Source organism: Triticum urartu, chromosome 5A, assembly GCF_056163025.1.
Source record: "Triticum urartu cultivar PI428250 chromosome 5A, HENAU_Tu73, whole genome shotgun sequence".
NCBI classification, from domain to species: Eukaryota; Viridiplantae; Streptophyta; class Magnoliopsida; order Poales; family Poaceae; genus Triticum; species Triticum urartu.
The window spans coordinates 322,334,048-322,406,136 of NC_141877.1; the positions used below are offsets into that span (position 1 = coordinate 322,334,048).

Below are 72,089 nucleotides of genomic sequence, written 5' to 3' on the forward strand. Positions count from 1 at the left end.
CCTCGAGGTGCGTCAGCACGCCCTCGAGTGTGCGGCCGGGGACGCCCCACCATAGATGGCGCCCCTCGCTGTTCTTCTGGCCGTCGACCACCGGCGCGTCGTTGGTGGACGCCAACCGCTGCCGCTGGCAGCGCTCGAAGTACGCCGCCCAAGACGCGTGGTTGTCGGCGGCGTACTGGGGGAGGGAGAGCTGGGCGTCGGTGAGGGAGGCGCGGACGACCTCGACCTCCTCGGCGAAGTAGTTTGGCTTGGCCACGGCGTCGGGCAACGGGGGAACGGGCACTCCCCCGTCACTGAGCCTCCACCCCGCCGGCCCGGCGCGCATGTCCGGCGGCGCCGGGATGTTCGCCTGGAACAGGAGCCAGGACTCATGTTCGCTCAGCGAACGGCGGTCGAAGCCGTTGGCCGCCGCCTCGTCTCCAGGGAAACGTTCTGCCATGGCGACGGGCTCGGGAGAGGTAGAGAGGGAGAGGGAGGGGTTGGGCGGCGGCGCTCGGGAGAGGTAGAGGGAGGGGCTGGGCGGCGGCGAGGGGCGGGGCTGGTGTGGGCACGGGAGAGTGAGGCCATCGGCTATATAGCCGCGCCGCGCCCGTGTGAACACGTATGAGGGAGAGGAGGCGTTGGCTCGCCGTCCCGTGACGCGCCGCCCGTGAGGAATCAATTGCAAGACTGACCGGCGACAGCCTTGCCATTGATTCTCCGCGGGAACCGAGGCCGTTGGGGGAAGACGATGCGCCGTGTCGTTGACGTGGCTGGCCCGCGGCTTTTTCGCGCTAAAACAGCTCGCCCCGACGCCCCCCGGCGTGCCGGGTTCGGCCTGAATCCGCCGGCGCTGTTTTCGGTCCAGGATGGTGAAAATCGAGCTCCTGAGACACGACTGAGCCGTTTTTTTGGCGCCGGTGCGAGAAAATCGTCTGAAGAGGCTTTCCTAGAGGCGCGGCTGAAAATGCTCTAAGCTCCCACGATTGTGCAGCCTTTGATGAATCGGTGGTGTGGTAATTGTGTGGGTCAACACTTGAGAGGGGTGAACCGACGAATGGCAGCTGGGTCCACGTGCTCGTGTTGTGTGTACTAGGTTCCGTATGAACACGCATCTTAGTCGGTTCGAGGTCTAGTGTCAGGAGAGGGATTTGGGTGTTCGGCGGTCCGTGCTTAGCGGAAAAGCTTTTCGTCCCGCTTTTTAAATAAAGCAATCACCAAGCACAAAATTCACAAAGAATCATCCGAAATATACACACACCTAACGTCACCGTGTGAAGGTCCAACACACACGCATGAAACACAATACACAACACAGGTTCAGTTGTGGGCACAGCACAACAAGCCCAACAAATCAACAGGGAACACACGGACAACAAACGGCGGCGGCGGCGATGACGAAGAAGAGCTAATCTGGCTCAGGCGGTGGTGAAGGTAGCGGCGGGGCCATCCAAAGAGCCATCACGCGAAGCTGTGTGATGATGGAGGTGATGGCGTCTCGCTCCCTGGGACGGCTAAGCGGCCGCCAAAGTTGCAAGTAACCAGACCATTTGAACAAAGCGTCAGTAGCACGACGAAGAAAGATATGCTGAATCACAAGGACTCGGTCTTCGTCTCCCTGCTAAAGGAGGGACTCAAGCATCCGGCTCAGGGCTCACCAATAGGCGGTGGTGGCGCCTCAAGGAGGCGAGCCGACCAAGCCCAGGCTTCCAGCGCAGGATGCCATGGAGGCCGATGTTGAGGCCCTGGCGACACAGATCGGCCTCGGCTTTGTGATCTTCTTCGCCTCGCTCTCCGGCGACGTCTCCGCCATGTGGTGTTGCTGCAATCAATTGGGTGCGCTTCCTGATGGCGGAAGATCAGCTCCAGCAGCAAGCCCGCGCTGCCGAGTTCTTCGTGGGCCGACACATGTATTTGGCGGAGACTGACCAGGGGCGGAGCCAGAAAATTTATCCATTGGGTTCACTCGATAACTACATTCCGCATAGCTTTATTTTATTTTTTATTTTTTGAAACCCCCCTATATTAATTAATTAATAATGTTATTACAATCATTCATTACAAAATTCGCCACACACGGCGGAACACTATTAAGAAGAATCAGTTTACCAAGGTATGTACAAACTCTTAAAAACTTTCCTTATTTTTTTACTCTTCTGACTCGTCATCGCCTCAGAAATTTAAGCCTTAATGCAACAAGTATGTTACCGAATCAATGAAAGCATTAAGCCGGATTCGATTTTGCTTTTTTGTAAGATCAGTTTGTTTATCAGAACAATCTGAATTGACTGAACTTGATTCATCAAAGCATCACATCTTTTTTACTATTGCATTATGAAAGCTAATAACATTAGCCTTAGCATCATGGGTATATAGTCCGTTTTTTTTGTTCCAACCATTCCAATCATTAATTGCAAATGCGCTAGCCCAGCTTGTCCCTTATTGTAATATTTGAAAAGGTAGCAGCATAAACACAAGGCCTTATGCACTTTATCACTATACTCAAGCCAAAGACCATATTCATCAATAATCTAGATTAAATCTCTGTTGAGTATCTTCAATCTTCCTCTGTGGATAATCAAAATTAGACGGTGGCCTATAAGGCCCCTCATTAAATATTTGCGCCTAATCTCATCTTACTTTTGTGGATTTCTTGTGTACTCTGAAATTTTCTTCCGATCATCCGGATCATAAGGCAACTCATCTAAGTTAATTTTTGCATGAATGGTAAGCTTTGCGAAATTAGCTGCAGTGACATTTGATGCACTTTGCCTACGTCTTATCTAGTGACCGAGTTCCCTTCGAAAAATGCGGCTCCGTAGACTATATCAATCAAAGTTCATGGAGTATTTTTCTTTAGAAAAAGACGTGGGCAAAACAATAGCTATTGTACTGAGCTATTAGTCTAGATAGAAAATATACAAGAGAGAGAAGATGTGGCAATTTAATTTAATTACGTCAAGTTTTAGGATTCAATCGTTGCAGATGTCGATCTGCATCCACATGCGTGCGGCGGCGGCCGAGTCGCCGAGCAACACGAACAGGCCAGATGAGAATTGGAGACACGAACAGAGGAATGATTAAGAAAAGCAGATCAAATTTTTTTAGGGGTAAGCAGACGATAGATGAGGCGTGCCCCGTGCGGCTACATGTTTGCTCTTTCCTTTTGGGCCCTTTATTCCACGTGAGGTGTATTTTGTTTGTTGGGGTCAGCCAAGATATTTTACTGGATTCACATCACGTAAATACGTACATATACACATGAATTAGTCAAAATTCATTGGGTTCAGTTGAACCCAATAGCTCTACGCTGGCTCCGCCGCTGAGACTGACCGTCTTGTCCCACTTGCTTGCTGCAGAACGCCTGCAGTCAGCCAAGCGCTGTGCCGACTTGATGTCAACTGGAAGCCGTCTTTCCGGCATGCGGGCACGGGCTCCATGAGAAGTGCATCGTCGAGTGGCTCAAGGCCGTGCATCCGACATGCTCGTGCCGCTGCCGGCCAAATGCGCCTGTTCGATGACTCGATTAGTCATAGGGGCGGGCCTACATGAAGCTACCCTGAATCCCTGATACACATTGGGATATTTTTGGCGGTGATTAGCAAGTCTAGCGACTTAGCGAGCATGGGCCTACATGAAGAGAATTGGAAGAAACAGCCAAAGCGAGGTAGAGATCTGGAGTACATTGTTTTCATTGCCTGGATCAACTGTAGTATTTTGCGAATGGGGTCATCATTAATTAGGTATAAATATGGACGTCTCTTATTACCTGCACAATGTGTTGCTTGTTTTGTTGAGTTACAAAGCTAAGATTCATCAAAAACATTACTGCTAGCGTCAAAATTATATATACAGTCAATGTCAAGGAGTGGTCAGATCACCCTAGGATTTTGCGTATACTTCACCCTTAAAAAAAGGTACAATCTCGCTACCTAAACACACTGGAAATAAGTTTAGGACTAGAGTAAACGGCCAATGTTATTGATTTGTGCGCTAGATTGTATATTAGTATGTTTGCATATCGTATTTGTGGCAACAAATGTGTCAATTTGACCACCCTGGTTCAAAATCCCAGCTGCACCACCATGGGCATCAGGGTTATCTTTTTTCTAGCTCCACTCAATAACTACCTTTATTGGCTACTGCATCCAATATAACGTTAAATTGTTGGATAACCAAGTTCGCCTCTCTTTGGCTGTTTCTTCCCATTCTCTTCCTCTGAAGGTTGTGGTAGCCAAATGTTGCATGTTTTGTGAAAAAGTGGAATCATTTAGCACTCTGTTCAAACACCGCTAGCGATGAATTATTGGATAAGAAGGGCATCCTGGAAAATACAGTCCTAAGTTACTGAGATCCCTAGGAATGTTGAGCTATGGTGCCTCGAGGCTTTGTGTGGTCATTGATGGGGCCCGTTCGTAAGAGTGTGCTTCGATGTGGGGGGGGGGGGGGGGTGGTATGAACCCACTCGCGGGTTATCATGGGGCTCACGTAAACACCTTGGGTGAACTCCAATGCTGCGATGTGCAACAACATCACAACGATCCACCCAAAAACAATCTCCACCATGGACCACATACCGTTTGAATTAAATAAGACCATACAGGTAAAAAGAAACATCACATCCATAATCAACAACACGAACATAATTACATATCAGCCTAACCAAGGTGAAATGTAACAAGCCAGCTGTAGTAGATCGTGAAAAAAATCAAATCATGACCGAAAAACGGCGCGGCAAGGCGCGCGTCACACTCTAGTACAACTCTATGCATCCGGTGATATATGTTTTCGAAGGTAATATCACTGCCAAGTCACAGAGACACGGCCTATCCATGTGTATGACCCCATCTATCAGTGAATAATGGTGCTCGGCGCCAGTGGCGGAGACAGAACTTTTGTGGAGCCTGGGCAAGTTGATCCTAAGTGTATAATCTAGAAATCTAAATCCGGGTATTTAAATACACAACATACAATATAGCACCGAACTTTTGAACCACAAATTCAAATTAGTAATCAAGTGAAAACATAACAATATTAATCCCACAAATTTTAATTTTAAGGTGAACGAATATATAATATATCAATATCCCTTTGATGGACCAAATAAAGTTGAGACTTGACAACACAAGATATATAAGTAGACTTGCATAGAGGCAAACTCGCCATGTTGCCAACAAAAGTAAATCTATCCATACCAGATGCCACCGGATGTCATTGCGAAATTTCATCCACCACAGTCAAAAGCATCTCTCGTTTGTTTATTTTTTCCAAAAGAAAGACGTATAACCAGTGTTGCATAGAGGTAAACTCGCGATGTTGTCAAAGTCCTAAAAGGCACTACAAGACAAAAAAATAGATTTGCAATGAAAGAAATTTAGTTGTGAGATGTGAATATATTAAAATAGAAAACTTGCAATAATAGAGATGGTGGGATGGTACATACTGACAGTGCACTAAAGAAAATCACGAGGCAAATGCCCTTTTCGAGTCCTCATTGCAGTAAATTTTCGAATAATGTCCTTATCATCAACTAACTTGAATAACTCCCGCCTGGTGTAACATATCATCTAGTCGTTGAGCCATTCAATATTGATCTTGCTCCGACTTTATTCTTGATAATCGTCATTTCTGAAAAAGCTCTATCAACGGATGTCGTGGACACCAGCAATATCAAAGTCAACTCCATAAGTTTGTATATCAATGGAAATACCAAATAAGAAAATGAAGTTAGTTGTTACACAACACAAGTAAGAAAATGAGCTATAATTTCGCACAGTATAGAACTACTTGCATCTATTTTGCATAGTACAGAACTACTTGCATCAACTACAACTACAAGTTCATACAATGTTTCTCTAATCATGAATTCATGATCTCCCCAACGAATTTTTCCCAAATTAATTTAAGCCCTAACCCCTAACCCCGACCTTGAACTCTCATAGCATACGATGGATATGTATAATTAGATCAAACGGTACCTCGCATGACCTGATCAACCCCTTGCCCCGATGAGTTATTCAGAGTTTCAGACTTCAGAGATGAGGAATCTCTAGCGCTAATTTCGAGAGATTTCTTACCGAAAGAAGCTGAAGCCAAGCCGGAAGAGATGAAGAAGGGCTGATTGGACGACCGGACTAGTAGACTGCCTGGGAGCGCCGGCCATGCGTCTAGCTGTCTAGGGCTCAGCCTCGAGGCCTGCCGCCACCGCCAGCCCCTTCTGTCGCCCAGTTCCTGCGTTCGCGAAAAGATAGGAGGGAGTTGGACCGATCGATTCTCGCCCTTGCGTTGTCTTTTTTTTTTGGTTCGGCCTGGGCTGCAGCTAGCTGCGTAGCTGGGCTGTGAGTCTCTGAAAAACCAAGGCCCAATGTTTTTGCCCGGGTAAAGACCAAGTTAGCGATCAGTTTTACCCTTGTTGGTCTAGCGATGGCTGTTGTCAAGACCCAGCGAGCCCGGGCAAGTGCCCAGGGTCGCTGGGCGGTGGCTCCGCCACTGCTCGGCGCAATGTATTTTCACATAAAATTCCTTCATTTTTTTATTTACAGAAGAACCTGTCTGCAGTACTGTACATATATGCAAAAATAAAAACCAAAATAGGAGCCAGGAGTCGAAATAACAACCAACTGCTTATAGACCATTCATGCCTAAACGGTAAAAATGGATAATAATCTTACATGTACTCATCAGGTGGAGCGTAAATGGGCTGCAGATGCTGCGGCCCATTGTGCGTGAGCTATTGTTTTAAGATATTTGTAAAACGTAACTAATAGACTTATGTTCAAATATTTGTATGTTAAAAATATTATAGATAAATACAATGATTAGTAAATAAAAATATGTGTGTTAAGTATCAAATACTTAGTTAAACATAAGTAATAAAAACATTTAAGGTATTTGTAAAATATAAGTAATAAAATTATGTTCAAATACGTGTGTGTTAAAGTACTATAGATACAAACGATGATTAGTAAATTAAAAAATGTAAATATAAACCTGTGTATTACATAAAAATATTTCGTTAGTATAGACATTGAAAATGTTTATTAAATAAATGTGTTTAATGAATCCAAAAAATATACACACTTACGACTTATATTTAAATTATACAAAATGATGAATACAAACATTTACTAAATATTTATGAATATTCGCTTGTGTATAATTTTCACTCAAGACATATATTCAAACCTGAGTAATTTTTCACTAGTCACTTAGGAAGAAACAACACTGTCTCCGAAACACATTTGACCCCCACTTATTATATTTCTTAGATAGTTTGTTACTAAAATATAATTATATGAAAGTATTTTTCATGACAAGTCCGCTAATACAATTTACTATTATCATATCCAAAAGGCTATGTATGATGAATGATCAAAGTTTTAAGGTTATGCACTCATCTTAAAAAGCCTACTTAAAGGTTTGATTGAGTAATTAATGTTTTCATCTACAAAAATTGGGTGAGCTGTGAGAGGGCAGGTCATTGCCCGTTAATCTATGTATACGCCCAAATTGCAAGACAATATTGATAGGGCAGGGACTTTGAGTAGGGAAAAACATAGAGGTAATATCATCGAGAGTCACAAAACTTGCATCACATGTTCAGTTTAGTGCGAGTTAAGTGACCATAAAACCGTATTTTCAAGAGGGAGCCTGAGGTGAGCACAAGACACTAGGGCACGCCTGGAGGCCCAGGCGTGCCATGGTGGGTTGGACCCATCTCGGTGGCCTCCCGAACCGCCCCTTTGCTATCTAAATACCCCAATATTCCAGAAACCCTAGGGGAGTCGACGAAAATCAATTTCAGGCGCCACAAGTTCCAGAACCACCAGATCCAATCTAGACACCATTGCGGAGAGGTTCATCATGTCCATTGGTGCCTCTCCGATGATGCGTGAGTAGTTCTTTATAGACCTACGGGTCCGTAATTAGTAGTGTAACACCTCGATAGTTAATCTACAGTAATCACACACTAATGGTGCCAAGTCACCATACTTAATTTTTTTTCTAACCACTTTGTTCCGAACCGACCTCAAATTCAATTTTTTAAAAGACAAGCTAAATTATTATCTCTCCAAACTATAAAGCTAAAATGTTCACAATTTAGTATAAAATTTCCTTGATCATTTTCATGTTACAACCAACCTCATTTGACTCACCAATAATTCCCTAGTAAATAAATCAATGGCCCAATAGCACTTATGTGGAGCATTTCAACTCAAACATAAATTGGATGGATTTGAAACAACCCCTAAACCTTGTGGGAAACTCCATAGTATCGCCAAGTATCTTGATGAAAAGTCTCACGTTCAACAAAAATCATTTGGTACGAAAGAAAGTTACAAAACAATAGCTAAAGCAGAAAATACAGAGAGAAAAGAATAAAGGAAAAAACCGCAACTGTGCACTTAAACGGCCCGATGAACAGTGCAGCCCAGCCCACTCAATGGGCCTTCTTCCACCCCCTCCCGCTAGAGGTCACAGTGGGTGTGCGTGGCGCCCATCCACGACGGCCATGGCCGTGGATGCTCTCCATGTCGCCCCCGCGGGCTTATAACTACGTCGACTGAAACCCTAGCCCGCACCTTGTCCATCCACCCCTCGACCCCCCTTCGTCCGCCCCCTCATTTGCTTGTTTTTGAGCAGGAAAGCTCCGCGGTCACCACTGTCTCGCCCTTGTGGACACGGCCACCGTCATCTCCGTCCCTCGGGAGCACGTCTAGGGGGTCCTCCAAGGTCGCCTTCGTCAGTTCCGGGCATCGATTCGAGCTAAGGCGCTGTGTAGCCATCGCCATCTTCATCCTCTCCGCACAGCCGCCACCACCTCGTCATCGATGCAACTGCTCCAGGCCTCCCACGACCTCCTACCTCGTCCACAAGAACCGGGGTGAGCTCCTCCCTCGGACCCCCTTTTCCCGTTCGATTTGGACGCCGTAAGCCGCCTTCACCATCGTGCCCGATCTCCCGCGTACACGTACGTATGTGCGTGTGTCCTCTGCGCTGCTGCTATGCCTTGCACTGCTGCTGCTTTGGGCTGCTGCTTCGTTGCTACTCCGGTTGCTGGCCGATGCGTGCTGCTGCTCCTAGGCGCTGCCGCTTCTATCGCTGCTGCTCCCGCGCCGCTTGCCTCTCCTGTTGCTGTGCCCGGCCGCACCTAGCCACCGCAATCGCCGCCCGCCACTCGCCGCTGGCGCCACCCGCCGCTCGCCGCCGGTACCACCGCGCCCGCTGGTGGCCTTGCCATGGCCGCTGTCGCTGCAGACCGGCCGGCCGCGCTGTGGCCAGGTCTCGGTCGTGGCCGCATGCGTAAGCATGTCTGCGCCCCAGCCATGGCCCAAGGCCAGTGCCACCTGGGCCGGCCCCGTGTTAATTAGTTGCTAATTAAAATATGTAACCCCCCACTAACTAGTCTATTACAGGTGGTGATAGAGGCGAGGGTGTCCCGATCATTCGATGAGATGATAACTATCGTTTTGGTGGAGTCGACTTTGACGATCCGACTACAAACGTGCACGACGTTGCGCCTTAGCAATCGCTAAACCAATCTCCCGAGGTTACTGACGATGCCGAAAGCACGGTCAGCCTGACCACGAAGGTCTATTCCTGCAAGCAATCGGAGAACGAGCAAGAATATGATAAATCAATCTGAATATTGTGAATATATATGAAGTATTGATAATGGTGGGGATCCGTAAGCGGTCTTGGTCTGGTCGTTGGACACAAACGAAGTACACGAAGTTGCAATGGCTAACTTTTAACTAAACAAATCCCAAGGAAAAAGCTACTAGATGGATCTACTTATATAGGAGCAAGGAGTGACGGCCAAGGAGTTGGACGACGTCCCAAGGCAGCCTAAAACTAACCCTAGGTCATACAAGGCTCATGGGCCCAAGTGGAGGTGGTGCAACACCTTTGGACTTGTTGTTTGACTCAGATTCTGCTACAGCGTCAGATTGTTTCGTCGATATCTCAATGCTCCAGACGAATTTGAAGGTGATTCCAATTGGGTTGGAAAGAGCACGAAATCTACTTTCCAACAAAAAAAGAATCACCCAATTTGGAGACCGTATGAAAAAGTTGTTGACGTTTTGAGTCAGATATGTCTATGTAGTCCGAATCTGAATGCAGAACGTGAGAGACTTGGACTCTATCTTCTCTTGGCCCAAAAGTGACGTGAGAGGACTTTTTGAACAGAACCTAAACTTCTCCTTTTCCCTTATCTTCATATGTGGATTGTACAAATGTCTCATACACCTGCAATTAGACAAAACACAAAAGTGTGTGAAGTATTTTTGTTCTGGATAACATAAATAGATTATTGAATAGTTTGCATTAGAAATCACCTGACAAATATGCATGTATGCAATATTTTTGGTCGTATCCAAGGTAGTCATGTCCTCATCATCCTCCCCTTTTTGAAAACAAAGCCGTCCTTGGCGTTGCTTAATCTGAAATGTGGCTAACAAAAAAGATAAGGTGTACATGTTGTATATGTATATGCCATCCATTTTAACTTCCCTTGATTTTTGCACATATGACACATGTATACATGAGTAACTTTCATAGTTCCTAAAATCTAAAGCCAAAAAATTATCACAAGAAGTAGAAGGCACGAAAATATTGCAACTCAGTTTGCACATATAAGTGAAGCTCTTATTCATTTCAAAAGATTGCAATGTTCGTCATTAAACCATCCCAAGTTTGGTGAATAAACCTTACTTGCATCAAATTTACATGCTACAACATGCTTAAATAAGCAAACATGCAATAAGTCATTGGACACAGAAACATCACCAAGATTGGAGGTCATATCAAAATGATTAAACACTGGTTCTTTTGCATCAACAGTTAATTCAATGGGTGCACTCAAAATTGTTGATATTTTAGTTGTTTGATCACATGACGCATTCATGACAGCAACAAGATTCTCTAAAATAGGTGGTGTGATCAAATCAACAGGTAACTCAATACATGGCGCATTCAAGTTAACTAGGCATGCATCATTCTCATGTGAAGTTATATCATCAATACCTTTATTGTTACCTTGTCGCAAAGATGTAGCTGATGTAGGTACGGACGTTGACAATGTACCATACTCTTGAGATGATATCGCGCTCACAATCCGAGGTGCGGCTGCTCTAGTAGGTGCAATGGTGGGGGAACCAACCAGCGGTGGTGAGCATGAACTGGAATGGTAGTTGTTGTTGTCACCCAATGCATCCTCCTATATCTGTCTCTCAAAGGTACAAGCACGAACATACATACCAGTAATGCAACGAGGAATATACTGAAATCTTGCACGGATATCATGGTTTAAACCACCAAAAAATCTATTCATTGTATCATCCTCAGATTCTTCCATGTCACAATGATGCATATAAAATTTGAACTCTTGGTAGTAAGCATGAATAGTGTTACTGCCTTGTTTTAATTGTTCCAATTTGAGAAGCAATTCACGACGATTGTAAGGAGGAAAAAATTGTTGTCTCATTACAACTTTCAAAACTTTCCAAGTTGTGGGTTGGTTATCAATGTTTTTCTTACAATGTACACTCCATCAAACAGAAGCAAAACCAGTAAATGCTCTAGTGGTAGCTCGTACTCTCTCAAGTTCAGAAAAATCATGGTGAGTAAAAACTTTTTCTACTTCAAGCTCCCAAGCTAGATAAATAGCAGGATTAAATCTACCATCAAATGACGGTAAAGAGATAACCTGACCATGTGCATGTGTGTGTTGTCCCACATCTCGTGATGGTGAAGATGTGTCCATTGTCCAAGAACTTCTATCTCTGGAATCTGTCATGATTAGTAGAAACAAGAAACAAAATTCGAGAATAATGTTCCTATAAACTACTAGGATGTGGTTGTAAAGTGCTCACAGTAAAGCAAATATCAATATCTTACAAGTTATTACCATGCGGCAGGTGGTGACAGGCAACCAGCGGTGTCAAATAACTCCGAATATTGTGTAAAGTGATTGCCAGGGGAACATACGTATACACGGTGTAGAAATATGTGGAGCTGGGTTGGCTATATTTGGTAGCAAAATATTAACAATAATCAATTCAGAGATGCCAAGTTGAATAAACGCTCAACGATGGTACTTTGCTGGTCCTAGGCTAGACCGTGCTAGAGACGCGAGCCTAGAACACTAACAAAATCACGGCTCTCATACCACTTGATAGAGGCGAGGGTGTCCCGATCTTTCGATGAGATGATAACTATCGATTTGGTGGAGTCGACTTTGACGATCCGACTACAAACGTGCATGACGTTGCGCCTTAGCAATCGCTAAACCAATCTCCTGAGGTTACTGACGATGCCGGAAGCACGGTCAGCCTCACCACGAAGGTCTATTCCTGCAAGCAATCGGAGAACGAGTAAGAATATGATAAAGCAATCTGAATATTGCAAATATATATGAAGTATTGATAATGGTGGAGATTCGTAAGCGGTCTTGGTCTGGTCGTTGGACACAAACAAAGTACACGAAGTTGCAATGGCTAACTTTTAACTAAACAAATCCCAAGGAAAAAGCTACTAGATGGATCTACTTATATAGGAGCAAGGGGTGGCGGCCAAGGAGGTGGGAGGACGTCCCAAGGCAGCCTAAAACTAACCCTAGGTCGTACAAGGCTCATGGGCCCAAGTGGAGGTGGTGCAACACCATTGAACTTGTTGTTTGACTCGGATTCTGCTGCAGCGTCAGATTGTTTCGTCGATATCTCAATGCTCCGGACGAATTTGAAGGTGATTCCAATTGGGTTGGAAAGAGCACGAAATCTACTTTCCAACAAAAAAAGAATCACCCAATTTGGAGTCCGTATGAAAAAGTTGTTGATGTTTTGAGTCAGGTATGTTTGTGCAGTCCGAATCTGAATGCAGAACGTGAGAGACTTGGACTGTATCTTCTCTTGGCCCAAAAGTAACGTGAGAGGACTTTTTGAACAGAACCTAAACTTCTCCTTTTCCCTTATCTTCATATGTGGATTGTACAAATGTCCCATACACCTGCAATTAGACAAAACACAAAAGTGTGTGAAGTATTTTTGTTCTGGATAACATAAATAGATTATTGAATAGTTTGCATTAGAAATCACCTGACAAATATGCATGTATGCAATATTTTTGGTCGTATCCAAGGTAGTCATGTCCTTATGAGGTGGGGTCCTTCTGCTAATTATATGTCTAATCAAAAGTAGTGACAATGACATGTGGGCCACACTGTCCTGTTGACTAGTCAAAAGTGGTCTAGGTTGACTGCACTTTAGAGTTTAATATTCAAATTTGAAACAATTTCAGTAAATTGCTAAAAACTTTGAAAAATCATATAAAATAATTCATAGCTCGGGTGAAAATACTTTGTACATGAAAGTTGCTCAAAACGATGAGACGAACCCGAATACGCTGCCAGTTTGTCCGCCACACATCCCTAGCATAGCGAACATGCAACTTTCCCCCTCCGGTTCACCTGTCTGAAAATGCGAAACACCGGGGATACTTTCCCGGATGTTTCCTCCCTTTGCCGGTATCACCTAGTACTGCGTTAGGTCACCTCTAGCACCGCGTATTGCCATGTTATGCTTTGTGATGCTTTGTTTGCTCTGTTATTTATTGTGTTCCCCTCCGTTACTTCTTTCCGGTAGACCCTGAGACCGCTGTCGGTACCCCTGTGATCGACTACATCGACGATGAACCCTTCTTGCCAGAGCAACCAGGCAAGCCCCCCCCCCCTTGATCACCAAATATCGCATATTCTTCTCTCTACTGCTTGCATTAGAGTAGCGTAGTATGTTACTGCTTTCTGTTGATCCTATTCTGATGCATAGCCTGCCCTTGCTACTACTGTTGTTACCTTTACCTGCAATCCTAAATGCTTAGTATAGGATGCTAGTATTCCATCAGTGGCCATACATTCTTGTCCGTCTGCCATGCTATACAATTGGGCTGTGATCACTCGGGAGGTGATCACGGGTATATACTATACATATTACACATGATACATGTGGTGACTAAAGTCGGGTCGGCTCGTAGAGTACCCGCAAGTGATTCCGATGTGGGGGCTGAAGGGGCGGGTGGTTCCATCCAGGTAGTGGTGGGCTTAGGTTCCCGACGGCCCCCAATTTTTACTTTGTGGCGGAGCGATAGGGCAGGTTGAGACCACCGAGGAGATAGGCGGGCCTGGCCTGGTCGGCGTTCGCGGTTACTTCAAAATAACAAGCTTAAGAAGATCTTGGTATTTGATCTGAGTCTGGCCACTGGCCTATACGCACTAACCAACTACGCGGGAACAGTTATGGGCACTCGACATCGTGGTATCAGCCGAAGCCTTCTTGACGTCAGCGACTGAGCGGTGCGCGCCGGGTTGGACCGCGTAACGCAACTTCCTTTGTAATGGAGGTTGCTAGGTCTGCTCACCGGCCGTGTACGCAACGTGCAGGTGTGCAATGGGCGATGGGCCCAGACACCTGCGCGCATAGGATTTAGACCGGCGTGCTGACCTCTCTGTTGTGTCTAGGTGGGGCTGCGACATGTTGACCTTTCGAGGCTGGGCATGACCCAGGAAAGTGTGTCCAGCCAAAGGGGATCGAGCGTGTTGGGAAATGTGGTGCACCCCTGCAGGGAAGTTTATCTATTCGAATAGTCGTGTCTCTCGGTAAAAGGATGACCCGGAGTTGTACCTTGACCTTATGAAAACTAGAACCGGATACTTAATAAAACACACCCCTCCAAGTGCCAGATACAACCCGGTGATCGCTCTCTAACAGGGCGACGAGGAGAGGATCGCCGGGTAGGGTTATGCTATACGATGCTACTTGGTGAACTTACCATCTACTCTCTTCTACTGCTTCAAGATGGAGGCTGCCAGAAGCGTAGTATCCGATATGACTAGCTATCCCCCTCTTATTCTGGCATTCTGCAGTTCAGTCCATAGATACTACCCTTTTTCATTGATACCAATGCATATGTAGTGTAGCTTCTTGCTTGCGAGTACTTTGGATGAGTACTCACGGTTGCTTTGCTCCCCCTTTTTCCCCTTTTTATACCCGGTTGTTGCGACCAGATGATGGAGTCCAGGAGCCAAAGGATCCCGAGGATGATTCTACGTGGAGTTCGTCTATGAGGAGTAGTTAGGAGGTCCCAGGCAGGAGGCCTTGCCTTTTCGATCGTTGCTACTTTTGTGCTAGCCTTCTTAAGGCAAATTTGTTTAACTTATGTCTGTACTTAGATATTATTGCTTCCGCTAACTCTTGTGTATTCGAGCTTATGTATTCGAGCCCTCGAGGCCCCTGGCTTGTAATGTAAAGCTTGTATTATTTTAATTTGTGTCTAGAGTTGTGTTGTGATATCTTCCTGTGAGTTTCTGATCTTGATCGTACACATTTGCGTGTATGCTTAGTGTACAGTCAAATCAGGGGCGTCACAAGTTGGTATCAGAGCCGACTGCCTGTAGGAATTCCCTTCCACACTCCTTGGCCAAAGTCGAGTCTAGACATTACAAAACTTTTACTAACATGGTTGTGTGTCTTACGGGCCCACGTCGCCATTTGGGTGGTACTAGGATCTTTTACTCCTCGTCTATACTCTGGGACTCTGATCTCTCTTCTATTTGGCTTAAATGGTTTTACTAACTCTAAATTTAGGTTCTCATAAATACTTCCTCCCAGAGAGCCCCTCATTCCCGACGATGGCGTGAATCACCAGAAGATTTTGAAGATACTCTATGATGTTCTCTCGAGACTTTGTGCCATCGCTTTTGCAATTCTCTTCCATCGATAAACCCCTTTGGATAACCATGTGCACTTTTCATTCATAAAATCATTCCTCGTTGATCTTGTTATTACAAGATACCCTGAAATTCTCTCTATTGTTCTGAGAATACTTTGTGCCTACTGCCTTGCAGTTCTTTGCCGCCTTAATACCCCTATGGATAATTTCTCGCACTTATCGAGTATCCTCTCATCCCCAGTTGATTCATGTATTTCACAAAAGTCTTCGAAATACCATTCGATCTCCGAAAATCCTTAGTGGCTTATTGCTCTTGAAATTCTTGCTTGCTAGCATTATGATTAATCCAACAAGTCCGGTAATCTTATTGACATCCTTTGTCATTATCATTTTGAGTCCATTGATTCAATATGTTGCGAATGCTCGCAATCCTCAGTCAGATCCTAGAATTCATCCTTCCGGCTCAGACGTCATTTTAAACATGAGCTAGTTTTCGACCAATCAAATTATCGTCGATTGTACCCCTAAGTATATTCAATTTATCCATTCTTAATCCGGGCGTTTGCTTTTGATCCCTTGAATTGGAAATTATAATTCCTTTGCATTTGAGCTTTGAATTAGTCAGTTGTTTCTATAATCTGATCTCCTTGCATTCTTTTTTCTTCTGGTTGGATACTAATGCTCGCATTAGATCCCTTGTGGACCACCAGATCATTTGTTGGATTATTATCCGACCGCTCCTGCATATTATCAAAACCTTGAGTCCTTCCCCTGATACATAATGCCTTTGCTAAATTGTATCCCATGCTCTTCTCAACCATGCTCTGCTTCGAGCATGTGTTAAATTGATCCTAAAGTTCATGGTACATGTTCCAAGATGCCCCGATGGGTTGAACCTATGCCTTCCCCAAACCATATGAACCCGAAAGTTTTCATGAGTCATACTCTTCTGTCGTTTCGCCAGATAAAATTTCTACACTACAGTTTCATCAAAAGTGAGAAATAAAATGAAAGGTTATGCATTGAAGAAGTGGGAGTCGACCTTGAACTTGTTTTCATGCCCATGGGCACGATGTAGATCTTATCATGGAAGATACTCCTAAATTAATTATTCCCTTGGTATAAGTTCATCTTATATCTGGGATCTGGTCTTTTGCAATCGTGGTTCCAGCCATATTGATCTTCTTTGATTCATTTACTCTTACAAGTTGAAGTACTTGTCTTCTGCAGATCAATGCACCAGTCCAACCGTTACTTTGATCTTTCGTCGAGTATTACACCCTGGTATCTCGAGATTATCACGGAACTGCATAAATTCTTATGAGTTCTCCATCAAGTAATACATTCTCACTGATTCCAATTTTTTCACCGACTCTGAGTCATTAAACACTCAAGGACACCGATAACTGAATCGAGTCTGCATCGCAACTAAACAATTGTTAGTAATCTTCTTTACTTCTGAGTTTGTACTCGATCACGTCATTTCTAGCCTGATTGGCTATATAAATATTGTGCTGATTTTAACTATGCTACCTAGTCCTTCTCGGAGCACCATTTTCGATGATAAACTAACCTCATGTCGATCCTCCTTGTTGTATCATTTCTCTTTGAACAGCAAGCTTGATTTCAAGTTTGTGTCGTACCCTTGGTTCCAATAACCTTTCGCTTCATCATTCCTTTGACTTGATGTCATCACCGATCGAGTACATCTTCATGAAATCTCTCGACAAAGGTGTCATGATCATCATCAACATTCTAAGCTCTTCCAGGATATCAATGGAATTCATGATGAGAAATACCCTCCTTTCCCTCGATGATTCGTGTTATCATCGACCACTTTATTGCCTTCTGTTCAACACAAACTTGTTCGTGTTTGGTGTTATATCTTGTGTTCATTGCTATCCAACAATTGTTCTTCTTTACCTTGGAATATTACCATCTTTTATGTCAAGAATGTCGTGAGAATTTCACCACCTCTTAAGAATTCTTGTTACAGGTGATACTTGCCATATCTGTTGATTCCCTAGTCCCCGTGTTGTTTCTAACCGAAAAACCGACAATTGAACTATGATGTGTGACTTGAAAACTTCTAGCAACCCTATTGCCTTGAAGATAATGGTCGATGTTTCATTCTTTGTGTATTGGTTATCAAATCACCATACTAACATTGATCATGCTACCTTTTCCCTTATTTCGGGTCCACCTTTCAACCAATGTTTGCTCGTGGATGTTCTCCTTGAGCATACATCATTATATCATTTGATCTAACAAATGTTATCTCCTTGTTCACCTAATTGTGGAAATCCACCTTTTTGGAAATCTTGATGATATGTCGCTGAGTCCATCAGCCACCTCCTCATCCTCTCCTTGGTTTAATGCTGAACTCTAGTTTCGGAACTTGCTTCCATGGTCCATTTCTCGAGAATCTTAAAATGTCTTTGCGTCAACTATGTTGCACCTTTCTTCTCAGGCATCCCGAGTTTGAGTTATCCTGATACCAATCATATTTGAATCTCGGTCAGATATGATGGTTGGAACATATTTCCAAGAGTTATCACATTGGTCTTTATATGACCCGGTAAGGTGATGTCATGCCTAGCACACCTGGCCGGAGGACTTGTTGTTATAGTTTCATTTTTAGCAAGGTTAACCATTCTTCCATGAGGAAATTGTAAGGCTTATCCTATAAGTTGTTCCTGATGAATCCTTGGTGTATCCAAAGTCTGATCTCTACCCAGTGACCATGTCAATGCTATCTCGAAGCATGTCTGTGGTACTCTGATTTTCAACAAAGAACGTTCGAAGCCCAATGTTAAATGTTTCCTGCTCAATCATCCAAACACCGCTGTATGGGTAATGGCATGAAATTTCTCTCCCCTTTCCTAAAGGGTTTTCTACGTTATATCCTGTCATGGATGTCATGCTCTGCTTGCCCTTTGGAAGGATATACCCCTGAGATATGTGTTTAAACACATTTTCCTTTCCATTGTTCTGTTTAATCTGATGATCATCTTTTCATTTCCATTGTTTTTAATCTTTCTTATGATCTATATGATCTAAGCAGTAATATTCTCCTGCTTATGTAAACACCTTGGTGTACAACCGTGTCAGTAAGACCATGTTGCTTTTGTTGATAGCATTACGGTAACCACCGATGGACGAGAACTTTGCCTATAGGTCCGCCTCGTTTCAACAAGAAGGAAAATGGTTCTCTTCGTCCCTCGCCCTTGGTACCAACATTGTTGCCAACATAACTGACAGGCTATCCTCTAACATGCCTTGCCACCGTGTCTGTACAAGATGTCACCGCTCTTCCCACTCTTAACCCACCTGGTGGGCCCATAACCCACAGTTCCACAGGATCAAAACCTAACTCTCCTATACATCCATCTTTCCAAATATCATTCCTCAAGCTTGGCTCATATGTAATTCACGAGCCACCTTCAGAGGGGTCATTGATTCTGGTTTCAAACAGAATACTTATTACCGTTGCTCTGAACCCCCATTCACCCTCCATTTCAGGCAACGAATGATTGCCTATCCGCTTGGAGCTTCTATTTGCACCTTCTTACTTGGCTATCGATATTTTCTTAAGTTTCAACTCGAGAGTTACTTTCTACCACATTCCTTGAGTTATCAACCAGATAAGTAACCTTGTAGAGTTCCGTTCTTTGGAAGATACCCCTTCTCCTTTTCGTAAGTACGATGGAATTCCTGAAGGAAGGACGACGACTTCATCATGATGACCTGGAGCAGAGAAATAAAGACATCACCAAAGAGGGATCAACTTCTTCAAGAAGAGCAACCAGGACTGAGGAGATCCGTTAGACCTTCGTAACCGATTCTTTCCCCTTAACTCTACCTCTTAAACCTCGGGACGAGATTTCTTGTAGTGGAGGAGATTTGTAACACCTCGGTAGTTAAACTACAGTAATCACACACTAATGGTGCCAAGTCACCATACTTAATTTTTTTTCTAACCACTTTGTTCCGAACCGACCTCAAATTCAATTTTTTAAAAGACAAGCTAAATTATTATCTCTCCAAACTATAAAGCTAAAATGTTCACAATTTAGTATAAAATTTCCTTGATCATTTTCATGTTACAACCAACCTCATTTGACTCACCAACAATTCCCTAGTAAATAAATCAGTGGCCCAATAGCACTTATGTGGAGCATTTCAACTCAAACATAAATTGGATGGATTTGAATCAACCCCTAAACCTTGTGGGAAACTCCATAGTATCGCCAAGTATTTTGATGAAAAGTCTCATGTTCAACAAAAATCATTTGGTACGAAAGAAAATTACAAAACAATAGCTAAAGCAGAAAATAGAGAGAGAAAAGAATAAAGGGGAAAACCACAACTGTGCACCTAAACAGCCCGATGAACAGTGTAGCCCAGCCCACTCAATGGGCCTTCTTCCACCCCCTCCCGCTACAGGTCACAGTGGGTGTGCGTGTCGCCCATCCACGACGGCCATGGCCGTGGATGCTCTCCACGTCGCCCCCGCGGGCTTATAACTACATCGACAGAAACCCTAGCCCGCACCTTGTCCAGCCACCCCTCGATCCCCCTTCGTCCGCCCCCTCATCTGCTCGTTTTTGAGCAGGAAAGCTCCGCGGTCACCACTATCTCGCCCTTGTGGCCACGGCCACCATCATCTCCGTCCCTCGGGAGCACGTCTAGGGGGTCCTCCAAGGTCGCCTTCGTCAGTTCTGGGCATCGATTCGAGCTGAGGCGCTGTGTAGCCATCGCCATCTTCATCCTCTCCGCATGGCCGCCACCACCTCGTCGTCACTGCCACTCCTCCGGGCCTCCCCCGACCTCCTAACCTCGTCCAGGAGAACCGGGCTGAGCTCCTCCCTCGGACCCCCCCTTTTTCCCGTTCGATTTGGACGCCCTAAGCCGCCTTCACCATCGTGCCCGATCTCGCTTGTACTTGTATGTATGTGCGTGTGTGCTCTGCGCTGCTGCTATGCCTTGCACTGCTGCTGCTTTGGGCTGCTGCTTCATTGCTACTCCGGTTGCTGGCCGCTGCGTGCTGCTGCTCCTAGGCGCTGCCGCTTCTATCGCTGCTGCCCCCACGCCGCTCGCCTCACCTGTTGCTCCGCCCGGCCGCACCTAGCCACCGCAATCGCCGCCCGCCGCTTGCCGCCGGCGCCACCCGCCGCTCGCCGCCGGTACCACCGCACCCGCTATTGGCCTTGTCATGGTCGTTGTCGCTGCAGACCGGCCGGCCGCGCTGTGGCCAGGTCTCGGTCGTGGCCGCATGCGTAAGCATGTGTGCGCCCCAGCCATGGCCCAAGGCAGTGCCACCTGGGCCGGCCCCGTGTTAATTAGTTGCTAATTAAAATATGTAACCCCCCACTAACTAGTCTATTACAGGTGGTGTCCTTATGCTAATTATATGTCTAATCAAAAGTAGTGACAATGACATGTGGGCCACACTGTCCTGTTGACTAATCAAAAGTGGTCTAGGTTGACTGGGTTGACTGCACTTTAGAGTTTAATATTCAAATTTAAAACAATTCGAGTAAATTGCTAAAAACTTTGAAAAATCATATAAAATAATTCGTAGCTCGGATGAAAATAATTTGTACATGAAAGTTGCTCAGAACGATGAGACGAATCTGAATACGCTGCCAGTTTGTCCGCCACACATCCCTAGCATAGCGAACACGCAACTTTCCCCCTCCGGTTCACCTGTCCGAAAACGCGAAACACCAGGGATACTTTCCCGGATGTTTCCCCCCTTTGCCGACATCACCTAGTACTGCGTTAGGTCACCTCTAGCACCGCGTATTGCCATGTTATGCTTTGTGATGCTTTGATTGCTCTGTTATTTATTGTGTTCCCCTCTGTTACTTCTTCCCGGTAGACCCTAAGACTGTTGTCGGTACCCCTATGATCGACTACATCGACGATGAACCCTTCTTGCCAGAGCAACCAGTCAAGCCCCCCCCCCTTGATCACCAGATATCGCCTATTCTTCTCTCTGCTGCTTGCATTAGAGTAGCATATTATGTTACTGCTTTCTGTTGATCCTATTCTGATGCATAGCCTGCCCTTGCTACTAATGTTGTTACCTTTACCTGCAATCCTAAATGCTTAGTATAGGATCCTAGTATTCCATCAATGGCCCTACATTCTTGTCCGTCTGCCATGCTATACTATTGGGCTGTGATCACTCGGGAGGTGATCACAGGTATATACTATACATATTACACATGATACATGTGGTGACTAAAGTCGGGTCGGCTCGTAGAGTACCCGCAAGTGATTCTGATGTGGGGGCTGAAGGGGCAGGTGGTTCCATCTAGGTAGTGGTGGGCCTGGGTTCCCGACAGGCCCCAACTTTTACTTTGTGGCAAAGTGACAGGGCAGGTTGAGACCACCGAGGATATAGGTGGGCCTGGCCTGGTCGGCGTTCGTGGTTACTTCAAAATAACACGCTTAATGAGATCTTGGTATTTGATCTGAGTCTGGCCACTGGCCTGTACGCACTAACCAACTACACGGGAACAGTTATGGGCACTCGACGTCGTGGTATCAGCCGAAGCGTTCTTGACGTCAGCGACTGAGCGGCGTGCGCCGGGTTGGACCGCGTAACGCAACTTGCTTTGTAATGGAGGTTGCTAGGTCTGCTCACCAGCCGCGTACGCAACGTGCAGGTGTGCAATGGGCGATGGGCCCAGACCCCTGCGCGCATAGGATTTAGACCGACGTGCTGACCTCTCTGTTGTGTCTAGGTGGGGCTGCGACATATTGATCTTCCGAGGCCGGGCATGACCCAGGAAAGTGTGTCCGGCCAAAGGGGATCGAGCGTGTTGGGAAATGTGGTGCACCCCTGCAGGGAAGTTTATCTATTCGAATAGCCGCGTCCCTCGGTAAAAGGACGACCTGGAGTTGTACCTTGACCTTATGACAACTAGAATCGGATACTTAATAAAACACACCCCTCCAAGTGTCAGATACAACCCGATGATCGCTCCCTAACAGGGCGACGAGGAGAGGATCGACGGGTAGGGTTATGCTATACGATGCTACTTGGTGAACTTACCATCTACTCTCTTCTACTGCTTCAAGATGGAGGCTGCCAGAAGCGTAGTCTTCGATAGGACTAGCTATCCCCCTCTTATTCTGGCATTCTGCAGTTCAGTCCACAGATACTACCCTTTTCATTGATACCAATGCATATGTAGTGTAACTCCTTGCTTGCGAGTACTTTGGATCAGTACTCAAGGTTGCTTTGCTCCCACCTTTTCCCCTTTTCATACCCAGTTGTTGCGACCAGAAGATGGTGTCCAGGAGCCAGAGGATCCTGAGGATGATTCTACGTGGAGTTCGGCTACGAGGAGTAGTTAGGAGGACCCAGGTAGGAGGCCTTGCTTTTTCGATCGTTGCTACTTTTGTGCTAGCCTTCTTAAGGCAAACTTGTTTAACTTATGTCTGTACTCAGATATTATTGCTTCCGCTGACTCTTGTGTATTCGAGCTTATGTATCCGAGTCCTCGAGGCCCCTGGCTTTTAATATAAAGCTTGTATTATTTTAATTTGTGTCTAGAGTTGTGTTGTGATATATTCCCGTGAGTTTCTGATCTTGATCGTACACATTTGCGTGTATGCTTAGTGTACAGTCAAATCGGGGGCGTCACAAGTAGCTAGATGGCTTCCTCTCTCTCCCTCTCTCTCTCTCTCTTGATTCTCAATACAATGGTCTCTTGGATATCCATATGATGTAACTCTTTTTGTGGTGTGTTTGTTGGGATCTGATGAACTTGGAGTTTATGATCAGATCTATCTTTCTATCCATGAAAGTTATTTGAGTCTTCTTTGATCTCTTATATGCATGATTGCTTTTAGCCTCGTATTTCTTCTCCAATATTTGGGTTTTGTTGGGCCAACTTGATCTATTTATCTTGCAATGGGAAGAGGTGCTTTGTGATGGGTTCGATCTTACGATGCTTGATCCAAGTGACAGAAGGGGAACTGACACATATGTGTTGTTGCTATAAAGGATAACAAGATGGGGTCTATTTCTACATAAATAGATCTTGTCTACATCATGTCATCGTTCTTATTGCATTACTCCGTTTTTTCATGAACTTAATACACTAGATGCATGCTGGATAGTGGTCGATGTGTGGAGTAATAGTAGTAGATTGCTACCACTTGAGCACTGCGTTGGTTTTCCCTTGAAGAGGAAAGGGTGATGCAGTAAAGCAGCGTAAGTATTTCCCTCAGTTTTTGAGAACCAATGTATCAATCCAGTAGGAGACCACGCGCGAGTCACCTCATACCTACACAAACAAATAAGAACCTCGCAACCAACACGATAAAGGGGTTGTCAATCCCTTCACGACCACTTGCAATAGTGAGATCTGATAGAGATAATAATAATAGGATAAATATTTTTGGTATTTTTATGATATAGATTGAAAGTAAAGATTGCAAAATAAAATAGATAGGAAACTTGTATGATGGAAATTAGACCCGGGGGCCATAGGTTTCACTAGTGGCTTCTCTCAAGATAGCATAAGTATTACGGTGGGTGAACAAATTACTGTCGAGCAATTGATAGAAAAGCGAATAATTATGAGAATATCTAGGCATGATCATGTATATAGGCATCACGTCCAAGACAAGTAGACCGACTCCTGCCTACATCTACTAATATTACTCCACACATCGACCGCTATCCAGCATGCATCTAGAGTATTAAGTTCATAAGAACAGAGTAACGCCTTAAGCAAGATGACATGATGTAAAGGGATAAACTCATGCAATATGATATAAACCCCATCTTTTTATCCTCGATGACAACAATACAATACGTGTCGTTTCCCCTACTGTCACTGGGATCGAGCACCGCAAGATTGAACCCAAAGCTAAGCACTTCTCCCATTGCAAGAATGATCAATCTAGTAGGCCAAACCAAACTGATAATTCGAAGAGACTTGCAAAGATAAACCAATCATACATAAAAGAATTCAGAGAAGAATCAAATATTGTTCATAGATAAACTGGATCATAAACCCACAATTCATGGATCTCGACAAACACACCGCAAAAGAAGATTACATCAAATAGATCTCCAAAAGAATCGAGGAGAACTTTGTATTGAGATCCAAAGAGAGAGAAGAAGCCATCTAGCTAATAGTTATGGGCCCGAAGGTCTGAAGTAAACTACTCACACATCACCAGAGAGGCCATGGAGTTGATGTAGAGGCCCTCCGTGATCAATGCCCCCTCCGGCGGAGCTCCGGAGAAGGCCCCAAGATGGGATCTCTTGGGTACAGAAGGTTGCGGTGGTGGAATTAGGTTTCCGTGGTTCTCCTGGATATTTACGGGGTATGTGGACTTATATAGGAGGAAGAAGTAGGTCGGTGGAGCAACGAGGGGCCCACGAGGGTGGAGGGCGCGCCCAGGGGGGTAGGTGCGCCCCATGCCTCGTGGCCTCCTCGATTGTTTCTTGATGCCCACTCCAAGTCTCCTGGATCACGTTTGTTGAGAAAATCACATTCCCGAAGGTTTCATTCCGTTTGGACTTCGTTTGATATTCCTTTTCTGTGAAACACTGAAATAGGCAAAAAAACAGCAATTTGGGCTGGGCCTCCGGTTAATAGGTTAGTCCCAAAAATGATATAAAAGTGTAAAATAAAGCCCATTAACATCCAAAATAGATAATATAATAGCATGGAGCAATCAAAAATTATAGACACGTTGGAGACGTATCATAGATGCAGGTAGGAGTCGGTCTACTAATTTTGGACGTGATGCATATATAACGATCATTGCCTGGATATCGTCATGATTATTTGAAGCTTTATCAATTGCCTAACAGTAATTCGTTTACCCACCATTTGCTATTTTTCTCAAGAGAAGCCACTAGTGAAATCTACGGCCCCCGGGTCTCTTCTTTATTATATTTGCCCTCGCTATCTATTTTTATTTACTTTTATTTTCAGATCTATTAAACCAAAAATACAAAAATACCTTGCTACAATTTATTTTATTTGGCGATCTATCTATCAATTTATTACAACTTTCTCACATCCACTTGCCAATTTCTGGCGCCGTTTCCCGAAAGGGATTAACAACCCATTTAATACGTCGGGTTGCGAGTATTTGTTATTTGTGTGCAGGTACCGTTCACGTAGTGTTGCGTGGTTCTCCTACTGGTTCGATAATCTTGGTCTCATCACTGAGATAAATACCTATCGCTGTAGTGCTACATCATCCCTTCCTCTTTGGGGAAATACCGATGTAGTTCAAGCAAACATCAAAAGAAATTTCTGGCGCCGTTGCTGGGGAGACATCATCGACATCTACCAGGTTCCTAATCACAAATCTCATCTCCTTGCAATTTACACTATTTTCCATTTGCCTCTCGTTTTCATCTCCCCCACTTCACAAAAGGTTGCCATTTTTATTCGCCCTCTTTTTCGTTCGCCGTTTTCTCGTTAGATCTCATATTTGCTTGTGTTGCGATGTGTCTTCTATTTGCTTGCATCTTCGCTTGCTAAAAATCAATTGATATGGATCCTCATCCACTTGCTAATTGCTATATCTTGAGCTTGCGTTGGTTTTTCCCTTGAAGAGGAAAGTGTCGGTGTTCTGGGAATGGGGGTCCTCAGACTTGCCTGCCTGCGGCCCATGGCGTGGCTGAGCCAGCAGGTCGTACAGCCCGTCTTCACCAACAAGGCATCCAAGACCCTCGCGAGGGGCCAAGCCTTGCGAGGCGGACGACGCAAGACCTCCTCTAGAGTGGCCTGGCCAGGCAGGCTCACGAGGAGCGGAGATATCAAGGCGAGGCAAACCTCATGAGGCTCTCCTAACGTGAGCCATGACGATCGACACCAGGCGGGCACCAGCGTGCGCAGCGTCCTTGTTTCCTCTTTGGTGCAAAGGGGGCAAGCGCAGCCACGGGGTACCGAGGCCTCAGGCAAAGGTTGCCATTTCGGTGCAACAAGACCAAGACCAAGAGGACTGCAAGAAGGAGGTCATCTTGGAGCCCAAGACGGCGTCATCGCCAGAGCTTTGTGCAAGCAAAGACTACTTTTGTCAGGACGGCTCGTACTAGCTGTCCCCCTTCAAATTTGCCCGCCATTGTTGGCTCCCTTCCCGCTCGATATTTGGGAGAGGATCAGGGCCTCTATAAATAGGACTAGCCACCACCATGAGACGGGGGGATCGAATCCTGGCACCACAAGTTCATACGCACAAGAACACCTCAACCTCAGGAGGCAGTTCTTTCCTTGTACTATTCATCATCAGCCCGAGAGGCAATCTACCACCACCACACTGGAGTAGGGTATTACACCACAACGGTGGCCTGAACCAGTATAACCCCTGTGTCTTTCTGTGTTGTGAGTACGTCGAGTTCGTCCGCCAGATCTTAGCGAGCTAGAGCATAGATTGGTAGAAGGGAAAGACTTCGCACGCACTGCAGTGTTCGAACCTTAAGGGTTAGCCCGAACCCCACATCCGACATTTGGCGCGCCAGGTAGGGGTGCACCGAGCTTCCTTTCCGTCAGTCCGTCACTCCATCGTCTCCATGTCGGACGCTCGCCGTGCTCGAGCTGAGCGTCGGGCTGCGCTCACCGCCCGCGTCTCTCAGACGGCTCCCATCAGCGGGCCACCTCGTCGTTCTCCGTCCCCCGCCGCCAATGCTGCCACCGGCCCTGTGGGGAACGAGCAGTAGGCGTCCTCGCTGCATCCTTCAGTGTGGCAGGAAGCCCTCACCGCTACTCCGTCACTCACCCCTGCTGGTTCTTCGTCCCACGTGCACCGCGCTCCCATGGAAGCACGGGCCGCGCTCATCGCAGCGAATGAGCTCCTGCGTTACCGCCCCATCGACGACCTCTATGAGGAGTGGCTCGACCGCGTCGCCGAGCTCGTCCGTGCCGCAGGGGGCTCTCCGACGCCGTCCCACTCTCTGCCTCCCCTTCAACCAGCCGCGGGCGACGGGGCTCATGGCATGCCTCCACCGCCTCGTCCCCAAGACGGTGCCTTGGCACCAAGGCGCGTGCCTCTGTGGCGTGATCCACCGCGCCCAGCGCCCGCACGTGAAGAAAGAAGCTGCCAAGAAATCCCGCGGCCGTGAGAAGCTGCACCGGCGCTCCCCGCACCACCTCGTCAAGACCGCGTGCCGCCTGCAGTGGCGCATCACGGACCTCGCCAAGACCAAGCTCCGCCTTAGAAGCGGGCCCCGGCGACCACGGATGACTGCCGAGCCTTCACCCCCAAGCTGTGTAGCGTCGCCTGGCCAGGCAAGTTCAAGCCAGATCTACCTCCTCGATACGATGGCACCGCCGACCCCGCAGAGTTCCTGCAGCTCTATGAGCTGAGCATCGAAGCGGCCAACGGCGACGAAAAAGTCATGGCGAACTGGTTTCCCATGTCTCTCAAGGATGGGCCCGTTCCTGGCTCCTGAACCTGCAGCACGGCTCGATCTCCTCCTGGGACGAGATGCGCGACCGCTTTGTCGCCAACTTCCAGGGCAATCGCGACCGCCCACCGGCCGCGGGCGATCTACGCCGCATCAAGAAGCAGCCCGGAGAGACCCTCCAGAAGTACATCCAGCGCTTCAACAACATCCTCCTCAAGATCCCCAAGGTCCCGTACGAAGCCATCATCTCCGCGTTCTCAGACGGCGTCCGTGACGTCAAGATGAAGGAAGAGCTGGCTATCCACGAAGAGCTTTGCACATCTCAGGAACTGTTCAACCTGGCGACCAAGTGCGCAAGAGCTGAGGAGGGGCGCCTCTCTCTCCTTGAGCTGCCAGCTGCAGGAGTGGAGGAGAAAAAGGCCAAGGCCAAGGACATTTAGCGCAAAGAGGCAGTAGTGCTCGCAGCGGAGCCCGAAACCAAGCGAGACAAAGATCGGCCCGAGTCATCCAAGAACGGCCGCCCGTTCTGTGCCTTCCACAATCTGAACACCCACAACACCAGTGACTGTCAAGAGCTCAGAGCCATTCGGGAAGGACGCTTCGGTCGACGCCCCGAGCACAACGACCGGGGCTACGGCCGCGGAGGAGGACGCGGAGGCGGACGCTAGGACGACCGTGGCCTGTGCCAGGAGTGGCGCGACCGGCCTCGTGAGCACCGCTGGCAGGACCAACCTCGCGAGGGCGCCTGGAGGGACCCGCCTCATGAGGATCGCCCCCAGGGCAACGCCGGTCTTCCCCCGTTGCCGCCTCCAAGAAGGAACGACGACCACCACCAGGACGAGGGGGCTGGGGGCTTCCAGGAGCCACGTGCGATCGCTTGCATCTTAGGCGGTGCTCAGGCCCCAGCCTCTCAGCGCTTCTTCAAACAGTTCGCTCGCGAGGTGAACGTGACGCTCCCCAAGCTCAAGGCCACGCGCCCGCTCAGGTGGTCCCAATGCGTCATCACCTTCGACTCGGCCGACCAGCTCAAGTGCGCAGCCACCACTGGCACCCTGCCTATGCTATGCTCCCCAATCATCAGCAATGTGCAAGTCACCAAGACTCTCATCGACGGCAGCGCAGGGCTCAACATCCTGTCCGTCGACACGTTCGACAACCTCCAAGTGCCCTATGAGCAGCTCCAGCCAACCAAGCCTTTCTCAGGAGTGACCGACGGCTCCACCACACCTATAGGGCAAGTCCGCCTGCCTGTCACCTTCGGGGAGCGTAAGAACTACCGCACCAAGCTCATCGACTTCGACGTTGCGCACATCTGCCTGCCGTACAACACCATCCTCGGGTATCCAGCCCTGGCCAAGTTCATGGCAGTCACTCACCATGGCTACAACGTCCTCAAGATGCCAGGAAGCGGGGGAATCATCACGGTCCAATGTGAATAAAGGGATGCGATGTGATCCCTTGAGTGCGCCTTCCAAGCCGCAGCAATCAACAACCCTGACGGCAGAAGAGAAGGCCCTCCGGAGACCATCCCCAAGAAGAAGTTGTCGCACCACGCAGGACCCCAAGAAGACGGCATCGCGTCAGGCGCCTCGTCAGGATCAGCGCCCGCTCCAGCGGCGCCTCCCTCCATAGCATAGGAAAGCACGCCCGACGCCCTCCTCGGGCAGTGCTCGGGGGCTCTCTCCTGGAGAGCCTCAGACCTTGCCAACCTCACGAGGGAGGCGCTTGGGCACCACCTGGAAGCGTGCTTCACGGCACACTTTCCTCAGGAGAGCACAGGGCAAGGAGTGCCCACCGCTCAGGAGTTCATCACCAAGACCACCGAAGAACTGCAGGAAGCAAGGGCCATGCGCGGCCACGACCGCTCACAAGGCGCAGGACCCCATCCAGGCGAGGATGTCGGGCTGCGCGTCTGCATCGACATCCCAGGGCTCAATAGGGCCGCATCTCAGGAACGCTTCTGGCCATCACGTGCGGGCCGCTGTGAGGGTCCACCACACAGCTACTTTCGCATGCCTTTCGGCTTGCCGAGCGTGGCTTCGGCCTATCAGCACAACGTGCGGCAAGTCCTGACGGCTCAGGAGGCAAGGTTCCACGCCTTTCCGGAGGAGATGAGGACGGTCCACAGGGAGCCTCCCGAGCACCCAGAGCCTCCTGAGGCTCAGGGTCCCGGTGGCTCATGAGGAGCCATTCCATCAACGTGTGGCTGCAGCTGCACCAACTCTACTTCATCTACAGAACCAGTTGACATCTTCCAAGTGCATTTAAGATGGGAGCGCCCCTCAGGCTGCATTATTCCCAGGCCACATGGGTCCGTCCCTGTGGCATGTCTCCCTTTTGCTTATGTCTTTAGCTTACCTTGCTGGGGGCGCCCCTCGGGCTGCATCATCCCCACGCCGCTCGGGCCAGACCCAGTGGCATGTATCTTCCTGCATTTATCCAAGTCGATCTTCTCTTCATGCTTAACCTGCCAACTGCTATCACCTGCTCGATCATCGCCTCCCTCGGGGCCCCTACACAAGCACGGCGCTGGTGCATGGGTCCGTCCCTGCCGCGACCGACAAATCTGAGTGGTCGAGCTCTGGCTCACGGCACGGCCATGCACGTCACCTCACCAGGCCCTCAGTGCCTTCACTTCATCCAGACCAATCAGCGGCAGGCAGGCGGCAGTAACAACAAACCATGCTTCTTCTTGTGCCTGTCCACAGGGACCCCGCAGGAAGGATAGCAGGCGGCACCACGAGTCTCCTTTTCTCTCGTGCGATTCGCTTGCACGTTAAAGGGGGGCTCTTGAGCATCGCGACTCAGGAGCTCTTACTAGCTCTCCAGCCCTCACCCCCTGGCCTTGACCACGGCATCGTGACCTGGCATACCAGCGGCGGCTGAGCTCGCTCGAGGGCCGGGACCTGAGGACATAGAGCACTAAGAAGAGCTCGGGAGAAGGAAAACTCGTACGGACCGACCTAGCTATGTCGCGTAAGTTGGCGCACAGCCCTAGGGCAACATCGGGAATCACCGTGAAGTCAGCAAGATAAGTCTCGCCCTCGGATCGGCTAAATATTTGGGCCTAGTGGTCGCTCACACCATGCCGCAACCCCGTTGCGGCCAAGTCATCTTCCTTTCTTTCCTTAACATGGCCGCTTGGGCGCTAAGGGGGGCCTCCTGAGCATCGCACGTCAGGGGCTCTTACTGGACCTCGGGCCGCGCACCTCCTAGCCTTGACCACGGCATCGCGACCTGGCATACCAGCAACGGCTGTAGCCGCCTTGGGACCGGGACCCATCAGCGTAGAGCAACAAGCTATCGCGAGGAAAGAAAGGGGGGACCGAGCCTTAACGGGACACGCGTTCATCAAATCTTCATAGCAAGGAAGATAAGTACAAAGGCATTACAGATCCTTACATGCCCCCACGGGGTGATTCATGATTCTTCGCAGGAAACAAAAGCTGATGCTAAGGGGGGGGTCCTATCTACATCCTTCCGTGGCAGACGCCATCATCAACAGTAGGCCATGGGAGGCCGGTGCCAACCCCATCCAGATCAGCGGCGGCGGCGGCCGGACGCCGCAGCCCTGCTCCGAGCACAGCGAGAGCTCGGGGGGACGTAGCTGTCGTCGCTCGTCTCCGGAGTCTCGTAGAGCTCAGGAGAGCTGCCGGACTCCCAAGGGCTGCTGCTGCTGGAGTGGTCGCGAGCGGAGCGCGCATCAGCCTCGCGCTCTTCTCCGGAGCAGCACTCCAGGCGGTGGCCCTCGACGTCGAAGACCTTGAAGAAGAGCGTGGAGGCACCGTCGTACTCGAAGTGGATCGCCAGGGCGCCCATCGCATGACAGACTCGAGCGATCTCCCCCAGCCGCGGGTCATGAAGATCTTGCCGGTGGGGACCGCTTCGATCTTCGCTCCGATCGCTGGAGCGCTGCAGTCGGCGTGCTGAAGCCAGAGCTCGAAAGGCCCCCTCGGCGGCATCACGTCGGAGAAGAACCGCGGGAAGCGGATCCAGGAGCTCGGAGGCATCGGCGCCCACAGCACCAACTCGCGCGAGGAGTCCGCGGCGTGGATGGCACGCGTCGCCGTGGCGCAACGACCCCGGATGCAGCGTGGGCGGCGCTGCTCATCACTTCGTCCTCCCGAGCCCTCGGCTTGGGCGTACAGGGGTAGCGGGTACCCCGGTGGAGGCCGCCCGCACCTAGGCCTCATCACCACTTGCATCGCCGTTTTGTCACGGCGATGGATCGACCTCTTCTTCGGCGGGAGTAGCTCCGGGACATCCCGGGGGGCTTTTACCTTCTCTTCGGCAGAGAACCTTCTGATAGGCGCCATTGGAGCAAGCAGTGGAGCAAGGAGGAAAAAGAAGCAAGCAAGCGGGGAGGAGATGGGCGACGGGGGCTCCGCCCCCCTCTCCATTTATAGCGGAAGAAGGCCAACCGGCACCTCCCACGATCGCAGGTAATGATGGTTTCCCTTGCATGTCGCAGGGGCTTGTCAAGTCGTGCAGTCACCAAGGCAGCATGGGGAAGCGGAGACACCCACGTCCAATCAACCGCCACGCGTCAACCGAGGCCGCATGCTTTGGGGGCCAGCGGTGCTCCAAACTTGACCCTTGGCTTCGCCGCGAAGCCAAGCCCGAGCCCACCTTGGGCCCGGGGGCTGCTGTCGGCATTCTGGGAACGGGGGTCCCTAGACTTGCCTGCCTGCGGCCCATGGCGTGGCTGAGCCAGCAGGCCGTACGGCCCGCCTTCACCAACAAGGCATCCAAGACCCTCGCGAGGGGCCAAGCCTCGCGAGGCGGACGACGCAAGACCTCCTCTGGAGTGGCCTGGCTAGGCAGGCTCACGAGGAGCGGAGATATCAAGGCGAGGCAAACCTCACGAGGCTCTCATGACGTGAGCCATAACGATCGACACCAGGCGGGCGCCAGCGCGCGCAGTGTCCTTGTTTCCTCTTTGGTGCAAAGGGGGCAAGCGCAACCGCGGGGTACCGAGGCCTCAGGCAAAGGTTGTCATTTCGATGCAACAAGACCAAGACCAAGACCAGGAGGACTGCAAGACGGAGGTCATCGTGGAGCCCAAGACGACATCATCACCAGAGCTTTATGCAGGCGAAGACTACTTTTGTCAGGACGGCTCGTACTAGCTGTCCCCCTTCAAATTTGCCCGCCATTATTGGCTCCCTTCCCTCTCGATATTTGGGAAGAGGACCAGGGCCTCTATAAATAGGACTAGCCACCACCATGAGACGGGGGGATCGAATCCTGGCACCACAAGTTCATACGCACAAGAACACCTCAACCTCAGGAGGCAGTTCTTCCCTTGTACTATTCATCATCAGCCCGAGGGGCAATCTACCACCACCATACTGGAGTAGGGTATTACACCACAACGGTGGCCCGAACCAGTATAAACCCTGTGTCTTTCTGTGTTGTGAGTTCGTCGAGTTCGTCCGCAAGATCTTAGCGAGCTAGAGCGTAGATTGGTAGAAGGGAAAGACTTCGCGCGCACCGCAGTGTTCGAACCTTAAGGGTTAGCGAGAACCCCACATCCGACAGAAAGGGTGATGCAGCAAAGTAGCGTAAGTATTTCCCTTAGTTTTGAGAACCAAGGTATCAATCCAGTAGGAGAGTGATACATATCCAACGTATCTATAATTTTTGATTGTTCCATGCTATTATATTATCAATCTTGGATGTTTTATATGCATTTATATGTTATTTTATATGATTTTTGGGACTAACCTATTAACCTAGAACCCAGTGCCAGTTTATGTTCTTTCCTTGTTTTTGAGTTTTATAGAAAAGGAATACCAAACGGAGTCCAATTGACGTGCCAATTTTTGATGATTTTTTATGGACCAAAAGAAGCCCCCGAAGTGAAAGAGTTGGGCCAGAAGAGTCCCGAGCCATCCACGAGGGTGGAGGGCGCGCCCTACCTCGCTGGGCTCGCCCTCCTATCTCGTGGATGACTCGGAGACCCCCTGATGTGAGACCGACGCCAAAAATTCCTATAAATATAGAAACCCCCGAAAAGAAACCTAGATCGGGATTTCTGCCACCGCAAGCCTCTGTAGCCACCAAAAACCAACCGGGACCCTGTTCTGGCACCCTGCCGGAGGGGGAATCATCACCAGTGGCCGTCTTCATCATCCCGGCGCTCTCCATGACGAGGAGGGAGTAGTTCACCCTCGGGACTGAGGGTATGTACCAGTAGCTATGTGTTTGATCTCTCTCTCTCTCTCTCGTGTTCTTGATTTGGCACGATCTTGATGTACCGCGAGCTTTGCTATAGTGAAACCTATGGCCCCCGGGCCTCTTTCTTATTATATTGCATCTCTTTTATTTTCATTGCATCTCGTTTACTATTTTGTAATCTTTACTTTCCAATCTATACAACAAAAATACTAAAAATATTTACTTTACTATCTTTATTAGATCTCACTTTTGCGAGTGACCGTGAAGGGACTGGCAACCCCTTTATTGTGTTGGTTGCAAGGTTCTTGGTTGTTTGTGCAGGTACTAGGTGACTTATGCATTGTCTCCTACTAGATTGATACCTTGGTTCTCAAAACTGAGAGAAATACTTACGCTACTTTGCTGCATCACCCTTTCTTCTTCAAGGGAAAACAAACGCATGCTCAAGAGGTAGCAGCAGCGTTAGTGAACCACGTCCTAGAGATGTGGAAGATTTTATTTATGAAGTTACCGTAGGGGAAGAGAGAGGAGCGTCGGAGGTGAGAGTGGCTAGTTTACATTTTCCTGTTTTGCGCTATTACTCATTATTTGCGAGAAGATGTTTAATTGGTCATGGAAAGAGTGGAGGCCTTAGTGTCCCTAACCTCACTATTTTGTGGCATGATTTACTTCATGATAGAACTTTTAGTTTGGGCGTCATTGTTGCTAGAAGGTTGAGTTTAAACCGTTCAAGGGGTCCTATCTTTGGAGGTATCTATGCCTCCCGCCTTGCTAGACGCTTTGAGATACTCATTAGGCACGATGAGGAAGAGGAGATGCTGCTACCCACTATATACTTAGACTATAATAGTATGGTAGCACATGATTTTATTAGTGATGTTAAGGACAAGAGGCTCATCTATAACCTCGTATTCAGCCAGAAGACTTGTCGGATTATTACTTTGCATGCACCTTCTTTGTTCGATATTCATTCAGGAAGGTAACTCATTTTGCCCGAGGACATTTATGCATACTGGGAGCGGACATGATCCCTAGTTCCTGAGCCAGAACCATCACCTGATCCGTATGAGGAGTCTATTTATCAGTGGGAGCCACAGGAGCTCTCTAACCAGTGGAACCATGAGGATCCTCTTCAGTACCCAGGAGAGGGCTACTTTGATCCGTGGGCATAGACCAACTTAGGCCAAAAGCTTAAGCTTGGGGGAGTACGTATTTCTCACCGACATTACATTCATATTCACACACTCATTTTAGTTGTCGGTGTTCATACTTTTTCATTGTATTATCCATGCTAGTTTATTTTATTTTTCCCGCTTTCTTCTTGTGTGTTTGAAATTTTTTCAGAGAATCCAAAAAAATTAGTTCTCGCTTCTTTTTAGTTTTCCATCCTTGTTTAGTAGTAGTATTAAAAGAAAACCCAAAAAGATTTCTCGTTCTTCTTTTGTTTGTTGGGAGCTTTCCCGTGTAAATAGTTTTGCTCGTTCTTGTTTTTTTACCTTCTTAAAAAAACTCCAAAATATTTCAGTGTGTTTTTTCAAAATTCCTTTCTTTTCTTTGGGTCAAGAGGAGAAGACCACGATGAAAATTTTGAGTGCCTCTCATATGCATTATTGTTGATCTAACAGAGAGCATATATTACCTTGTCTCCTCCTTTGAATAAATGTTTGCAGATTCCAACTTAGTCCAATGCACATGCACTATTATTATTATCCACATCGTTCGGTCGTGCAAGTGAAAGGCAATAATGACGATATTTGATGAAATGATTGAGGTGAGTAAAAACTGGTATGAACTCGACCTATTTTGTTTTTGTAAATATGATTAGTTCATCGTTCTTGATTTAGCCCATTATGAATGAAACATGTTTGCAATGACAATTAGAGATTATAGGAGTTTATAATGGTTTACCTTGTGTGCCAACATGCTTTTGAAATGGTTGTGATGTGGTATGATAGGATGGTATCCTCCTTTGAATGATTTAAGTGGCTTGACTTGTCACATGTTCACGCATGTGGTTGAAACAAAATCAACATAGCCTCCATGATATTTATGTTCATGGTGATTTATATCCTACTTATGCTTGCACTCAATGTTGGTTAATCTCAATGCATGTTTATGACTGTTGTCGCTCTCTAGTTGGTCGCTCCTCAATCTTTTGCTAGCCTTCACTTGTACTAAGCGGGAATACTACTTGTGCATCCACTTCCATAAACCCAAAGTTGTTCCATATGAGTCCACCATACCTACCTATATGCGGAATTTACCTGCCGTTCCAAGTAAATTTGCATGTGCCAAACTCTAAACCTTCAAATAATAATCTGTTTTGTATGCTTGAATCGCTCATGTAGCGACTAGGGGCTGTCAGTATCTTCCATGCTAGGTGGGTTATTCTCACGATGAGTGTTGAGTCACTTGTTATTCACGAGAAAGTGGCTAGTAATCGGGATGCCCAGTTCCATGCTCGAAATCAAATCAAAATATAATTTCAAACAAAACTCCCCCAGGACTGTTATTGGTATGGACTGTACCCGTTGTTTCGGACCAGCCGTGGAGTGTGCTTGCTAGTGGAGGGGGAGTAAAAACTTAACCATTCTATGTGGGAACCGCCTATAATGTATCTAGCGTGGAAGATACCGAGATCTCTTGGTTGTTATGTTGACAATGAAAGCATACCGCTCAAAATATTATTCATCTCTGTTTCAAAAGCTCGAGCTCTAGCACCTCTGCAAATCCCTACTTCCCTCTGCGAATGGCTATCTATATACTTTTATTGTTGAGTCATCATCCTCTTATAAAAAGCACCAGTTAGAGAGCACCACTTTCATTTGAGTGTGTTCTTATTGATTGATATTGAGTATGACTACGATTGGATCTCTTTTACCATGAATTACAATGTCTACTCAGTCCTTGATCTTCAGGGGTGCTCTACATTTGTGTTTTGCGGTCTCAGAAAGCGCTAGCGAGGTACCATTTTGTTATATCATATCATGATTGTTTTGAAAAAGTGTTGTCATCTGAGATTTATCATTACTACTCACTAGTTGATTATGCCATTGATATGAGTAAATGTGAAACCTAAATGTTATTGTGAATATGATTAGTTCATAATCTTTGTTGAAAACTGAATGCTCGCTTTACATATTCGCAACAACAAGATCAAACAGAGTTTGTAAAAATTTTCTTTATCACTTTCAATTTGTCAACCGAATTGCTTGAGGACAAGCAATGGGTTAAGCTTAGGGGAGTTGATACGTCTCCATCATATCTGTTTTTCCAAACTCTTTTGCCCTTGTTTTGGACTCTAATTTGCATGATTTGAATGGAACTAACCCGGACTGACGCTATTTTCAGTAGAATTGCTTTGGTGTTATTTTTGTGCAGAAATAAAAGTTCTCGGAATGACCTGAAAATTTATGGAGAGTATTTTTGGAATAAATAAAAAATACTGGTGAAAGAATCTGAAGGAAATATGCCCTAGAGGCAATAATAATGTTATTATTTTATTTCCTTATATCATGATAAATGTTTATTATTCATGCTAGAATTGTATTATCCGGAAACATAATACTTGTGTGAATACATAGACAAACCAAACGTCACTAGTATGCCTCTACTTGACTAGCTCATTAATCAAAGATGGTTATGTTTCCTAACCATAGACATGTGTTGTCATTTGATTAACGGGATCACATTATTAGGATAATGATGTGATTGACATGATCCATTCCATTAGCTTAGCACCTGATCGTTTAGTATGTTGCTATTGCTTTCTTCATGACTTATACATGTTCCTATGACTATGAGATTATGCAACTCCCGTTTGCCGGAGGAACACTTTGTGTGCTACCAAACGTCACAATGTAACTGGGTGATTATAAAGGAGCTCTACAGGTGTCTCCAAAGGTACATGTTGGGTTGGCGTATTTCGAGATTAGGATTTGTCACTCCGATTGTCGGAGAGGTATCTCTGGGCCCTCTCGGCAATGCACATCACATAAGCCTTGCAAGCATTGCAACTAATGAGTTAGTTGCGAGATGATGTATTACGAAACGAGTAAAGAGACTTGCCGGTAACGAGATTGAACTAGGTATTGAGATACCGACGATCGAATCTCTGGCAAGTAAAATACCGATGACAAAGGGAACAACGTATGTTGTTATGCGGTCTGACCGATAAAGATCTTCGTAGAACATGTAGGAGCCAATATGAGCATCCAGGTTCCGCTATTGGTTATTGACCGGGGACGTGTCTCGGTCATGTCTACATTGTTCTCGAACCCGTAGGGTCCGCACGCTTAAGGTATCGATGACAGTTATATTATGAGTTTATGAGTTTTGATGTACCGAAGTTAGTTCGGAGTCCCGGATGTGATCACGGACATAACGAGGAGTCTCAAAATGGTCGAGACATAAAGATTGATATATTAGACGGCTATATTCGGACACCGGAAGTGTTCCAGGTGATTTCGGAGAAAACCGGAGAGCCGGAGGGTTACCGGAACCCTACCGGGAGAAGTAATGGGCCATTTGGGCCTTAGTGGAGAGAGAGAGGGGCAGCCAGGGTGGGCCGCGCGTCTCCTCCCCCCTGGTCCGAATTGGACTAGGAGAGGGGGGCGGCGCCCCCCTTTCCTTCTCCCTCCCCACTTCCTTCCCCCTCCTAGTAGGAGTCCTACTCCTACTAGGAGGAGGACTCCTCCTGGCGCGCTAACAGGGGCCGGCCGGCCTCCTCCCCTTGCTCCTTTATATACGGGGGCAGGGGCACCCCTAGACACAAGTTGATCCACGTGATCATATTCTTAGCCGTGTGCGGTGCCTCCTTCCACCATAATCCTCGATAATATTGTAGCGGTGCTTAGGCGAAGCCCTGCGACGGTAGTACATCAAGATCGTCACCACGCCGTCGTGCTGACGGAACTCTTCCCCGACACTTTGCTGGATCGGAGTTCGGGGATCGTCATCAAGCTGAACGTGTGCTAAAACTCGGAGGTGTCGTAGTTTCGATGCTTGATCGGTCGGGCCGTGAAGACGTACGACTACATCAACCGCGTTGTGCTAACGCTTCCGCTGTCGGTCTACAAGGGTACGTAGATCACACTCTCCCCTCTCATTGATATGCATCACCATGATCTTGCGTGTGCGTAGGAAAATTTTGAAATTACTACGTTCCCCAACAGTGGCATCCGAGCCTAGGTTTTATGTGTTGATGTTATATGCACGAGTAGAACACAAGTGAGTTGTGGGCGATATAAGTCATACTGCTTACCAGCATGTCATACTTTGGTTCGGCGGTATTGTTGGACGAAGCGGCCCGGACCGACATTATGCGTACGCTTACGCGAGACCGGTTCTCCCGACGTGCTTTGCACAAAGGTGGCTAGCGGGTAACAGTTTCTCCAACTTTAGTTGAACCGAGTGTGGCTACGCCCGGTCCTTGCGAAGGTTAAAACAGCACCAACTTGACAAACTATCGTTGTGGTTTTGATGCGTAGGTAAGATTGGTTCTTGCTTAAGCCCGTAGCAGCCACGTAAAACTTGCAACAACAAAGTAGAGGACGTCTAACTTGTTTTTGCAGGGCATGTTGTGATGTGATATGGTCAAGACATGATGCTAAATTTTATTGTATGAGATGATCATGTTTTGTAACCAAGTTATCGGCAACTGGCAAGAGCCATATGGTTGTCGCTTTATTGTATGCAATGCAATTGCGCTGTAATGCTTTACTTTATCACTAAGCGGTAGCGATAGTCGTGGAAGCATAAGATTGGCGAGACGACAACGATGCTACGATGGTGATCAAGGTGTCACGCCGGTGACGATGGTGATCACGACAGTGCTTCGAAGATGGAGATCACAAGCACAAGATGATGATGGCCATATCATATCACTTATATTGATTGCATGTGATGTTTATCTTTTATGCATCTTATCTTGCTTTGATTGACGGTAGCATTTTAAGATGATCTCTCACTAATTATCAAGAAGTGTTCTCCCTGAGTATGCACCGTTGCGAAAGTTCTTCATGCTGAGACACCACGTGATGATCGGGTGTGATAGGCTCTACGTTCAAATACAACGGGTGCAAAACAGTTGCACACGCAGAATACTCAGGTTATACTTGACGAACCAAGCATATACAGATATGGCCTCGGAACACGGAGACCGAAAGGTCGAGCGTGAATCATATAGTAGATATGATCAACATAGCGATGTTCACCAATGAAACTACTCCATCTCACGTGATGATCGGACATGGTTTAGTTGATTTGGATCACGTAATCACTTAGAGGATTAGAGGGATGTCTATCTAAGTGGGAGTTCTTTAGTAATATGATTAATTGAACCTAAATTTATCATGAACTTAGTACATGATAGTATCTTGCTTGTTTATGTTTGATTGTAGATAAATGGCTCGTGCTGTTGTTCCGTTGAATTTTAATGCGTTCCTTGAGAAAGCAAAGTTGAAAGATGATGGTAGCAATTACACGGACTGGGTCCGTAACTTGAGGATTATCCTCATTGCTGCACAGAAGAATTACGTCCTGGAAGCACCGCTGGGTGCCAGGCCTGCTGTTGGAGCAACACCAGATGTTATGAACGTCTGGCAGAGCAAAGCTGATGACTACTCGATAGTTCAGTGTGCCATGCTTTACGGCTTAGAATCGGGACTTCAACGATGTTTTGAACGTCATGGAGCATATGAGATGTTCCAGGAGTTGAAGTTAATATTTCAAGCAAATGCCCGGATTGAGAGATATGAAGTCTCCAATAAGTGTTATAGCTGCAAGATGGAGGAGAACAGTTTTGTCAGTGAGCATATACTCAAAATGTCTGGGTATAATAATCACTTGATTCAATTGGGAGTTAATCTTCCAGATGATTGCGTCATTGACAGAATTCTCCAATCACTGCCACCAAGCTACAAGAGCTTCGTGATGAACTATAATATGCAAGGGATGAATAAGACTATTCCCAAGCTCTTCGCAATGCTGAAAGCTGTGGAGGTAGAAGTCAAGAAGGAGCATCAAGTGTTGATGGTCAATAAGACCACTAGTTTCATGAAAAAGGGCAAAGGGAAGAAGAAGGGGAACTTCAAAAAGAACAGCAAGCAAGTTGCTACTCAAGAGAAGAAACCCAAACCTGGACCTAAGCCTGAAACTGAGTGCTTCTACTGCAAGCAGACTGGTCACTGGAAGCGGAACTGCCCCAAGTATTTGGCGGATAAGAAGGATGGCAAGGTGAACAAAGGTATATGTGATATACATGTTATTGATGTGTACCTTACTAATGCTCGCAGTAGCACCTGGGTATTTGATACTGATTCTGTTGCTAACATTTGCAACTCGAAACAGGGACTACGAATTAAGCGAAGATTGGCTAAGGACGAGGTGACGATGCGCGTGGGAAATGGTTCCAAAGTCGATGTGATCACGGTCGGCACGCTACCTCTACATCTACCTTCGGGATTAGTATTAGACCTAAATAATTGTTATTTGGTGCCAGCGTTAAGCATGACCATTATATCTGGATCTTGTTTGATGCGAGACGGTTATTCATTTAAATCAGAGAATAATGGTTGTTCTATTTATATGAGTAATATCTTTTATGGTCATGCATCCTTAAAGAGTGGTCTATTCTTATTAAATCTCGATAGTAGTGACACACATATTCATAATGTTGAAACCAAAAGATGCAGAGTTGATAATGATAGTGCAACTTATTTTAGGCACTGCCGTTTGGGTCATATTGGTGTAAAGCGCATGAAGAAACTCCATACTGATGGGCTTTTGGAACCACTTGATTATGAATCACTTGGTACTTGCGAACCGTGCCTTATGGGTAAAATGACAAAAACACCGTTCTCCGGTACTATGGAGAGAGCAACAGATTTGTTGGAAATCATACATACAGATGTATGTGGTCCGATGAATGTTGAGGCTCGTGGCAGATATCGTTATTTTCTCACCTTCACAGATGACTTAAGCAGATATGGGTATATCTACTTAATGAAATATAAGTCTGAAACATTTGAAAAGTTCAAAAAATTTCAGAGTGAAGTTGAAAATCATCGTAACTAGAAAATAAAATTTCTGTGATCTGATCGTGGAGGAGAATATTTGAGTTACGAGTTTGGTGTACATTTGAAACAATGCGGAATAGTTTCGCAACTCACGCCACCCGGAACACCACACCGTAATGGTGTGTCCGAACGTCGTAATCGTACTTTACTAGATATGGTGTGATCTATGATGTCTCTTACTGATTACCGCTATCGTTTTGGGGTTATGCTCTAGAGACGGCCGCATTCACGTTAAATAGGGCACCATCAAAATCCGTTGAGACGACGCCTTATGAACTATGGTTTGGCAAGAAACCAAAGTTGTCGTTTCTGAAAGTTTGGGGTTGCGATGCTTATGTGAAAAAGCTTCAACATGATAAGCTCAAACCCAAATCGGAGAAATGTGTCTTCATAGGATATCCAAAGGAAATTATTGGATACACCTTCTATCACAGATCCGAAGGCAAAACTTTTGTTGCTAAATTCGGAAACTTTCTAGAGAAGGAGTTTCTCTCGAAAGAAGTGAGTGGGAGGAAAGTAGAACTTGATGAGGTAACTGTACCTGCTCCATTATTGGAAAGTAGTACATCACAGAAACCAGTTTCTGTGACGCCTACACCAATTAGTGAGGAAGCTAATGATGATGATCATAAAGCTTTAGAACAAGATACTACTGAACCTCATAGATCAACCATAGTAAGATCCGCACCAGAGTGGTATGGTAATCCAATTCTGGAAGTCATGCTACTAGATCATGATGAACCTACGAACTATGGAGAAGCGATGGTGAGCCCAGATTCCGCAAAATGGCTTGAAGCCATGAAATCTGAGATGGGATCCATGTATGAGAACAAAGTATGGACTTTGGTTGACTTTCCCAATGATCGGCAAGCAATTGAGAATAAATGGATCTTCAAGAAGAAGACTGACGCTGGCGGTAATGTTACTGTCTACAAAGCTCAACTTGTCGCAAAAGGTTTTCGGCAAGTTCAAGGGATTGACTACGATGAGACCTTCTCACCCGTAGCGATGCTTAAGTCTGTCCGAATCATGTTAGCAATTGCCGCATTTTATGATTATGAAATTTGGCAGATGGATGTCAAAACTGCATTCCTGAATGGATTTCTGGAAGAAGAGTTGTATATGATGCAACCAAAAGGTTTTGTCGATCCAAAGGGAGCTAACAAAGTGTGCAAGCTCCAGCGATCCATTTATGGACTGGTGCAAGCCTCTCGGAGTTGGAATAAACGCTTTGATAGTGTGATCAAAGCATTTGGTTTTATACAGACTTTTGGAGAAGCCTGTATTTACAAGAAAGTGAGTGGGAGCTCTGTAGCATTTCTGATATTATATGTGGATGACATATTACTAATTGGAAATGATATAGAATTTCTGGATAGCATAAAGGGATACTTGAATAAGAGTTTTTCAATGAAAGACCTCGGTGAAGCTGCTTACATATTAGGCATTAAGATCTATAGAGATAGATCAAGACGCTTAATTGGACTTTCACAAAGCACATACCTTGACAAAGTTTTGAAGAAAAGCAAAGAAAGGGTTCTTGCCTGTGTTACAAGGTGTGAAGTTGAGTAAGACCCAATGCCCGACCACTGCAGAAGATAGAGAGAAAATGAAAGATGTTCCCTATGCTTCAGCCATAGGCTCTATCATGTATGCAATGCTGTGTACCAGACCTGATGTGTGCCTTGCTATAAGTCTAGCAGGGAGGTACCAAAGTGATCCAGGAGTGGATCACTAGACAGCGGTCAAGAACATCCTGAAATACCTGAAAAGGACTAAGGATATGTTTCTCATATATGGAGGTGACAAAGAGCTCATCGTAAAAGGTTACGTTGATGCAAGCTTTGACACTGATCCGGACGATTCTAAATCGCAAACCGGATACATGTTTACATTAAACGGTGGAGCTGTCAGTTGGTGCAGTTCTAAACAAAGCGTTGTGGCGGGATCTACATGTGAGGCGGAGTACATTGCTGCATCGGAAGCAGCAAATGAAGGAGTCTGGATGAAGGAGTTCATATCCGATCTAGGTATCATACCTAGTGCATCGGGTCCAATGAAAATCTTTTGTGACAATACTGGTGCAATTGCCTTGGCAAAGGAATCCAGATTTCACAAGAGAACCAAGCACATCAAGAGACGCTTCAATTCCATCCGGGATCTAGTCCAGGTGGGAGACATAGAGATTTGCGAGATACATACGGATCTGAATGTTGCAGACACGTTGACTAAGCCTCTTCCACGAGCAAAACATGATCAACACCAAGGCTCCATGGGTGTTAGAATCATTACTGTGTAATCTAGATTATTGACTCTAGTGCAAGTGGGAGACTGAAGGAAATATGCCCTAGAGGCAATAATAAAGTTATTATTTATTTCCTTATATCATGATAAATATTTATTATTCATGCTAGAATTGTATTAACTGGAAACATAATACATGTGTGAATACATAGACAAACAGAGTGTCACTAGTATGCCTCTACTTGACTAGCTCGTTAATCAAAGATGGTTATGTTTCCTAACCATGGACAAAGAGTTGTTATTTGATTAACGGGATCACATCATTAGGTGAATGATCTGATTGACATGACCCATTCCATTAGCTTAGCACCCGATCGTTTAGTATGTTGCTATTGCTTTCTTCATAACTTATACATGTTCCTATGACTATGAGATTATGCAACTCCCGTTTGCCGGAGGAACACTTTGTGTGCTACCAAACGTCACAACGTAAATGGGTGATTATAAAGGTGCTCTACAGGTGTCTCCAAAGGTACATGTTGGGTTGGCGTATTTCGAGATTAGGATTTGTCACTCTGAATGTCGGAGAGGTATCTCTGGGCCCTCTCGGTAATGCACATCACATAAGCCTTGCAAGCATTACAACTAATGAGTTAGTTGCAAGATGATGTATTACGAAACGAGTAAAGAGACTTGCCGGTAACGAGATTGAACTAGGTATTGAGATACCGACGATCGAATCTCGGGCAAGTAACATACCGATGACAAAGGGAACAACGTATGTTGTTATGCGGTCTGACCGATAAAGATCCTCATAGAATATGTGGGAGCCAATATGAGCATCCAGGTTCCGCTATTGCTTATTGACCGGAGACGTGTCTCGGTCATGTCTACATTGTTCTCGAACCCATAGGGTCCGCACGCTTAAGGTTTTGATGACAGTTATATTATGAGTTTACGCATTTTGATGTACCGAAGTTTGTTCGGAGTCCCGGATGTGATTACGGACATGACGAGGAGTCTCGAAATGGTCGAGACATAAAGATTGATATATTGGAAGCCTATATTTGGATATCGGAAGTGTTCCGGGTGAAATTGGGATTTTACCGGAGTACCGGGAGGTTACCGGAACCCCCTGGGAGGTATATGGGCCTTAGTGGAAGAGAGGAGAGGTGGCCAGGGCTGGGCCGCGCGCCCCTCCCCCCCTCGTCCGAATAGGACAAGGAGAGGGGGGCGGCGCCCCCCCCCCTTCCTTGTCTCTCTCCTTTTTCCCACTTCACGAATCCTATTCCAACTAGGAAAGGGGGGGAATCCTACTCCCGGTGGGAGTAGGACTCCTCCTGGCGCGCCCTCCTCCTGGCCGGCCGCACCCCCCCTTGATCCTTTATATACGGAGGCAGGGGGCACCCCATAGACACAAGTTGATCCACGTGATCTTATTCTTAGCCGTGTGCGGTGCCCCCATCCACCATATTCCTCGATAATATTGTAGAGGTGCTTAGGCGAAACCCTGCGACAGTAGAACATCAAGATCGTCAGCACGCCGTCGTGCTGATGGAACTCTTCCCCGACACTTTGCTGGATCGGAGTCCGGGGATCGTCATCAAGTTGAACGTGTGCTAAAACTCGGAGGTGCCGTAGTTTCGGTGCTTGATCGGTCGGGCCGTGAAGACGTACGACTACATCAACCGCGTTGTGCTAACGCTTCCGCTGTCGGTCTACAAGGGTACGTAGATCACACTCTCCCCTCTCGTTGCTATGCATCACCATGATCTTGCATGTGCGTAGGATTTTTTTGAAATTACTACGTTCCCCAACACCTCGGCCCACGCGCGGATCTTCTACGGCCTGGATGGACCGCGCGCGCCCCAGCGGCGGTTTCCCCACGCCGTAATGGCGCAATAATCGCGGGGCGTGGGGGAGTGGGTGCAGTTAATCCCACACCCCCCACGTCCTGCCTCCTCGGCTTCGCCGCATGAGGCTATAAGTGGGGGTAGAGGAGGGGAGCGCCAAACGCTCGCGCGCTCTCCCTCGCTCCGCCCCCTCCTTCTTCTTCCTCCTCTCGTCACGACAGCTACCTGCCGCCGCTCGGCCTTCCTGCCAATCTTCTTGGCTCGCCGTCGCTTCGTCGCAGCTGGGTCGTGCGCCCTCCTTTCATCGTACCTTTGTCGCCGCCGCGCCGTCCCCATGGCGTTGTCGAGCTCCTGGGACGGCTCCAACATCCATGACGACCACGTCGACTTCCTCCGTCGGACGCGGCGGTTGCCGGGCACAGATCTCGTGCGGGTCTGCCTCGCGCCGGAGAGGGAGATCTTGCCGGCAGCAGAAGACGACGAGCGGGTAATCTTCCGCTCGCACTGCCTGCGCGGCTTCGGCCTGCTGGCGAGCAGGTTCCTCCGCTCGTTCCTTGAATTTTATCATCTCTAGCCGCATCACCTCACTCCCAACGCGGTGATGCTACTGTCGACCTTCGTCACCATGTGCGAGGGTTTTCTTGGCGTCCTCCCCACTCTTGAACTGTGGGGAGAGTTCTTTCAGTGCAAGCTTGGCACCGTCGTCGCGGGCGTGCCCGCCCCATGCGGTGCCTTCATCGCCATGCGAAGGGCGAGCGACAACAACCCGTTTCCGCCCATCCCGCTGATCCAGTCGGTGAAGCTCTGGCAGAAGTCCTACTTTTATGTGAAGAATATTGCTCCACAAGGCAACTTCGTCAACGTGCCGGCTTACATAGCCGGCCCGCCGGCTGGGAGGCAGCCTTGATGGTCCTTTCGGTCCAGGTCCCTGTCTCCGGGCGGGTCCGCCTCCGTTTCCCGGCTCCGGGTGATGATCCAGTCAGAGGGTCTGTCCAGGGCCGACCTGGTGGCCGCCTTCGTGGAGCGCCGGGTGCTCCCGCTCCAGGGCCGACCTCATATGATCTGCCAGATGAGCGGCCGCTTCGACCCGTGCCGGCTAAGTACCAAGGAGATGCCTCAAGCCGAGGTGTCTTACATGGTGAACTACATTTCCAACTACAAGCTCACCGAGGAGTGGAAGTATGGCAAGGTGTCGTACTCTCGCGCCAATCCTCCGCCGGTGGTAAGTTTCTCTAAATCGCAAACCGGATACGTGTTTACATTAAACGATGGAGCTATCAGTTGGTGCAGTTCTAAACAAAGCGTTGTGGTGGGATCTACATGTGAAGCGGAGTACATAGCTGCTTTGGAAGCAGCAAACGAAGGAGTCTGGATGAAGGAGTTCATATCCGATCTAGGAGTCATACCTAGTGCATCGGGTCCAATGAAAATCTTTTGTGACAATACTGGTGCAATTGCCTTGGCAAAGGAATCCAGATTTCACAAGAGAACCAAGCACATCAAGAGACGCTTCAATTCCATCCGGGATCTAGTCCAGGTGGGAGACATAGAGATTTGCAAGATACATACGGATCTGAATGTAGCAGACCCGTTGACTAAGCCTCTTCCACGAGCAAAACATGATCAACACCAAAGCTCCATGGGTGTTAGAATCATTACTGTGTAATCTAGATTATTGACTCTAGTGCAAGTGGGAGACTGATGGAAATATGCCCTAGAGGCAATAATAATGTTATTATTTTATTTCCTTATATCATGATAAATGTTTCTTATTCATGCTAGAACTGTATTATCCGGAAACATAATACTTGTGTGAATACATAGACAAACCAAACGTCACTAGTATGCCTCTACTTGACTAGCTCATTAATCAAAGATGGTTATGTTTCCTAACCATAGACATGTGTTGTCATTTGATTAACGGGATCACATTATTAGGAGAATGATGTGATTGACATGACCCATTCCATTAGCTTAGCACCCGATCGTTTAGTATGTTGCTATTGCTTTCTTCATGACTTATACATGTTCCTGTGACTATGAGATTATGCAACTACCATTTGCCGGAGGAACACTTTATGTGCTACCAAACGTCACAACGTAACTGGGTGATTATAAAGGAGCTCTACAGGTGTCTCCAAAGGTACATGTTGGGTTGGCGTATTCGAGATTAGGATTTGTCACTCCGATTGTCGGAGAGGTATCTCTGGGCCCTCTCGGTAATGCACATCACATAAGCCTTGTAAGCATTGCAACTAATGAGTTAGTTGTGAGATGATGTATTACGAAACGAGTAAAGAGACTTGCCGGTAATGAGATTGAACTAGGTATTGAGATACCGACGATCGAATCTCGGGCAAGTAAAATACCGATGACAAAGGGAACAATGTATGTTGTTATGCGGTCTGACCGATAAAGATCTTCGTAGAATATGTAGGAGCCAATATGAGCATCCAGGTTCCGCTATTGGTTATTGACCGGGGACGTGTCTCGGTCATGTCTACATTGTTCTCGAACTTGTAGGGTCCGCACGCTTAAGGTATCGATGACAGTTATATTATGAGTTTATGAGTTTTGTTGTACCGAAGTTAGTTCGGAGTCCCGGATGTGATCACGGACATAACGAGGAGTCTCGAAATGGTCGAGACATAAAGATTGATATATTGGACGGCTATATTCGGACACCGGAAGTGTTCCGGGTGATTTCGGAGAAAACCGGAGAGCCGGAGGGTTACCGAAACCCTACCGGGAGAAGTAATGGGCCATATGGGCCTTAGTGGAGAGAGAGAGGGGCAGCCAGGGTGGGCCGCGCGCCTCCTCCCCCTGGTCCGAATTGGACTAGGAGAGGGGGGGGCGGCACCCCCCTTTCCTTCTCCCTCCCCACTTCCTTCCCCCTCCTAGTAGGAGTCCTACTCCTACTAGGAGGAGGACTCCTCCTGGCGCGCCAATAGGGGCCGGACGGCCTCCTCCCCTTGCTCCTTTATATACGGGAGCAGGGGCACCCCTAGACACAAGTTGATCCACGTGATCATATTCTTAGCCGTGTGCGGTGCCCCCTTCCACCATAATCCCCGATAATACTGTAGCGGTGCTTAGGCGAAGCCCTGCGACGGTAGTACATCAAGATCGTCACCATGCCGTCGTGCTGACGGAACTCTTCCCCGACACTTTGCTAGATCGGAGTCCGGGGATCATCATCGAGCTGAACGTGTGCTAAAACTCGGAGGTGTCGTAGTTTCGGTGCTTGATCGGTCGGGCCGTGAAGACGTACGACTACATCAACCGCGTTGTGCTAACGCTTCCGCTATCGGTCTACAAGGGTACGTAGATCACACTCTCCCCTCTCGTTGCTATGCATCACCATGATCTTGCGTGTGCATAGGAAAATTTTGAAATTACTACGTTCCCCAACAGAATCAACCACAGGGGACCCACCAGCTGTCCACAAGGGTGGGGGCGCCCCCCCTAGGGTGCGCCCCCTGCCTTGCGGGTCCCCTGAACCTCCACCGACCTCAATCCAACTCCATATATTCACGTTCGAGGAGAACAAAAATCAGAGAGAAGGATTCATTGCGTTTTATGATACGGAGCTGCCGTCACCCCCTGTTCTTCATCGGGAGGGCAGATCCGGAGTCCGTTCGGGGCTCCGGAGAAGGGAAATCGTCGCCATCATCATCACCAATCTTCCTGCATCACCAATTTCATGATGCTCACCGTCACGCGTGAGTAATTCCATCATAGGCTTGATGGACGGTGATGGGTTGGATGATATTTATCATGTAATCGAGTTAGTTTTGTTAGGGTTTGATCTCTAGTATCCACTATATTCTGAGATTGATGTTGCTATGACTTTGCTATACTTAATGCTTGTCACTAGGGCCCGAGAGCCATCATTTCAGATCTGAACCTATTATGTTTCATGAATATATTTTTGTTCTTGATCCTATCTTATAAGTTGTAGACACGTATTACGAGTTATGATCCGCATACCCCAAGGTCACAATAATTGGGATTCTTTCTGGTGATTACCATAGTTTGAGGAGTTTATATATTCACTAAGTGCTAATGCTTTGGTCCGGTTCTCTATTAAAAGCAAGCATTAATATCCTTAGTTTCCATTAGGACCCCGCTGCCAGAGAAGGGTAGGGCAAAAGATGTCATGCAAGTTCTTTTCCATAAGCACGTATGACTATATTCGGAATAGATGCCTACATTACATTGATGAATTGGAGGTAGTTCTGTGTCACCCTAGGTTATAAATGTTGCATGATGAATGTCATCCGACATAATTATCCCTCACTGATCCATTGCCTACGAGTTCGTTTCATATTAATCTTTGCTAAGTTACTTTTCGTTGCCACTGTTATGATTGTTACAAAACTGCTACTGTTACTTTTGCCACCGTTATCGTTACTTTCATACTACTTTGCTACTAAATACTTTGCTGCAGATATTAAGTCTTTCAGTTGTGGTTGAATTGACAACTTAGCTGCTAGTATTTGAGAATATTCTTTGGCTCTCCATATGTCGAATCAATAAATTTAAATTGAATACTCTACCCTCGAAAACTGTTGCGATCCCCTATACTTGTGGGTTATCATGCTGCATATATTCCATTGAGAATTCCAGTTTGGATACCGCAAATCGAATTACTAAAAGTGAAGACGTTGGCTAGTTATTGTATTGTGCTTCGACAATTGTATATCAATTCATGCAAGCACAAGTCTGTAGGTCCTCGAGTAATTAGCACATGCCTTACACGCATGTTTAATTAAAAATGCAAGTACCGACGCATTGATTATAGGAATTAACAAGTATATATGATCTCAATTCCATGCAACTACTAATTGATAGGTATATCTTTTTTAGATGATTGACGGCTATGTATGTACATAGTATAACAAATTGCTAGTACTTGACATGTTGCTTTTACTCATGATGGTGCACACGTATTTCTGTTTTCTGGTTAAAGGAACAAACCAAACCGATAAACTCCAGTTAATAAGATTCGGTTACAATTTTCAGTGTGATTATTTTGGCTGCTATATTTTATACTAGAAATCAAAATTCAAGGAACCCAAATAGACGAGCCGAATTAAGTATGTAAACCGAACATCCACCTCTAAACACATGATAAAAACAACTACAAGGTCTTTTTTCTGCAAAACATCTTTTTTCCGTGCAAGTTCCTTGATTTTTTACATCATTGTACCAATCCAGTGAGTTGTCATTATCATGTTTGCAAGTCATGTTACTGTCATTTTGATGTTCCGCATTCTAGTTTGAGGAGGACATGTGCATGTGGAAACAACAAGGTGGAGAAAGTATGTGAAATGTGTTATCAACGCAGCGGTGTGCTGCATCCATTCCGAGGAGAATTCCAGTTTGACTATCGCAAAAAAAGTTACTGGAAGTCAATGCGTTGGCTAGCTATTGTGTTGTGCTTCCACAATTGTATAACGATTCATGCAAGCACAAGTGCTAAGGTCCTCGTAGTAATTAACACATGCCTTACACACATGTTTAACTAAAAATGCAAGTACCAGCGCATTGATTTTCTAGGAATTAGCAGGTATATATGATCTCAATTACATGCAAACTACTAATTGACAGGTATATCATTTTTTGGTATATCCTTTTTTAGATGATTGACGGCTATGTATGTACATAGTATAAAAAATCTCTAGTACTTGATGTTGCTTTTACTTATGATGGTCTACACGTATTTTGATTTTCTGGTTGAAGGAACAAACCAAACTGATAAGCTCTAGTTAATAAGATTCAGTTACAATTTTTAGTGTTATTGTTTTGGCTGTTAATTTATACTAGAAATCAAAATTCTAGGAACCCGAATAGACAAGCCGAATTAAGCAGGGAGACCGATGGTCCACCTCTAGACACATGATAAAACAACTACAGTGTCTTTTTTCTGCAAAACTTCATTTTTTCGTGCAAGTTTCTTGATTTTCTAATCATTGTACCAATCCAGTGAGTTGTCATTATCACGAGTAGTTGCTCAAATGTGAGAACCGGTTTCTGGATGAAAACAGTGTGGGAGCATCTATAGCCGATCACCTCAAACTCATCTCAAACGCCTGGTCGAACGGTCCGGTGATTGATCTGTCACGGAAAAGCGACCCAGACAGACTCCTCAAACAGGTCTCAAACGTTTGGACTGACCGGCACCCCTCATATCCAGTCCAAATCTGAGGCGGATATGGGGATGCCCGAGCGCATCCGCTACGTCAGACTAGCGATGGGGTCCTACAGGAAAACACTGGAAATCCAGCGGTTCGAAGCTCGCTCCGTCGAACCGATGGCGCCGCGTGACGCCGCTACGGTGGGCTGCGTAGTGCCTAGACCAGCCGTTGCCGCCGCCACTTTCCACTTGGCGTCCGCCATCACAAGTAGCCATGGCCCCCATGCCGCTGAGTAAGGAGCTACCCATATCTAACACCGAGGCGCCGGCTGCAGCTCCTTGAGCATATCCAGGCAAGGCGCGAAGCCTGGATCACCGCGAGGCTACCTTCGAATGCGGTGGATCCGAAGAAGGAGGAGGTTGAGGAGGATGAGGAGGAGGATGTGGGGACGTTGGGGACGCGGATCTGCAGGCAGAGAAGCAGACAATGGTCGATTTCCTCCACTCAGAGTCGGATGCGGAGGCCAGACGCCTTCGTCGGCAGGAGATGAAGGCGGAGCGCGCCGCGGAAGTCAATGAGATGCTCGCGTACATGGATCAGGAGGAGCCCGAGCCCTCCTACGCGCCTGGCACCGATATCTCCGACAAGGGCCCTGTTTGGATACTCTAACACAGTTAGAGTTGGAGTTATTTTCTAACCCACTCTAACCCAAATAAGCATCTCTCCACCGGGATAGTTGGGTTAGATGGAACTAACTCACTCTAACCCTCCCTATTTGGATACTTTTGGGTTATTTAAGCCTCCAACTAACCCAAACTAGATCTAACCCCATGATCCAAACAGGGCCAAGGCATCGTAGCTAGCGTGTCGTTGTACGTAGGTTTGCTTTGCATTGTTTGTATAGATATATGGGTGGAATATGAGAGACTCGGATATAGAGGAGCAAATTTAAGGCTTAACCGGTCATTGTCCACGGATGTTTGAGGGATTCGATTTGTCAAGTCGGACTATGAATGCTCTTAATACACGTACTCTACAAGGACGAAGGTCATTTTGAACGTGAGACAGCGTTGCTAGGTTGGAATCACATTATAGCTACTAATCCGATCGAGCTGAAATATCAACCTTTCTAGGGGGATGCGGATCTTAGACCCCTGCCCAGAAGTTGTACACAGGTCGAATTATTTTCAATCATGTGCACCCAACGGAGAAGAGTTTCGCGATATTTACGCCCACTGCCACCTGCGCACTACTACTTGTCACTTCTGGAGGAGTATCTGCAATTATACGATTGCTGATGATTCGGCATGAAGATGAGGATCCGAGTCACTCACGAGAGTGAGGAAGATTAGGTAGGAATCGGGTGTACATTCATGGCGACGTGGCAGTGTCCATTGAGAATGGCCTCAGCCACTATTTCCATTTGGCATTATTGTGATATAAGAATATATATATATTGCCAATCATTTAGCACATCACTACTTGCTTGCGGCTACTAGACAAATCTTCCGACGACTCCGCAAGTCCACATCATAACATGCATTATTATATAGAGATATATATATATATATATAAATCAGTGTAAGCCTCTCTTTTTTTTTGCCGGGAGTGTAAGCTTGCACAGATATTAGAGATCACTAAAACAAGCGGAAAGGGGCATGGAGATATCAGAGATCACTAAAATAATGCAATTTCTTACTCCCTTTGGTTCAGTTTATAAGCCGGCACGGATTTTGATCCCCACTTTGGCTAGGAAAACATGTATTTTATTTCATAAAAAGTACAGTTTTAGATTCCTTGTCAAATGTAGTTTCTAACCGTATAATTTTTGTGGCATATCACACACCTTTTATTAGTCAAATCGAAGATCTAAAAACCCGTACTTGACTTATAAACTGAACTGGAGGGAGCAGATAAATTAATATAGATTTAGGGGTTGTACTAAATTAGCGACAATTAGTATGAATCAAACTGGAGTAATGAAATTTAAAAATTATTTGTCAAAGATACTGTAAGTTTGTTTATTTGGACCCCTAGAGCAAAGATGAATGTGGCCAGAATTCCAGCTGGTGGAGAGATGAATTAATGTAGACATAATTTTGGACCAGGTTAGTAGCTCTCTGTGCATGCCACAAAATTCATAATGGAACCTGCAGCAAACGGATGGAGCCAGGATTTTGAACTAGATTGAGTGCGCTACTGAAAACAAGCTTTAGCAGAGTAAAATTACAATTACTCCCTCCATTTTTATTTACTCTGCATATTAGAGTTGACTGAAATCAAACTTCGTAAAGTTTGACTAAGTTTATAAAAAACAATATAGACATTTATCATAATAAATCTATACGATGTGAAAGTACATTCAATAATAAATCTAATGTCGTTGATTTGTTATTGTATATCTTAATATTTTTGTTTATAAACTTGGTCAAAATTTGTAAAGTTTGACTTTGACCAAAGCTAATATGCGAACTAAATAAAAAAAGAGGGAGTACAACTTTTTTTTGGAAAAGAAGATGTACCCTGGTCATCTGGGTGATGCATGCAGCCATCTTATTAATTATTCACAAAGCCATTACAAGGTAATACATCAGTAAGACTGAAACCACCATCTTGACAACACCTGTCGCTACTCCTATCTTCGTGACGAATGGGTGCCGAATGTCCGAGCCTAATACCAAACAGACATCGCACGGATGCCCCATCCAAGCCACAATACCTGGTCTGGGTAAAACACCGGTTCGGCGCACTTCAGTGGGCACCACATGCGCATACTACAAGGGTCATCACCGCCATCTTCCACCGATCCATTTTCAGAACAAGTACACATGCATCGACCTTGCTAGGCCAGCCGTCAACGTTGCCACGGCGCCAAACAGGCCCACCGCCCTGCGCTCGTTCATCTAGCCACATCCGTTGTCGAGATCCAACTTCACCATGCCGCCAATACTCGTCGTCATAGACGCGGTAGATGCAAGGCCGCTCCTCCTGCCAACCTTCACACCGTCGTCGTTGCTGGAGCTACGTGGAGCCCACCACCCATAGCATCTCTTGTCCGACCATCTGAGCCTCCCAAGACAGCGCCTCCCTGGAGGTTATGACGCGCAGGACGCCGCCGCCGCCCAATCCAGACTTGTACTTTCGTCCGGAAGGGGTTCGGATGTGGATAGGAGGGACCTTGGATTCGCCTCCAGGGAGGGTGATGGCGTCGAGGGACGCCGTCGATGCCAGGTCGGACCAGCAGACCAAAGTTTCCTCCGGTCCCCAACCTATACCACCAAACCTCCGTTCTGGATCCGACAGCGACCCACGAACTGAGACCAACAGAGATGCAAGTGCCATGAGGCTCAATCCACCAGGAAGGAGGATCAAGAAGAACAGCCGCCATAGTGTAGGGGAACGTAGTAATTGTCGGGTGGTTGGTGCGACATATGCCAATGGATGGCTTATCATTATGGGAGCCAATAAAACGTCGCCGGTGCCTGGAAACGGGATAAGGCGAAGACATGCACGCCGGCGAATCTTACATAGCTTCAGGGCTCTCCGTGGAGATAACACCCCTAATGCTGCTCTGCGGGGTCTCCGCATGATCACTAGCTCAATGGGTAGCTACAGAATGCTCCTTGAGCTGTTCGGTGAAAGGATGAAGGAGGGCCAGGCCAGCCCGCTCCTCTGCTCCTTGTGGTGTCTAAAATCTATCCAAAGAGCGATCTCCCCTGCATGGGAACCCTGGGGGGTTTATATAGGCCTACCCCCCAGGGGTACAATGGTAATCCGGCTGGGCGTGGGCCCCAGCCGTCTGTGTCTACGCTCGCCGGCTTCTCCGCCGACTGGTAGGCCCGCCGGCTGCCGACCCTTTGGCCGACAGGCCGGCCCCACCGCTCGGGGGTGTTGTCGGGGGCTGGTTACTGTTACCTTGCCCCTGGTGACGATGGCTTTGTCGTGGTAAGCATGGCTACAGTGCCGCCGCGAGGCGGCTCATCACTGTAGCATTACCTTCTCTTGTCTCCTTAATGAAGCACCTCATTGGAGGGAGAGAGCTGGCCGGCTGTTGGAAGCCTGCCATTCCCTTGGCCGACTGCGGGAAGCCTGGCCGCCTTCGGGATCTCCCTGACCGAGGGGGCCCGCCACCCACGGGTCATACTGACCCCTCGCCGTGGGTGACGTCACGATCATCGTGGCAACAGTGCCGCGCCGGACGGGTATGGCCGCCCCGTACGGTGCACTATGGCCATGCGTGCGCCGGGATTCGGGGGTGGCAGGCTTTACTGTAGCCACGCCCTGTCTTGTCGCCGTTATGTGGGTGCAGACTCTGAGGGCAAGATCTTAGCCGCCTGCTGAGGGGCCGGCTCCTGGGAGTCGGCCCTTTTATGGCCGGCTTCTGGAAGTCGGCCTTCTCGTGGTCTTGTTTCTCAAGGATTTCAGGGCTGGGCTGCCTTTGCGCAGCCGGCTTGTGAGGTAGCCGGCTGGGGGAAGGCGGCCCCATGTCTTGGAAGCTCGGAGGCTTGATCGGCCTATAATTTTTCTGAAGTGCGAGGGGAAGCCGGCTAGGCTACCCGTGGTCATTTACTCCGACAGTAGTCCCCGAAACTGGTTGGGCTCCGAGGCAAAAAAAGTCAAGGAGTCCAGTCAGCTTCCTATCTTGAGGAGCCGGGAACCAGAAGCCGGTTTCGACTAGGCGCGCCGTCTCTTAGAGATCTCAAAGTTTGAAGGCGGGTGCCAGTCGGCGCGCGAGTCCGGCTGTGAACTGGCCGCTCGTCGTCTGCGCGCCATGTGGCATCCTCTGGCTGGAGGGGCCTGCCAGCCCACGCGCGCGACGGAATGCCGCCGCAGTCTGGGGCCCACCACTATAGGGCCTCGTGAAGGAAATATGCCCTAGAGGAAATAATAAAGTTATTATTTATTTCCTTATATCATGATAAATATTTATTATTCATGCTAGAATTGTATTAACTGGAAGCATAATACATGTGTGAATACATAGACAAACAGAGTGTCACTAGTATGCCTCTACTTGACTAGCTCGTTAATCAAAGATGGTTATGTTTCCTAACCATGGACAAAGAGTTGTTATTTGATTAACGGGATCACATCATTAGGTGAATGATCTGATTGACATGACCCATTCCATTAGCTTAGCACCCGATCATTTAGTATGTTGCTATTGCTTTCTTCATAACTTATACATGTTCCTATGACTATGAGATTATGCAACTCCCGTTTGCCGGAGGAACACTTTGTGTGCTACCAAACGTCACAACGTAAATGGGTGATTATAAAGGTGCTCTACAGGTGTCTCCAAAGGTACATGTTGGGTTGGCGTATTTCGAGATTAGGATTTGTCACTCCGAATGTCGGAGAGGTATCTCTGGGCCATCTCGGTAATGCACATCACATAAGCCTTGCAAGCATTACAACTAATGAGTTAGTTGCAAGATGATGTATTACGAAACGAGTAAAGAGACTTGCCGGTAACAAGATTGAACTAGGTATTGAGATACCGACGATCGAATCTCGGGCAAGTAACATACCGATGACAAAGGGAACAACGTATGTTATTATGCGGTCTGACCGATAAAGATCTTCGTAGAATATGTGGGAGCCAATATGAGCATCCAGGTTCCGCTATTGCTTATTGACCGGAGACGTGTCTCGGTCATGTCTACATTGTTCTCGAACCCGTAGGGTCCGCACGCTTAAGGTTTTGATGACAGTTATATTATGAGTTTATGAATTTTGATGTACCGAAGTTTGTTCGGAGTCCCGGATATGATCACGGACATGACGAGGAGTCTCGAAATGGTCGGGACATAAAGATTGATATATTGGAAGCCTATATTTGGATATCGGAAGTGTTCCGGGTGAAATCGGGATTTTACCGGAGTACCGGGAGGTTACCGGAACCCCCCGGGAGGTATATGGGCCTTAGTGGGCCTTAGTGGAAGAGAGGAGAGGTGGCCAGGGCTGGGCCGCGCGCCCCTCCCCCCTCGTCCGAATAGGACAAGGAGAGGGGGGCGGCGCCCCCCCTTCCTTCTCTCTCTCTCTCTCTCTCTCTCCTTTTTCCCACTTCACGAATCCTATTCCAAATAGGAAAGGGGGGGAATCCTACTCCCGGTGGGAGTAGGAATCCTCCTGGCGCGCCCTCCTCCTGGCCGGCCGCACCCCCCCCCCCTTGATCCTTTATATACGGAGGCAGGGGGCACCCCATAGACACAAGTTGATCCACGTGATCTTATTCTTAGCCGTGTGCGGTGCCCCCATCCACCATATTCCTCGATAATATTGTAGCGGTGCTTAGGCGAAGCCCTGCGACGGTAGAACATCAAGATCGTCACCACGCCGTCGTGCTGACGGAACTCTTCCCCGACACTTTGCTGGATCGGAGTCCGGGGATCATCATCAAGCTGAACGTGTGCTAAAACTCGGAGGTGCCGTAGTTTCGGTGCTTGATCGGTCGGGCCGTGAAGACGTACGACTACATCAACCGCGTTGTGCTAACGCTTCCGCTGTCGGTCTACAAGGGTACGTAGATCACACTCTCCCCTCTAGTTGCTATGCATCACCATGATCTTGCGTGTGCGTAGGAAATTTTTTGAAATTACTACGTTCCCCAACAGTGGCATCCGAGCCTAGGTTTTATATGTTGATGTTATATGCACGAGCAGAACACAAGTGAGTTGTGGGCGATATAAGTCATACTGCTTACCAGCATGTCATACTTTGGTCCGGCGGTATTGTTGGACGAAGCGCCCGGACCGACATTACGCTTACGCTTACGCGAGACCGGTTCTCCCGACGTGCTTTGCACAAAGGTGGCTAGCGGGTGACAATTTCTCCAACTTTAGTTGAACCGAGTGTGGCTACGCCCGGTCCTTGCGAAGGTTAAAACAACAGCAACTTGACAAACTATCGTTGTGGTTTTGATGCGTAGGTAAGATTGGTTCTTAATTAAGCCCGTAGCAGCCACGTAAAACTTGCAACAACAAAGTAGAGGACGTCTAACTTGTTTTTGCAGGGCATGTTGTGATGAGATATGGTCAAGACATGATGCAAAATTTTATTGTATGAGATGATCATGTTTTGTAACCGAGTTATCGGCAACTGGCAGGAGCCATATGGTTGTCGCTTTATTGTATGCAATGCAATCGCGCTGTAATGCTTTACTTTATCACTAAGCGGTAGTGATAGTCGTGGAAGCATAAGATTGGCGAGACGACAACGATGCTACGATGGAGATCAAGGTGTCGCACCGGTGACGATGGTGATCACGATGGTGCTTCGAAGATGGAGATCACAAGCACAAGATGATGATGGCCATACCATATCACTTATATTGATTGCATTTGATGTTTAACTTTTATGCATCTTATCTTGCTTTGATTGACGGTAGCATTATAAGATGATCTCTCACTAATTATCAAGAAGTGTTCTCCCTGAGTATGCACCGTTGCGAAAGTTCTTCGTGCTGAGACACCACGTGATGATCGGGTGTGATAGGCTCTACGTTCAAATAAAACGGGTGCAAAACAGTTGCACACGCGGAATACTCAGGTTATACTTGACGAGCCAAGCATATACAGATATGGCCTCGGAACACGGAGATCGAAAGGTCGAGCGTGAATCATATAGTAGATATGATCAACATAGTGATGTTCACCAATGAAACTACTCCATCTCACGTGATGATCGGACATGGTTTAGTTGATTTGGATCACGTAATCACTTAGAGGATTAGAGGGATGTCTATCTAAGTGGGAGTTCTTTAAGTAAATTAATTGAACCTAAATTTATCATGAAACTTAGTACCTGATTGTATCTTGCTTGTTTATGCTTGATTGTAGATAGATGGCTCGTGTTGTTGTTCCGTTGAATTTTAATGCGTTCCTTGAGAAAGCAAAGTTGAAAGATGATGGTAGCAATTACACGGACTGGGTCCGTAACTTGAGGATTATCCTCATTGCTGCACAGAAGAATTATGTCCTGGAAGCACCGCTAGGTGCCAGGCCTGCTGCTGGAGCAACACCAGATGTTATGAACATCTGGCAGAGCAAAGCTGATGACTACTCGATAGTTCAGTGTGCCATGCTTTACGGCTTAGAATCGGGACTTCAACGACGTTTTGAACGTCATGGAGCATATGAGATGTTCTAGGAGTTGAAGTTAATATTTCAAGCAAATGCCCGGATTGAGAGATATGAAGTCTCCAATAAGTTCTATAGCTGCAAGATGGAGGAGAACACTTCTGTCAGTGAGCATATACTCAAAATGTCTGGGTATAATAATCACTTGATTCAATTGGGAGTTAATCTTCCAGATGATTGCGTCATTGACAGAATTCTCCAATCACTGCCACCAAGCTACAAGAGCTTCGTGATGAACTATAATATGCAAGGGATGAAAAAGACTATTCTCGAGCTCTTCGCAATGCTGAAAGCTGCGGAGGTAGAAATCAAGAAGGAGCATCAAGTGTTGATGGTCAACAAGACCACTAGTTTCAAGAAAAAGGGCAAAGGGAAGAAGAAGGGGAACTTCAAAAAGAACTGCAAGAAAGTTGCTACTCAGGAGAAGAAACCCAAACCTGGACCTAAGCCTGAAACTGAGTGCTTCTACTGCAAGCAGACTGGTCACTAGAAGCGGAACTGCCCCAAGTATTTGGCGGATAAGAAGGATGTCAAGGTGAACAAAGTTATATGTGATATACATGTTATTGATGTGTACCTTACTAATGCTCGCAGTAGCACCTGGGTATTTGATACTGATTCTGTTGCTAACATTTGCAACTCGAAACAGGGACTACGAATTAAGCGAAGATTGGCTAAGGACGAGGTGACGATGCGCGTGGGAAATGGTTCCAAAGTCGATGTGATCGCGGTCGGCACGCTACCTCTACATCTACCTTCGGGATTAGTATTAGACCTAAATAATTGTTATTTGGTGCCAGCGTTAAGCATGACCATTATATCTGGATCTTGTTTGATGCGAGACGGTTATTCATTTAAATCAGAGAATAATGGTTATTCTATTTATATGAGTAATATCTTTTATGGTCATGCATCCTTAAAGAGTGGTCTATTCTTATTAAATCTCGATAGTAGTGACACACATATTCATAATGTTGAAACCAAAAGATGCAGAGTTGATAATGATCGTGCAACTTATTTTAGGCACTGCCGTTTGGGTCATATTGGTGTAAAGCGCATGAAGAAACTCCATACTGATGGGCTTTTGGAACCACTTGATTATGAATCACTTGGTACTTGCGAACCGTGCCTTATGGGTAAAATGACAAAAACACCGTTCTCCGGTACTATGGAGAGAGCAACAGATTTGTTGGAAATCATACATAGAGATGTATGTGGTCCGATGAATGTTGAGGCTCGTGGCAGATATCGTTATTTTCTCACCTTCACAGATGACTTAAGCAGATATGGGTATATGTACTTAATGAAACACAAGTCTGAAACATTTGAAAAGTTCAAAGAATTTCATAGTGAAGTTGAAAATCATCGTAACAACAAAATAAAATTCCTACGATCTGATCGTGGAGGAGAATATTTGAGTTACGAGTTTGGTGTACATTTGAAACAATGTGGAATAGTTTTGCAACTCACGCCACCCGGAACACCACAGCATAATGGTGTGTCCGAACGTCGTAACCGTACTTAACTAGATATGGTGCGATCTATGATGTCTCTTACTGAACCTCGTAGATCAACCAGAGTGAGATCCGCGCCAGAGTGGTACGGTAATCCTATTCTGGAAGTCATGCTACTAGATCATGATGAACCTACGAACTATGAAGAAGCGATGGTGAGCCCAGATTCCGCAAAATGGCTTGAAGCCATGAAATCTGAGATGGGATCCATGTATGAGAACAAAGTATGGACTTTGGTTGACTTGCCCAATGATCGGCAAGCAATTGAGAATAAATGGATCTTCAAGAAGAAGACTGACGTTGACGGTAATGTTACTGTCTACAAAGCTCAACTTGTCGCAAAAGGTTTTCGGCAAGTTCAAGGGATTGACTACGATGAGACCTTCTCACCCGTAGTGATGCTTAAGTCTGTCCGAATCATGTTAGCAATTGCCGCATTTTATGATTATGAAATTTGGCAGATGGATGTCAAAACTGCATTCCTGAATGGATTTCTGGAAGAAGAGTTGTATATGATGCAACCAGAAGGTTTTGTCGATCCAAAGGGAGCTAACAAAGTGTGCAAGCTCCAGCGATCCATTTATGGACTGGTGCAAGCCTCTCGGAGTTGGAATAAATGCTTTGATAGTGTGATCAAAGCATTTGGTTTTATACAGACTTTTGGAGAAGCCTGTATTTACAAGAAAGTGAGTGGGAGCTCTGTAGCATTTCTGATATTATGTGTGGATGACATATTACTAATTGGAAATGATATAGAATTTCTGGATAGCATAAAGGGATACTTGAATAAGAGTTTTTCAATGAAAGACCTCGGTGAAGCTGCTTACATATTAGGCATTAAGATCTATAGAGATAGATCAAGACGCTTAATTGGACTTTCACAAAGCACATACCTTGACAAAGTTTTGAAGAAAAGCAAAGAAAGGGTTCTTGCCTGTGTTACAAGGTGTGAAGTTGAGTAAGACTCAATGCCCGACCACTGCAGAAGATAGAGAGAAAATGAAAGATGTTCCCTATGCTTCAGCCATAGGCTCTATCATGTATGCAATGCTGTGTACCAGACCTGATGTGTGCCTTGCTATAAGTCTAGCAGGGAGGTACCAAAGTGATCCAGGAGTGGATCACTGGACAGCGGTCAAGAACATCCTAAAATACCTGAAAAGGACTAAGGATATGTTTCTCATATATGGAGGTGACAAAGAGCTCATCGTAAAAGGTTACGTTGATGCAAGCTTTGACACTGATCCGGACGATTCTAAATCGCAAACCGGATACATGTTAAATTAAACGGTGGAGCTGTCAGTTGGTGCAGTTCTAAACAAAGCGTTGTGGCGGGATCCACATGTGAGGCGGAGTACATTGCTGCTTCGGAAGCAGCAAATGAAGGAGTCTGGATGAAGGAGTTCATATCCGATCTAGGTGTCATACCTAGTGCATCGGGTCCAATGAAAATCTTTTGTGACAATACTGGTGCAATTGCCTTGGCAAAGAAATCCAGATTTCACAAGAGAACCAAGCACATCAAGAGACGCTTCAATTCCATCCGGGATCTAGTCCAGGTGGGAGACATAGAGATTTGCAAGATACATACGGATCTGAATGTTGCAGACCCGTTGACTAAGCCTCTTCCACGAGCAAAACATGATCAACACCAAGGCTCCATGGGTGTTAGAATCATTACTTTGTAATCTAGATTATTGATGAAGGAAATATGCCCTAGAGGCAATAATAAAGTTATTATTTATTTCCTTATAATCATGATAAATGTCTATTATTCATGCTAGAATTGTATTAACCGGAAACATAATACATGTGTGAATACATAGACAAACAAAGTGTCACTAGTATGCCTCTACTTGACTAGCTCGTTAATCAAAGATGGTTATGTTTCCTGACCATGAACAATGAGTTGTTATTTGATTAACGAGGTCACATCATTAGTTGAATGATCTGATTGACATGACCCATTCCATTAGATTAGCACCCGATCGTTTAGTATGTTGCTATTGCTTTCTTCATGACTTATACATGTTCCTATGACTATGAGATTATGCAACTCCCGTTTGCCGAAGGAACACTTTGGGTGCTACCAAACGTCACAACGTAACTGGGTGATTATAAAGGAGCATTACAGGTGTCTCCAAAGGTAGATGTTGGGTTGGCGTATTTCGAGATTAGGATTTGTCACTCCGATTGTCGGAGAGGTATCTCTGGGCCCTCTCGGTAATACACATCACATAAGCCTTGCAAGCATTACAACTAATATGTTAGTTGTAAGATGATGTATTACGGAACGAGTAAAGAGACTTGCCGGTAACGAGATTGAACTAGGTATTGGATACTGATGATCGAATCTCGGGCAAGTAACATACCGATGACAAAGGGAACAACGTATGTTGTTATGCGGTCTGACCGATAAAGATCTTCGTAGAATATGTAGGAGCCAATATGGGCATCCAGGTCCCGCTATTGGTTATTGACCGGAGACGTGTCTCGGACATGTCTACATTGTTCTCGAACCCGTAGGGTCCGCACGCTTAAGGTAACGATGACAGTTATATTATGAGTTTATGCATTTTGATGTACCGAAGGTTGTTCGGAGTCTCGGATGTGATCACGGACATGACGAGGAGTCTCGAAATGGTCGAGACGTAAAGATTGATATATTGGAAGCCTATGTTTGGATATCGGAAGTGTTCCGGGTGAAATCGGGATTTTACCGGGTTACCGGGAGGTTACCGGAACCCCCCGGGAGCCATATGGGCCTTCATGGGCCTTAGTGGAAAGGAGAAAGGGGCAGCCCAAGGTGGCTGCGCACCTCCCCCCTCCCCTAGTCCTACTAGGACTAGGAGAAGGTGGCCGGCCCCCCTCTCTCTCTTTCCCCCCCTTGGGAATCCTAGTTAGAATAGGATTGGGGGGAGTCCTACTCCCGGAAGGAGTAGGACTCCTCCTGCGCCCTCCTCCTTGGCCGGCGCCCCCCTCCCCCTTGGCTCCTTTATATACTGAGGCAGAGGCACCCCAGAAACACACAAGTTGATCCTTAGCCGTGTGCGGTGCCCCCTGCCACCATATTCCTCGATAATACTGTAGCGGAGTTTAGGCGAAGCCCTGCTGCTGTAGTTCATCAAGATCGTCACCACGCCGTCGTGCTGACAGAACTCTTCCTCGACACTTTGCTGGATCGGAGTCCGGGGATCGTCATCGAGCTGAACGTGTGCTCGAACTCGGAGGTGCCGTAGTTTCGGTGCTTGATCGGTTGGATCGTGAAGACGTACGACTACTTCCTCTACGTCGTGTCAGCGCTTCCGTAGTCGGTCTGCGTTGGGTACATAGACAACACTCTCCCCTCTCGTTGCTATGCATCACATGATCTTGCGTGAGCGTAGGAAATTTTTTGAAATTACTACGAAACCCAACAATTGACTCTAGTGCAAGTGGGAGACTGAAGGAAATATGCCCTAGAGGCAATAATAAAGTTATTATTTATTTCCTTATATCATGATAAATGTTTATTATTCATGCTAGAATTGTATTAACTGGATACATAATACATGTGTGAATACATAGACAAACAGAGTGTCACTAGTATGCCTCTACTTGACTAGCTCGTTAATCAAAGATGGTTATGTTTCCTAACCATGGACAAAGAGTTGTTATTTGATTAACGGGATCACATCATTAGGTGAATGATCTGATTGAAATGACCCATTCCATTAGCTTAGCACCCGATCGTTTAGTATGTTGCTATTGCTTTCTTCATAACTTATACATGTTCCTATGACTATGAGATTATGCAACTCCCGTTTGCCGGAGGAACACTTTGTGTGCTACCAAACGTCACAACGTAAATGGGTGATTATAAAGGTGCTCTACAGGTGTCTCCAAAGGTACATGTTGGGTTGGCGTATTTCGAGATTAGGATTTGTCACTCCGAAAGTCGGAGAGGTATCTCTGGGCCCTCTCGGTAATGCACATCACATAAGCCTTGCAAGCATTACAACTAATGATTTAGTTGCAAGATGATGTATTACAAAACGAGTAAAGAGACTTGCCGGTAACGAGATTGAACTAGGTATTGAGATACCGACGATCGAATCTCGGGCAAGTAACATACCGATGACAAAGGGAACAACGTATGTTGTTATGCGGTCTGACCGATAAAGATCTTCGTAGAATATGTGGTAGCCAATATGAGCATCCAGGTTCCGCTATTGCTTATTGACCGGAGACGTGTCTCGGTCATGTCTACATTGTTCTCGAACCCGTAGGGTCCGCACGCTTAAGGTTTTGATGACAGTTATATTATGAGTTTATGCATTTTGATGTACTGAAGTTTTTTTGGAGTCCCGGATGTGATCACGGACATGACGAGGAGTCTCGAAATGGTTGAGACATAAAGATTGATATATTGGAAGCCTATATTTGGATATCGGAAGTGTTCCGGGTGAAATCGGGATTTTACCGGAGTATCGGGAGGTTACCGGAACCCCCCGGGAGGTATATGGGCCTTAGTGGGCCTTAATGGAAGAGAGGAGAGGTGGCCAGGGCTGGGCTGCGCGCCCCTCCCCCCCTCGTCCGAATAGGACAAGGAGAGGGGGGCGGCGCCCCCCCCCTTCCTTGTCTCTCTCCTTTTTCCCACTTCACGAATCCTATTCCAACTAGGAAAGGGGGGAATCCTACTCCCGGTGGGAGTAGGACTCCTCCTGGCGTGCCCTCCTCCTGGCCGGCCGCACCCCCCCTTGATCCTTTATATACGGAGGCAGGGGGCACCCCATAGACACAAGTTGATCCACGTGATCTTATTCTTAGCCGTGTGCGGTGCCCCCATCCACCATATTCCTCGATAATATTGTAGAGGTGCTTAGGCGAAACCCTGCGATGGTAGAACATCAAGATCGTCACCACGCCGTCGTGCTGATGGAACTCTTCCCCGACACTTTGCTGGATCAGAGTCCGAGGATCGTCATCAAGCTGAACGTGTGCTAAAACTCGGAGGTGTCGTAGTTTCGGTGCTTGATCGGTCAGGCCGTGAAGACGTACGACTACATCAACCGCGTTGTGCTAACGCTTCCGCTGTCGGTCTACAAGGGTACGTAGATCACACTCTCCCCTCTCGTTGCTATGCATCACCATGATCTTGCGTGTGCGTAGGATTTTTTTTTGAAATTACTACGTCCCCCAACACCTTGGCCCACGCGCGGATCTTCTGTGGCCTGGATGGACCGCGCGCGCCCCAGCGGCGGTTTCCCCACACCGTAATGGCGCAATAATCGCGGGGCGTGGGGGAGTGGGTGCAGTTAATCCCACACCCCCCACGTCCTGCCTCCTCGGCTTCGCCGCATGAGGCTATAAGTGGGGGTAGAGGAGGGGAGCGCCAAACGCTCGCGCGCTCTCCCTCGCTCCGCCCCCTCCTTCTTCTTCCTCCTCTCGTCACGACAGCTACCTGCCGCCGCTCGGCCTTCCTGCCAATCTTCTTGGCTCGCCGTCGCTTCGTCGCAGCTGGGTCGTGCGCCCTCCTTTCATCGTACCTTTATCACCGCCGCGCCGTCCCCATGGCATTGTCGAGCTCCTGGGGCGGCTCCAACGTCCATGACGACCACGTCGACTTCCTCCGTCGTACGCGGCGGTTGCCGGGCACAGATCTCGTGCGGGTCCGCCTCGTGCCGGAGAGGGAGATCTTGCCGGCGCCAGAAGAGGACGAGCGGGTAATCTTCCGCTCGCACTGCCTGCGCGGCTTCGGCCTGCTGGCGAGTAGGTTCCTCCACTCGTTCCTTGAATTTTATCATCTCTAGCCGCATCACCTCACTCCCAACGCGGTGATGCTACTGTCGACCTTCGTCACCATGTGCGAGGGTTTTCTTGGCGTCCTCCCCACTCTTGAACTGTGGGGAGAGTTCTTTCAGTGCAAGCTTGGCACCGTCGTCGCGGGCGTGCCCGCCCCATGCGGTGCCTTCATCGCCATGCGAAGGGCGAGCGACAACAACCCGTTTCCGCCCATCCCGCTGATCCAGTCGGTGAAGCTCTGGCAGAAGTCCTAATTTTATGTGAAGAATATTTCTCCACAAAGCGACTTCGTCAACCTGCCGGCTTACATAGCCGGCCCGCCGGCTGGGAGGCAGCCTTGATGGTCCTTCCGGTCTAGGTCCCTGTCTTCGAGCGGGTCCGCCTCCGTTTCCCGGCTCCGGGTGATGATCCAGTCGGAGGGTCTGTCCAGGGCCGACCTGGTGGCCGCCTTCATGGAGCGCCGGGTGCTCCCGCTCCAGGGCCGACCTCATATGATCTGCCAGATGAGCGGCCGCTTCGACCCGTGCCGGCTAAGTACCAAGGAGATGCCTCAAGCCGAGGTGTCTTACATGGTGAACTACATTTCCAACTACAAGCTCACCGAGGAGTGGAAGTATGGCAAGGTGTCGTACTCTCGCGCCAATCCTCCGCCGGTGGTAAGTTTCTCTTCCTCTTTCTCTTTGCTCGTTGCCGAGTTCATGGTGGCCGACTCCTGACCAGCCAGCCTTTCTTTGACAGAACCCCATGCTTCCGCCAGCAGCCGGGGCCGCAGGGGTGGAACGCCAGTTCCTCCCCGACCATACGATGGACGATGTAGACGACCCAGACCTGGGGCAGCCGCCATGGAAGACGACGTCGCGGGGGAAGGCGGCGACACAGGCGGGTCCGGGCTCGGGGCCGGCTTCGAGGACTGGCCAGATGACGACGAGGCCGAAGTCATCGTGCGCCGCCGACCGGCGCCCGATCACTATGGCGCGGGCCCATCCACCGGGCCGACTGCCTAGGGCGGGGCGCAGAAGCGCCGGGCCGCGTCGACCCACTTCGGCAGTCGGCCGAAGAAGCCCAAGAGTACCGCGGCGGCGACCAAGCCGGACGAGGCAGCCGCGAAGGCAACCCGCTTCCGCAAGGTTGTGAAGTAGCCGCAGGCGGTCTCAGCGTAAGTGTCGTTGTTCTTATGCCTTTCTTTTTTATTCTTCTTCGGTTGATGTTTTTCCAAACCCTTTTTCTCAATTCATCAAACAGGGCCCCTCTTTCCCTTGGGCGAGTCCCGGCCGCCTCCATAGTCGGAGCCGTAGGAGGGTCTTCAAGCTCGCACCGGGTAGATCCCCGCGCCGACCTCCTAGAGGCGACGGAGCGGAATGCGCGGGAAGCGCAGGAGGAGCGAGGGGCGGAGGAGCGGAGGAAGACTCCAGTGACGCTGCGCCTAACAAGCTCTCTGTTGACGATTGTGTAGGCTCCGGCTCGGCGTTGAACTTGTCTTGCCGAGATCTCGTCGGTTGGCAGTTCTCTATTTACTAAGAAGTTGAGGATGGGCTGGGCCCAGGATGGAGCTGTGACTTCTTCTATTGTCAGGACTGCCACTGTGATAGGGGCGGGTGGGCTGGGTAGTGAAGAGTTGGAGTCGGAGTCAGCCATCATCTGTCATGTTGATGTAGTCCCCGGGCCGGCTGCAGTAGTCCCCGGGCCGAGTTCCGAATTTTCTGGGCCGGGTGCGACTAAGGCAGTCCCCGGGCCGAGTTCTGAATTTTCCGGGCCGGGTGCGACTACGGCAGTCCCCGGGCCGCCTATTGGAGTCCTCGCATCGCCTGCTTGGTTTCCCAAGTCGGATCCGACTGCATTGGGGTCAGGCGGCACGAAGATGGAATCAGATTCTGGAGACGGCTTGATAGACGGCTTGAGGAGTCGGTGGAGAGAAACGCCGGCTGGTATGGCTTGCCGGGTGGATCCTACTCGTGCCAGGGCATCTGCTTGCATGTTGTCGGCATGTGGTACATGAAGGAACTCACATCCTTCAAAATATCCACTGATTTGCTGGACGAGGAAACGATAGCTCGTCATGTTTGCGTTTTTGGTGTCCCAGTCACCGGATGACTGTTGGACCACCAAATCTGAGTCGCCATAGCACAAGATCCGGCGGATGCCGAGCTCTTTGGCTAGCTGGAGCCCGTGTATGAGCGCCTCGTACTCGGCCACATTGTTGGAGGCGGCAAAATGAATTTGCAATGTATACTTGAGCTTGTCGCCCTTGGGAGAGGTGAGGACGATGCCGGCTCCCAAGCCGTTGTGCATCTTGGACCCATCGAAGTGCATCCGCTAGTGAGTGGAGTCGGGAGCCGGTGGCAGGTATTGGGTTTCGGCCCAATCGACGAGGAAGTCGGCCAGTGCCTGGGACTTAATGGCGGTGCGGGGCTGGTAGAAGATCGCGTAGGGGGGCAGCTCAATGGCCCATTTGGCCACTCGGTCGGATGCATCCCGACTGCCTATGATCTCGGCAAGCGGGGCAGTACATACGACCATAATGGGGTGCTCTTGAAAATAGGGCTTAAGCTTCTTGGCAGCGAAGTACACACCATAGCACATCTTCTGGTAGTGTGGGTAGTTCTGCTTCGAGGTGGATAAAACTTCGCTTAAATAATACACTGGCCTCTGAACCGGCTGAGTCCGGCCTTCTTCTGGGCGTTGGACTACGATGACAGTGCTGACCACCCGGCTAGTAGCGGCAATGTAAAGGAGCATGGGCTCCTTTTCAGCCGGTGCCACCAAGACAGGCGGCGTGGTCAGCATCTTCTTTAGCTCGTGGAAGGCTTGGTCCGCCTGGTCGTTCCACTCGAAATGAGTGGACTTCTTCATGAGTCGGTAGAGGGGGAGGGCCTTCTCTCCGAGCCGACTGATGAAGCGGTTCAGGGAAGCCAAGCATCCGGTGAACTTCTGGACATCCCGCAGCTTGGTGGGAATCTCCATTCTCTCTATGTCCTTGATCTTTATAGGGTTGCACTCGATGCCGCGTTCAGAGACCAGGAAGCCTAGGAGCTGGCCGGCTGGTACTCTGAACACGCATTTCTCGAGGTTGAGCTTGATTTGGAATCGGCGCAAGTTTTCAAATGTTTCTCTGAGGTCTTCCAGCAAGGTGCCGCGCTTCTCCGTCTTCACCACAATATCGTCTACATAGACGTGAGCATTTCTGCCGAGCTGCTTGAGGAGGCATTTCTGCATGCAACGCTGAAAAGTGGCACCGGCATTCCTCAAGCCAAATGTCATAGTCAGGTAGCAGAAGGCTCCGAATGGTGTGATGAAGGCGGTTTTCAGGCGGTCAGCTGGATCCAGCTTTATCTGGTGGTAGCCTGAGTAAGCATCCAAGAAGCTCAACAGCTCGCATCCGGCCGTGGAGTCTATTACTTGATCAATCCTTGGCAAGGCGAAGGGATCTTTGGGGCAAGCCTTGTTGAGGCTAGTGTAGTCTATACACATGCGCCACTTGTTATTTTTCTTCAGCACGAGGACCGGGTTGGCAAGCCACTCTGGGAAGAAAACTTCCATAATGAAGCCGGCTACCAGAAGCCGGGCTATCTCTTCTCCCACAATCCTTCTCTTCTCCTCCGATAGTCGGCGGAGAGGCTATTTGACTGGTTTCGCACCTTCTCGGACATGTAGCTTGTGCTCGGCGAATTCCTTCGGCACACCCGGCATGTCCTTGGGGGACCATGCGAAAATGTCTCGGTTCTCATGGAGGAAATCGGCGAGCTTGCCTTCCTATTTGCTGTCCAGGTTTGCCCCGATGGTGGCAAACCTTTCTGGGTGATCTGGGTCCAGAGGTACCCTCTTTGTTTCTTTGGCCGGCTGAAAGGAACCTTGGGCACCACACTCCTTGGGGTCGGGGGACAGGGCCGGCTGCTTGCCGGTCATGGCCACGACTCGGTCTAGTATCTTCTTCTCTTTAGCAATTACAAGGGACTCGGCCAGCCGGCTGCTGGCAGCCGCGCACTCGGAGGATTTCTTGTAGTCTCCGGCTACGGTGATGATGCCCTTGGAACTTGGTATCTTCATCTTGAGGTA

At 47.5% G+C, this 72,089-nt stretch overlaps 1 long non-coding RNA gene across 1 annotated transcript; it reads right to left on the reverse strand.

The window, feature by feature from the left end:
• Nucleotides 1-4,668: 4,668 nt before the first annotated feature.
• LOC125555932 (uncharacterized) lies at nt 4,669-6,220 on the reverse strand. The gene is made up of 3 exons (XR_007304958.2): nt 6,057-6,220; nt 5,423-5,618; nt 4,669-5,316 (listed from the first exon to the last, which is right to left on the reverse strand). It is a non-coding gene; the product is annotated as an uncharacterized LOC125555932 (long non-coding RNA).
• Between the last annotated feature and the right edge of the window lie 65,869 nt (nt 6,221-72,089).